At 45.1% G+C, this 72,089-nt stretch overlaps 1 protein-coding gene across 1 annotated transcript; it reads left to right on the top strand.

The window, feature by feature from the left end:
* The first annotated feature begins 14,881 nt into the window (after nt 1-14,881).
* LEMD1 (LEM domain containing 1) lies at nt 14,882-45,704 on the top strand. Its single transcript, XM_043924120.1, has 6 exons — nt 14,882-14,896; nt 16,249-16,368; nt 16,935-17,057; nt 19,874-19,944; nt 44,078-44,154; nt 45,078-45,704. The coding sequence occupies exons 2-6, from the start codon at nt 16,287-16,289 to the stop codon at nt 45,262-45,264; spliced, it is 540 nt and encodes a 179-aa protein (XP_043780055.1). The 5' UTR covers nt 14,882-14,896; nt 16,249-16,286; the 3' UTR covers nt 45,265-45,704.
* Nucleotides 45,705-72,089: the final 26,385 nt, after the last annotated feature.

Raw genomic sequence — 72,089 nt, 5'->3', positions numbered from 1 at the left:
CTTTTGCAGACAGACACTTGGTTCACAGCCATGAAGATGGGCTTTCACCAGAGAAGGAAATCTCGGGCTGCTGGGTATGGTGAACTCCTTGGCATGCTGGTCCAGAAAGCGTGGTGTTCACTGTGAAGGTGGCCGCTGTATCCAGCAGGTGATGAAGCTGACACCACCACAAGAACCAAGAACCAGAATCTGTTCACAAAGAGCCAACGCTGCACCCATCAGACACAGAAGCAAGAGCAAGAGAGAGTGGTCCTGCCCTCACCCTGGTCCCGACACACAGCTCCCTAAGGCCAGGGCACTGCTCAGCGGAGGGACAGGGGAGTTAACCCTCCACCCCCAGGTCAGTGCTGGCTGGCTGCTGTGGCCAGTCCTGCCTGGGATCAGAACCACAGACCAGGAGGACCAAAGAGTAACCTCGGTTCTTCACAGGGGAGCCCAGAGGGTCAGGACCGTCCACCAGGAGGGTGGAGTGTGGGGGCTACCCTGGACTTGTTACACTGAGGAAGAAATTTAAAAATCCAAGAGCCCCCAAGCTGGGCAGTCCAGGCTCTGGCAGAAAGCTCAGGCTCTGGAGCTCAGGGGTTTCCTAGCGTGTGACTCTCCTGTCTCCCTCCCCTTGGGCAGCCTTCCCTTCTCCCTCTGCCCATCCCTGAGTTCCATGCGAGAGGTGGGAGGCAGGCTGGAGGGGGAGATGGCAGGACCCAGAGATCCTCAGGACTCTCCCAGCCTTCGTTGCCATGACAACGCTGCTATTTTTATCCCATTGTTCATGATGCTCAAAGCTCTGACTTTCTCTGTTCCAGAGAGAGGCCAGGCTGTCTTCTGCCCTCATCCTTCACTGCAGCACCTTCTCCCAGAGGCCTGGCAGGGGAAAGCGGAATGGAGGAAGCAAAAACCCGCTGGGCCACCCCTCAACCAGGGGACTGTCTGACAGCAGTTTGCCCCTGCACTTTCGAGCCTTTGGTTTTCTAGCTGGCTTAGGCACTCAGTTTTATGTTTTCAGTGAGATCAAAACTCCCCATGGTCTCCCTGAGAGGCTGCTCCAGAGAAAAAAGGAAGAGCTGCTGCTTGCAATGAGTTTTTCCCACAAAGCTATGACACTGGGGTTGCTGCCCTTCTTGGGAAAACCAGAGCTGGTTCTGAAGAATGTCCGGTTGGTACAAGCCAACCCCTGGCCCCTTGAAAGGGACTGGAGAGCTAAGTTTGGTTAATTAGCAATCAGCTATACTGGACATCACTAGGGAACCTAACGGTTCCTCCTGTTCCTCTGCCCCTCCACCAAAGAACTGGGCCAACTGGGCGTCATACCTTTGTCCAGTTTTTATGCCCAAAGCCTGTTAGCACATATTCTCTAGCCTGGGTTTGTCGCCTTCCCTCCCCCTAATCCCTCAACAGCTGTCTCTCTCCTCTGGCTTGAAGTCTTAAACTTTGATGATGCTCTTGAAGGCTGGGTTTAATGAAAAGCTTTTTTAGCCTCTCTTCCCTGGCCCGGCTTCTGGTCCTCACCCTACGCCCCACCTACTCCAGTGGCAAGGTACCCCTGAAAGTCAATGGTGCTAACCTTCCCCACTGATACGCTTTGAAGGCCAGTGAGATTTGAGCCCTTCAGCTGGGGTAGTTGGGTTCAGAGGGAGCATTTCATGTATGTACTTAAGATCATGATCCTGGAGACAGGTCCAGGTCTTAACCCAGTAAAGTACAATCATATTGTGTCAGACTCCTGCACTGAGGTGATCTGACTCCTAGATGGCTAATTTTTCTAGGGTGGCTGAGACCCATTCACCTAGCCTCTAATGGGTTTCATTTTGGCTCAAGATGCATGGTTTCCACAATCTATGCACCTGGAGTAAGCACTTTTCTGGTTGCCTCTGAGAAAGCATGCCGGCAAATGCTGCTCTGTTAACTGCTGTAATAAACAGACTTTTATTATATCCCTTTGCAGTAAATGAATTATGTTGTCAGGGTAGGTGGGGCATCCGTGTTTATTTCGCACTGTAACACACTGCAGCAGCAAAAGTAAGCATTTATTTCCACCAGCTCTGTTGGGGAGAAGGGAGACTGGGAAAAAGAGGAGCATAAACGTAAAGTGAAGTGATGGTTCCAGGAGGAGGTTTTGGGAGATGCACAGAGCCCTGGGGCCGTGGACCTCACTTGTGCGATCTAGAAATTAGAGGAAGGCAGGCCTTCTCCCTCCGAGCATCTCAGAGAAATAGTGGGATAAAGCTGGCTGGAGGAGACGAAGTGGGGAATAGGAAGAATCTTTTGGGACTACAGTATGATCACACAGGTATGAAGGTGCTTTTATTTTTTACAAGAGAAATAAAGACCTTTAGGTGTACTATTGAAGGGACAAATGGGAATTTTCAGACTTACAAGGACAGAAAGATGCCATATTAGGAACAAGAATGATTATATCATACGGTATGTGAATTATGTATCAATAAAACTGTCTTTTAAAAGGATTATTATATCATAACTCCACTTTGATTAGGCCAGCGATTTCAAATCATCAGTGAAGCAAGAGGCTCTGAGGGGGCCAGAGAGCTAGAGCCATCAGGTCTCACACACAGCCAGCCTTCTGTGAGGCCCAGGGTGGCTGGGGCAAGGTGGAGCTGAAGTGTCTCGGGCTGCTGCCGCTTGGAGAGAGGACTGAATGCCCTGGAGCGGCCCGCCCCTTCTCCTGGCGCAGCCACTGCAGAGCTAGTAACAGGCACGCAACAGTGGTTGCTGACCGTCTGGGATTAATAAATGCCCCACGCCTCTAAGCCTTCAGGAGTCAGCTGGAGTGTCAGCTTCTGCTGTCAGAATCCCAGTCCTCACCCCTCATGTGGGGAAACGTGTGCAACGCACTGCTGTCTATTAATCTGTCCCATCAGACGAGTCCTGACTGTGCGAGGCCCTCGGGGAAGAGCCGTAGGAGAAACACGGGGAAATCACACACTGTCCGGGCCCTTGAGGAACTCACAATTTAGTAAAACGGAAAGACCTGAAGGATGCAAGATGCAGGGTACAAGGAAAGTGCTTTGAGGCTTCAGGGGCCTGAGAGGGGCCTCCAGACACTCTCAACTGTTCAGAGAGTGGGGAGGGATCAGGCAAGGCTTCACAGTGGAGGTGGACTCCTAGCTGAGATTTGAAGGATGGAGAGGAAGTTATGCTCAAAGCACAGATCCCAGGACCCCTCTCTCTTTGCCAGCATCTAGGACATTTGCCCATGGTTGTATACACATGCAGTGACCTTGCAAACAAGTGCCGTACAGAGCCTCTCCTGTCGCAGGTGGGCCCTGTTGCTCCCAAATTCCTTTCCTTTCCAGGAGTCTGACATTTCTTCCTCTTCAAGCTTTGACTCCCTGGGCCTTGTCCTCCAAGAGGAAGGGGAACCCTGGGCAGTCATCAGGCGTTTGCCCCACAGCATCAGAGGATACATCAGGCTCTCTCCCGGAGCAGGTTGCACTCGGACGAGAGAGAAGCTTGAGAGCGTCAGTCCACATCTGGGCCCAGGGTGGCATGGCTTGGTGGTCGTGCGGGCACCTGGCGGGGAAGAGGGATGAAGCAAAGGGTGGCTGGGAGCTCTGACAGTGAGCTTCCCCCGGCACCAAACTGTGCAGTCCATGCACACTTAAGCTCCTTCATGCTCTAGACCTCCTCCCTCCTTTCCCCTCCCTCTTGTGTTCTCTCTCCAAGTTCTTTCCCCCCAGCTTCCTTCCAAAGGATGTCTCATCATGTCCCAGCACACTGCCAGGGTCCAGGAGATTGGGGAGAGAGCCGGGGGTTGCCTGTCCTAAAGCTGCTGTGTTTTTGTCCCGCCCTGCCCCAGCTAAGGTGCTTGTTGGTGGCCAGGAAGATGTATGACTTCATCTGTCTGAATTCCAGTTTCCCCCTTTATGGAACAGGTGGATCTCTGCCTCCACTTCCCCTCCTCTCAGCTGGCTATGGGGGCAAGAACGTAAGTCTTGGGTTCTGATCTCAGTTCTCTTCACTAGCTGTGGCAGTCCAGAGAACTCAGTCACCCCACCCTCTGTTTTCCGTATGTAAAATGCAGATAATAATGCCCACCGCATGTTTTTTCAGGATCAAACAAAAGATAGCATGTGCTAAAATGCTTACTTAGCTCAGTGCCTGGCATAAAGCATGAGTCCAATGAGTTAAGTGAGAGGGTTAGCTAAGAATGGCAGGAGATTTTGCCCTTATCTCACACATGTACCTTTAGCACTGTGGGGTGGTGTGCTGAAAAGTCAGCCGGGGTTCCTGTAACTTCTTACTCTCCCCTCCCCCTCCCCCTCTCCCTCCCCCTTCCTCTCCCCTCCCCCTCCCCTCCCCCAGGCTGGAGGCCGTGGACCGGCGTTCCCCCCGCCGCACTTCGGGGAGCGTCCTGCAGGCGGCGCTCTCCGGTCGCCGGCGCGCCGGTGGAGTTGGGGCTGGGGTAGGGAGCGAGGGGTGAGGGGGAGTGCGCAGGGAAAACAGCCCCACGCGCAGCTCACATATTTACATCCGAACTGTCAAAATAGTTATTTTTAAGTCGAGCTCCGTCTGCTGCGGTTTAAAATCGAGCAGGGCGGGGGCGGGGCGCCCTGCAGGGGAGCGCGGGCGGCGGGCGCGGCGGGGCTGGCGCGCGGAGCGGCTCCGGCGCGGGGGCTCCGGGGGGCTGTGTGTGCCTGAGCCCGGCGCGGGTGGCCGCAGCCTCATCCTCCAGCCACCTTGCCCCGAGCTTCGGGACGCGCGGACACCCAAACCGGCCACGCCTGCCTTCTCAGAGCGGACAGGGGAGACCGCGCATCGCCCCCCCACCCCACCCCCCCAGCCAGGATGGAGGTCTGTCCTGTGCGCACCGTCCCCTGGGAAGGAGAGTCCCCCTGCCCCAGCCCCTGATAACCTCAGCCCCCAGCTCAACAACCATCATCCCTCCTAGCTGCATCTTGGACCCATCCGAGCTCTAAAGCAAGACCTCTGGGGCTCCAGATCCAGGTGTCATTTTGAGGACCACCCCCCCTACCCACTCGGGCGTCCACAGTACAGCCACTCCAGGGAAGGAAGGTGCCTTCCAACGTTTGGACGGGCCTGAAGCTAAGGCCCCTTGGATCTGCAAGCAGTGGAGAGAGTGACTTCGCCTTAAATGTCAGCCATGGCAAGAATGAATCTTTTCTCGGTAAAGTGAGGAGCCTGCGGGTTTGACGCTTGTGACGCTTTTTTTCTGGCTCGCTCTCTCAGGGGCAGTGGGATTTGAGACAGACGCTGGCTGGCTCTGCTGCCATCAATATGTGTCCCAGACCCGTCCAACGTCTGCTCTGTAATGAGTGCTGTTTGGGAATGTCACCTCTGCTGATGGGAAGGCGGCCCTGCGCACAGCCGGAGCCGCCTCTCCGTCTTCATTAGGCAGCCCGCAGCCTGGCTGCCCGCCGCCCTCGCTGGGTGACGGATGAGGGCGACGAGGAGTCAGGGCAGCAGCCTCCTGCTGTCCAGGATTCATTCCCAGACGATGACCCCACCGCCGTCCCTGCCGACCCCCCTCCCCGGATAGACAGCTGGAAAGCAAGGCCCTTCTAGGACAAGGCGCTGCAAGGACAGAGAATAGCCAGAAATCCGCACCGGAGAGTGGGGTCATTGCCGAGAACAGACACATGCCTTAACCACTGTGGTCTCCTGTCTGGATTGCTTTTTCGGGTCTTCTCCTGCCCTGCCCAGCTGTCTTCAGAGGCCACCTTTTCTGTCCTTTCTAATAAATCTGTTCATCATGCACAAGTCACCAGATAAGGGTATAACTGTGTTCTAATTCCAGACTTCCCTCTAGCCAGGCGTGTATATTGCCTCCCAGCAAAATCCTGCTCCTTTTAAATCTCAGCCCTCATATCTGCCTGAGACAAGGGACTCTGAGATGAGTGAAGCCTCAACGTGGCATGAGACAATGACATGGCTTCAGAGGACCCCTGCTATTGCGATAAAAACATCTCCACGGATACCGGATACCACAGGTGTCTGGGTGGTCTCAGAGCTCCCCTCCCCTCAGGCTGTGTTACATCACTGTGGCATCTCCTTAGTTTTCTCTACGGGCCAGGCAAGTTAAGCTGGACTCAGAAGTGTCCTTCTGTACTTGTCAGTGGTTGGGGGTGAAGGCGGGTTGGTGCTACTTTGGAGGGTATGATCACTCAGAATTGCCTGAGGAACTGTCTCATCCAAAAGCTACATGGATAGTTGATTTCTTGACTGGGTCTAGTGGTGGAAGGGGCTTCACTTTACCAGACCCTCATTTTGAAAGGCTGTGACGGGGCCACCCGGACTTTTTCCATCACTCCTCCATGACCCCGTAATGGGCACCCTTGTCCACCCAGGTGTTCGAGCCAGAACTCTTCTTTCAACTCAAACCAGAGTGTCATCTTGACGTTCCCCCACTCTCCACCTCACCCCCACATTCGATCCATCACCATGCCTGTGGGCTCTTCCTAAATCTCCATCGAAACTGCCTATTTCCATCTCTACGGCCAGCAACTTAGCCCAAGCCGACATCTCTTCTCACCTTAACCTCTGATCTTGTCTCTACCACCCTTTCACTCACACTTCTCCAGCCACCCTGACTTTCTTGATGTCCCAGGTGCACATGGGCATCCCTGGCCACCCATTCTAGAAATTAGGCCCTTCCCTCCCAAGTCCTTCTCTGTCACATGTCAGTCTCATTATCACACTCTTAAATCCTCTCCTTCAGTCCATTTGCTTGTTTGTCTGCTTTCTCCTCCAGGGGCACAAGCTCTAGCAGGACAGGAACCCCATCTGCTTTATTTACCCTTAAATCCACAGCACCAAGAACAGTGCCAGGCATGTGGTGGAACTCAGGAAATGTTAGTTGAAGGAATGAATGAATCAGTGAGTGACTAGTTTGCCACCACCTCATGGTAGCGCAGCCCTGCCCCGCTCTTCTCTTTCCGTCACATTTAGAGGCGTCCTCTTCCAACACCGGGGTCACCATGTCCTTCCTCTGCTCAGAGCCCTTTGGTGACAGGCAAAATGTTGGCAACCGTTGAAGCAGCGTGAAGGGTATGTGTGGCTTTTATCATACTTCCACTTTACTTGCTTGTAACTTACTACTGTTTGAGACTGTTTAAAGTAAATTGAATTTGAAAACTGTGGAAGCAAAAAAAAAAATGATCAAACCTTCAGTGGCTCCCACTGTCCTCAGGGCAAAGCCTTGGTGCTCCTCCTCACGCCCTTCAGTCTCCAGCCCCTGCCAGGCCTCCAGCCTCACCCTCAGCGGTCACCTGGTTGCTTTGCACATTGAGAGGATCCCCGTGGAACAGCCACACTTGTTAGCATCAGGAAGACGCAGAGTTCACTGGAACAGTTTTCTGTTTTCATTTTTGAGTATAGAATTGTAGATCTGTGTGTGGGGGTGGGGGGTGGGCTGCTGGAAAGTAGGGTCAGCTTGGAGCGTCTCCTGCAAAGACTGTAAAAGTATATGTAGGCCATTAGCATTTCCATCTCTCTTGGCCTTGTTCTTGGTTCCATTTTATGCTCCTGCTTGTTCTTTTTTTCCTTTGCTTCTACCTTGATTATCTTTCTATGCCTGTCTTCAAACCCTCGCTGATACAGAGTCTCCCTTAAGCTGTGGGAATTCACCTCTCCTTGGTTTTAGGGGCAGGAATGGATGTCCCACCATGCCCTCTTCATCTTGGTTTGTCTCATCTTTTATTAAATTTGGTCTCCGTTTGGCAAGTTGTTCCTTCTGCTGAACAACACTCTCTCCCTGTGATGTGAGCCCATTCCCTCCAGCGCATTCTCTCTCTCTCAAATGTCCCTTAGAGTAAAAGCAGATCCCTGACTGGCCTTTTTATTTAACTTCATTATCATCCATAGGCATACAAATCCCCTCCTTGAACCTCCCTCCCACCTCCCGCCTCATCCCACTCCTAAGTTGTCGCAGAGCACCCTACACCATAGAGCAGATTCTCACTGTCTGTTTTACACACAGTGATGCATGTGTTTCTGTGCTACTCTCAATTCATCCCATCCTCCCCTTCCCCCACTGTGTCCACAAGTCTGCTCTCTATGTTGACTTTTCCATTGCTGCCCTGCAAATACATACATCAGTACCATCTTTCTAGATCCCATATACATATTTTTTCTCTTTCTGACTTACTTCGCACTATATAATAGGCTCTAGGTTCATCAACCTCATTAGAACTGACTCAAATGTGTCCTGTTTATGACTAATATTCTGTAGTACATATGTACCACAGCTGCTTTATCCAGTCATCTGTCGATGGACATCTAGGTGCTTCCATGTCCTGGCTGTTGCAAATAGTGCTGCGATGAACACTGGGGTACATGTGTCTTTTTCAGTTGTGATTTTCTCAGGGTATAGGCCCATTGGTGGGATTGTTGGGTCATATAGTAGTTTTACTTCTTATTTCTTTAGGAATCTCCATATTGTTCTCCACAGTGGCTGTATCAATTCACACCCCCCACCAACGGTGCAAGAGGGTAAAGGCTACACTACAGAGCTACAGTCATCAAGACGACATGATACTGGCACAAAAACAGAAATATAGACCGACGGAATAAGACAGAAAGCCCAGAGATAAACCCATGCACTCATGGGCACCTTGTCTTTGACAAAGGAGGCAAGAATATATAATGCAGAAAAGATAGTCTCTTCAATAATGGTGCCGGGAAAACTGGACAGCTATGTGTAAAAGAATGAAATTAGAACATTTCCTAACACCATACACACAGATAAACTCAAAATACATTAGAGACATAAATGTAAGACCAGAAAATATAAAACCTTTAGAGGAAAACATAGGCAGAATACTCGATGACATAAATCACAGCAAGATCCTCTATGACCCACCCTCTAGAGGAGTGGAAACTAAAATAAAAATAAACAAGTGGGACCTAATCAAAAGCTTTTGCACAGCAAAGGAAACTGGAAACATGAAAAGACAACCCTCAGAATGGGAGAAGATAAGAAGTGAAACAACAGATAAAGGATTAATCTCCAAAATACACAAGCAGCCTGATGGGCCATTATAGGAGGACAGGCTCCCTTCAGTCTCCCCTGATTCGCAGGGAGAGGTGGGCTGTGACAGTGAGGTCGGCAGGCGCCTATCACACCGTGTCCCCGCCCCACCAAGAGCCCTGGCCCGCAGAGTAAGGGGGCTTCGCTCACAGCCCACACTTCTGAGTCCTTACTGTGGACACCACTGAAAACAGTGCGTTAAGCGCTTGAAGTGCATTGCCTCGGTCCTGGGGCATTCTGTGGAGAAGGTAACTTTATTGTGTTTCCATTTCACAGATGTGAAAGCCAGGGCCCAGGATCCCAGAGCTTAGAGTAGGAGGCGGGTCCAGGATAGAAGCAGAGGCAGCCTGGCCCCTGAGTCTGCTCCTGATCGCTCTGCGTCTGCCTCCAAGTTCCTCCGGAGGGTCCCGAGCTCCCGGCTGAGACTGGCAGTCTGCAGCCTCCCTCCATTGCCTTTGCTACTGTTTATTATCAGTTCACTGGGAGACTGGGGTGAAGGACCCCCACGCCTCCCTCCCCACGGCCGCTCTCCCCACGGCCGCTCTCCCCCTGCGCTGCATCTTGTCCCACACTGTCAGATTAGCCTTTCTGACAGTCAGGGACCTCCAGGGACAACCCACCATTGTCATCAGAGAGCCCCAGAACGGGAGGATCCTGGAGGCAGAAGCGACCTGGGGCGCTACACCTTTGTAGGAAATCCTAGGGCTCTCTTGTCCAACCGTGTCCATCCCTATGTAAAGCAAACCTTTGCTGAAGCTGGTCTGCTCTAATCCCCATTCCTACTCTAAGTCTTTGTTCCGAATGTGTCTGTCCTTGCCTGGAATGCCCAACCTTTTGCTTACCCGCTCTAGTATTCTTGCCTGGAGAATCTCTTGGACAGAGGAGCCTGGTGGGCTGCAGTCCATGGGGTTGCAGAGTTGGACACGACTGAGCGACTCACACACTCACACACACACACACACTCTCTCTCACACTCTCACACACATACACACTCACACACACACACACTCACACCCACCCATCCACACACTCACATACACACCCACACCCACACACTCACTCACACACACACACACACTCACACGTACACAGTCACTCACACTCACACACACTCTCACACACACACTCACACATACACACTCACACACACACACTCACATACACACGCACACACAAAGTTGGAGTTTCACCTTCTCCAGGAAGCTCTCCCTGAACACCTCCCACCCCTAACCAGGGGTGATTCTTTCTCCTCTGCTTCTGAACTTCTGCAACATTTTTGGGTGTTATGTTGGTATCCAATTATGAACTTTGACTTCTTACTTTTTATCTTATGTGTTTGGAGTTTGTTTCTTCATGGAGACATAATCTCTTTGAAGACAAAAATCACATTTTAGATCTCTTTCTATTGTCCACAGATTATCCAAAATCTTTTGCACATGAGTTATGCACAATAAATCCCGTATACAAGACCTACAGGATACCAGAAAGAGAGTGCTTAAGATAATAACTTGTCAGCATCTAAGGGCTGGTTTGCCTTCATAAGAGAACTAGAGGATAGATTCACTTTGGTTTTAAGAAGCAGTACAGAGAACAGGGTAGATGGGCAGCTTCCTAACTTTGCATAGCAGTGAAATTCTGCCTTTAAAAGCAATCTTCATAGGCGCCCAACATGCGAAGCTGGCAGAGGCAGACTAGTTCTGACTGCCCTGGAGTGTGGCCACTCTCTGTTCACCACCCCCCTCCATGGCAGCTTGGAGGAAATCTTGGGGATGGAGTATTGTATCTTGAAAACCACAGGGAATGATCCATCTTGTCTTACTTCACATAAGCAGCATTTACTAACTTGGGTGGTGAAAGAAGAGACTGTATGCACTCAATCTTATTGAAAACATATTTGCTTTGTGTTTATAAAATGGCAATTAAGCAACTTTCTTCTCTTTGTTTCACACAAATTTGGTTTTGTTTTTTTCCGTTAGCCTTGTTCATGCCTTATTCTCCTGAGAAGATGCTTCTGCCAGAGCCCTCACTGCGTTTGGTTAAACAATTGTCCATTCCTCTGTTGTCCCCATTAAAGAGGCAGCTCCTTGAAAGGAGACACTGCCTTATCCATCTTCTCATCTTCAGTCTTAACAGGGTATCTGGTGTGCAGTAGGTGTTCAGTAACTGATCTCCCAAGGGACCGGAGTCTCTAGCTACTCAGCCCTCTCTCAGTGAGCCAGGCCCAGCTTGTGGCCTCTGTGGCTGATCCACGTGGACTCTGGGTGTGGCCTGTCTTTCTCCTGCTTCCAGCCTAAGGCTGAGCACCTACCCTGCCCTCCCCTCCCCTGCGCCCCTCTTCCCCTGCCTGACTGTCACGGGCTCCAGGAATATTAGTTAATTTTAATATTAGCCTAAGAAAGATTAATTAGGAAGGCAAATTTGCTCTTAAAAGTGTAATTAATTCCAAAGCCAAATAGAGGAGAGTTATGGATTATCTGCTTTGCTGCTGCCTTCAAGCAGTGTGGAGAATCAAGAGTTGACTAGATGAGCAAAGAATAATCATTTAAGTGTCAGTGCTATGTAGACCAAACTCCAGATGGCTCCTTGTGAAGTAGGCTCATGGCTGAGACAAAAGATTTAGGCTGAAGTAACTCTCTCATACACTTGCAAATCACATGTCTTTCTCTCTAGTCCTCCCGCAAACTGGCCTGGTCCAGACTGAATCAACTCTTTTCTGGACTATTGTAATAACTTCCCCAAGAGGCCTCCAGACTCTGCCCTACCAACTCATTCTCTACTCAGATTCAAACTGAAATTGTATCAAATGCATAAATGCATTGTCCTCAACCCAGTGTCAAACATAGTCATGCCATGCGCTGCTTGAGAACTTCCAAATGTGCGTAGAGGTGAAGGGTTAACTCCTTGGCATGGGCCACAGAAATCTTCACAAATTGGCCCAACCTCTCCACCAGGCTCATTTCCTTCCTGCTCACCGCATCCCAGAATGATGGTCCCCAGCTCTCTTTTTATAGGGCAAATTATGGCTTATTCTCTGGTGGCTCAGAGACGGTGAAGTGTCTGTCTACAATGCGGGAGAGCTGGGTTCCATCCCTGGGTCGGGAAGATTCCCTGGAGAAGGAAATGGCAACCCACTCCAGTACTCTTGCCTAGAAAATCCCATGGACGGAGGAGCCTGCTGCAGGCTACTGTCCATGGGATCACAGAGAGTCGGACACGACTGAGCGACTTCACTTTCACTATGGCTTCTTCTAGAAGCCTCAGCCCAGATGAAACTTTCAGCCCTTAGAAACTTCCAATTCTGGGCTCCTGGAGCACTCTGTTAACAGTTTATCTTATTTTCTTGCAATTATTTGCTTTCTTTTCTCTTTAAGGGAATGAGCTCCTTAAAAGAAGGACTGTGGGTTTTGCATCTTTGTATTTTCTCTTCTCCGTCTCCGTAATTTAGGCCAAACATAAAGTTTATCCCATAGATGACCAATAAATATTTGTTGAAAGAAATTGGTCAGTTCATAATTTCAATAGAGATGCCAACCGGATTAGCTCACTGAAGCAAACTTCCTCCTTTGTCCCTGAGTCAATAGTAAGTGCAGCTTGAAATATCTGAGAAAATGCCTCAGTTCTCCACTTCCTTGTACCTGCCTAGCTGAGGCTCAGAGGCAGGTGGCTTTGGGAGGAAAGTTGGGTGAGAATGGCAAGTGATGCAGACTTCAGCCTGACAGCTGCTGATCCTCGCTTTAGTTGATTTCCCCCTTTGCAAATGGTTATTGGCAATTGAAACTGCATATCTACTCTCTGCTCCCCTATGTAAATTGCATTTACATTTAAATTGTGCATTCTTCCAAAGCATGGGGTTAGTAAATAACATCAGATTAAGCTTGAGGAGAGGAAATTGTGCCCCATGTCAAACCTGAGACTGAAGTGACATCTGGCTTTTACTATTTCCGTTATTTCAGTTTAGTAACAGCATGTGGCATTAAGGGAAAAGAAATTGGATCTACATTTTAATGAAAGGAGGAAGCTCTCAGGGTTTAGATACCTTATCATGTTGAATACCTAGTCGATTGGCAATTAAAACTTGTTTCCCTGGAGAAATGGAATAAAACATCTTTGCAGCCATGGAGAGAATAAAACAAAAAACAAGCTAATGACCAGGACTTCACAGATAAAACCAAGGGAAATGGGTGATGTAAACATCAAAATCAAATATTTCAGGATGTCGCAGAATACAGGGTTTTTTAAACAGAATAACACTGAGAATAGAATCATGCATATGCTTCAGACAGAATGGTTTGTGAATAATAGGGGTATTAACCCAATCATATCATCTGATTAAATTCTTTGTCAACCTAACTTGTTTTAGGTTCCAGAGGTCTGACCAAGAAAATATTTTAGAAATGCTAGTTTCATCCCAAGAGTCTAACTGTTTAAATGGAAGCAGTTCCACCTGCTGGCTGCTTTCTTTGTTTAAAGCAATTCTGGGAAATGTAAATAAAATGATTGTGCATCCTAATAACCCAAGCCTATCATTTATTTGCTTTGATTTGAAACAAATGTGTCAATTTTCAAAGTCTTTGTTTGGTAAACCCAGTGTTCAGATGTTGGCAAATGTTTGCACTGCATGTTTGTTTGGAAACTGATGCTTTATTCACAGACTCGGAAGCCAGAGCCCTTGGAACCGCAGTCTGGGACGCCTCAGTGAGACTCCCTGACCGTGCACACAGAGATGTTCAGTCCTTTCCCAGAATCTGCAGTGTTGAATGACAGAATCCCATGGGCAAGTGTAAGTGGGATGGAGACTTCTAAGAAAGACACTGGTTGTAGAAACTTTCTGAGCATACGGTTCATGAAAAATCAAAACAACAGAAAACATTTATATACTACTTACTATGTGCCAAACACTTCATATGCCAAGCACTCAGTGAATCCACGTAACAGCCCTGTGAGGTAGGTACCACTGTCATCCGCATTACAGATGAAGGAATGGAGGCACAGTGAGGTTAGTAACTTACCCCACCCAGGGTCACTCAGCTGGTGAGATGCAGAACTGGAATTTTACTCTGGCCAGGCTGGCTCCACTCTTCTCTTAAGCTCTCCCAGTGATTTCCTCCTACCCCTGGTATTTAATGAAGGCATTGTGTTTTCACGAAGTTATGTTTTGTCTTGCATAATTGTTCTTAAAATCTCAGCAGTATTTTTTGAAATACCCGAGCTAATAGTCTGAGGGTTCTTTCTTAAACAAAATTAAGCAACAACAACAAAAACTAGCTGCTGCAATATGGATAATAAATAATATCTGTGCCAGAGGTCTTTCAGGAGTGTGCAGAGGATGAAATGAGATGATATGAGAGTGCTTTGAAAGGCCAAAACCATCAAAGTTCTGAAACATTGTTTATCAAAACACTGACTCTTTTTCCTATATGAGCAGTTCCTTAACAAGTTAATATGAGTTCCTTCTACCTTCCTATTTTCCCTAGAGTATATAGCCAAATTACCTATCCACTACTGTGAGTCTTTTGATGATGGCCTGGACACTTGAGTCTGTTTGATTTCTCCTTTATCTTCCCAATTTCTTAGCACCATTTGGTTTGGTAACAGATCCTTCTCACTTTCTATGTGTGATAGTCTCCCTGCATCCCTTGACATTCTACCATGGCAGTTAGCCTGTGAAGTTGACCAGTGCCTCCTTCTGCTTGAACTCAGGTTAAATTCATCATCTGACTTTCACATCAGTCTGTTGCCAGGGGGATTTCTGATGTCACATGTCAGTTTTATGATTACCATAATACTTAACAGGCAAAAAGTGATTGGTTGCTAGTGGAAATCCTTGGGTGAAACTCACCCAGCTTTAGTAACCATCCCAACTGCATAGACTTTAGACAACCATGTAAACAGGTAAGTGAATTAATCATTCAACTGGATTCTATTTGAATTTTTCTTCCATATGTGTGTTCCCTTTAAGCAATTGTCTACTGTCACTTGAAATTGATGAGGGCTTTTTTGGAGGTTATTTTTGGGAAGGTGGTGAAACGACAGACAGCTGTTCTTGGGAACAAGTGTCATAGGATCTGCCCAAGCTAGCTTCCAGTTTAAAAAATATCTGAGGTGCATCGTTCTTTTCCTTCATAACATTAGGTCATTTACTAGTGGCCTTAAAAGTGTCAATTCAGCTTTCCAAACACACAGGAAAGAAGGAAACTTACATTTACCAAGTACCTACTATGTGCCAGAATGTGACTCTGGCCAAAGTATAGCTTTAAGGTGGAGAACTGGTAAATGAGGCGTTCTTGAACAATCCTGTTATACTTGACAATTCACAGCTTTTTCTAGCTTATATACAATGTTCTTCCTAATTGGACATTGATTGATCACCAATAAAGTTAAAAGTCATTACTTAAAATTGGTCCAGATCCTGATATGCTGAGTAATTGTCTTGAAGTTGTTTTTACTGCAATATTAAGAAGAACATGATAGAAATGAGGTATAATAAATAAAGATTTGACAAATGCATCTGTCTTTTCAGAGTTTTATTAAGTAGGTGGAAGGTCAGTTTTAGGGGATACAGGGATCAACGAAATAAAACTGATTGAACCTGAGGTTGTGCAGATTTGGAAAGCCGTATCAAGACTTGCCTAAATCTATATAAATCAATTTGTGTGCCAGAGAATGAATAGCTGACTTTTTTTCAAATGCCAATTCAGCAATTACAAAGTCTGCTGGCGGTTAATTAAAAACTACTGTCTCATTATGTTCAGAGTTAAATTACAAGTGTGAAAAGAGGACTGTCTGCAATAACTGAATGCTCTGTACTCTCTACGCTCTCGTCAGAAGGAGGGCAGGGATAAATAACTTTTATTTAACGCACTAAAAAAATCTCTCTCAGCTCTTTCATATTTAATTAACTTGTCTTCTCAGAGCTTGTGTCTTACTCAGAGCTCCTAAGCAGTGATCGAAATATTTGTTCATTTTGTGTAGAAGATTTTTCTTACATTAGTTGAGTAGAAAAGTTAGAAATAATCGAACCCCGAAGACTGGGGAAAGTGACACCCTACCAAAGCTTTGCATTGAGGCCACTAAACCCAGAAGAGATTGGTGACAGAAAAACAGCAGAAAATGGTGGGTTTTGCTTTACTGACTATGCATCTCCACAACTGGGGAGCTGGGGCTGTAAACACTTTTGTGGACTGGTAAAGTTTTAGTTCTCATTTATAGGTCTCATTTATAACTTAATGTTTTGCTATCTCAAGGATTCAACTGTCAGAAAAAAAACCAAACTTTTGTCACCATGGTGGAGGTGAAGTGTCTGAGTGATGACGAATTGCAGAATGAACTCTACAAACTCGGATTTTCACCTGGCCCAATACTACGTACGTATGTGGCAATTATTAGAGACCACTCAGTGATTACTTGTGCGCTAACTCCAAAGGCTGAAAATTATTTGTAGTGGAAGGGACATATGCAATAAAAAACATTAAAATAGAAATAGGAAAAAATTTTAAAACCCAGAAAACCATATAGAAGGAAGAGCCCAGTTCTTATTCACAGATTAGTGAAGGGAAAGTGTTGGTATTTTACAATCATGAGAAGCTAGTTACTCTTGATTATATCACCCTGGGCTCTTTTTACATTTCTAGTGCGTGCACCGTGTTAACTGTTTGTGTACTTGTCCATATTTCCCAAAATAGGATGTACGACTTTGTCAGTCTTGTTCTCCAATGTCCACAATACCTAACTCTGTGGCCAGTCCACAGAAGCCCCACCTTAAGTGCTGGTGGAAGGAAAGGAGTGAGTTCAGTAGGTATGGGGTCCACCTTATTGTAAAAGCCACAATTTCCCAATAATGAAAGAATAAAAATCTAAGTTGTGTAATATTTTGAATCCAGTGAGATCACATATACAGAGTGACTAAACTGCTCTCCACATTCTTTCTCAGCTTCCACCAGAAAAGTATATGAAAAGAAGCTAGCGCAATTGTTGGTCTCAACTTCCTGTGCACCACCCAAGAAGAATGGACCCAGAGAACTGGACAGAGCTCAGGACAATGATGACAGTGAAGGTACCATCAGAAGCTGAGCTGTAGATAACAGCTATGCACTTATTCACACCTTGTACGGTACGATTTATGCAGCCTTAAATGATATGCCAGGTGACCTGTGAAATATCCCTGTGGCCTGTTTGCACACAGAGCCAAAAAATAGGCCCCTGGGCTGCAAAAGGAATCTATTAACTCCATATCTACATTCATGCCAGTGACTCAGTGGGTGGACTGTTGGAGAAAGGACTGGTCAATTTGCACATTCTGTTACTAATCAGAGCCAACTCTGTATTTGATTTTTAAAACCAGAAGTTCCGACAGGTAATTTCCTAGTCTCCTTTGAGGTCTCAACCTCTGCTTTGCCTCAAGCAATAAATTTGACGATTATTTTCTTCAGACTAAATGATGACACGCCCATTCAGACGTAGGAACCAGATTTACCTCCCCAGAGTCCTCCTGTGCCTACTGCTTTCCTGACTCCACGCAGGTTGACCACAGCTGGTCTCTTCCAGGCCCCAGGGCGGGCAGGGAGTGGTGAACTCTGGGATCCGTGGTTTTCCTTTTCAGGGCCCCGCCCCTGTGTACAGTTCCCCTAAGGGAGTGTCCAGTTCAGGCTGAGGGGGTGGGCTTTAAGATTCCCACAGCATTCAGAGGCTTTTTTTGTTCAATAAACATTTATTAGGAGTCCTATGTGAGCCACAGTAAAATGACAGGAATTATCATTTATTGAAGGCCATCAATGCATTTCTGGCCTAATATACATTATCTCATTTATCCTTCACAATACTTAGGTGAAGTTCAGAGAGGCCAAGTAACTGGCTTAACATATAGCTCGGAAGTGGCCCCAGAAAACCAGCTCCCAATAGAATGTGCCATGAAGAGCAAGGCCCATCTGTCTTCATTATCACTACGTGTCCAGGTCCTGGAACAATACTGCACACGCAGCAGGAAGTCACTCTACACTTTTCTCACAATTTCCATTATGAGGACGAACATATGACATTTTTGTCCATGTCTGACCTACAAAAAATGGCAACTTCATATAGTTCAGATTAACAACTCGACAAACAACGTAACTACCTGGGGCCCCGAAGAATCCCCTGGGATGCCCAGTGTTGATGGTGGCGCAGACCCTGAGGCTTTCCTGAGCCTGGCATGACCTCATCTGGAAATGGCAGTGGAGTTTGGGGACAGACCTCACTGGCCCCTGAGCAGAGCAGTTAGCATGGGGGTCCCTCAGGACAAATGGCTACTGTGGAGTTTTTCTGGAGCTGGGATGTGTTCAGACTCTTGACCGAGATCTGGGGCTGCCTCTGTTCCCTGCCAGAGACAGGAGCTGAAGGGACCTGACCAGCCCTCTGATAAATGCAGTGGCAGCCTAGAAGATTCCAGAGAGGAAGGCTTGTACGCTCACTGCTCATGACTGCCCAGGACTGCAGGTCAGAGCTACACAACCAAGTTGTTGTGGTCTCAAGCCAAGCCATGCTGGTTCTCAGCAGGCAGATTCTCCCCAGAGGTGCATTTATGCGAGGTCTAGGAGGGAGCTGGACCTTCGGTTTGCAAGCTCTGCTATTGCTTTGCTGTCCACCCAACACTAGCCAACTGCAGGCAATCAGGTCAGAGTAAAAGCTCTGGTTCAGTCCTACACTTGTAATGCAAGAGTCAATGGCCGGTGGGTAGTACAAGTAGAAAACCTGCTTCTCAAGGTCAGGTCTGAATTGGACATTTGAATCTGCCCACTGGAGGAGTTTCATAGACTCTGGTGGTATTAGAATGCAGGAGTTGTCATGGAATTCGTGAGGTCTTGTGGACATTCGGCCTTGGGTGTTTCACAGAAACACGCAGTCCTGGGGTGGGGTTGTAGTGGAGGAGGCAGGGCCGCACCAGACCTGAGGCTGAGCTTTAGGTCGTCCAAACAATGAGTGGATTCGGTTCTTCTCCTTCTCACTCACTGTGCTGGCATTCGGGATCTAACCTCTTCAGGGGCCTCCGTGGTGGCTCAGAGGGTAAAGCATCTGCCTGCAATGCAGGAGACCTGGGTTCCATTCCTGGGTGGGGAGATCCCCTGGAGAAGGAAATGGCAACCCACTCCAGTACTCTTACCTGGAAAACCCCATGGACAGAGAAGTCTGGTGGGCTACAGTCCGTGGAGTCTCAAAGAATGAGATACAACTGAGTGATTTCATTTTCACTTTCACTTTCACTCACTTTCACTTTTCACAACCTCTTCAAACTTCCCAGATATTTTTGACTTGGAGGACTCGTGTAAAATCCTCTGCAAGAAAACTTCTGCTGCATGTCCAACAGCACACAGTTGCTCCAAGTTGATCAAAACAATTCTCTGCCAACTGAAGCCGAGAGTTGATTAACAACCACCTTTTCTGCTCATGGCGGTTCCCCTGATTTTAAAGCCTTTATAGCACAGGTCGGGCCTTCCCTCCCCTGGGTGCTCCTTTGAATATGGGACAAATTCTGCCCTGTCTTGAGGATCAGAGGATGCATGAGGCTTACAGCCACTTTGAAGGGGCAAAGATGAGACCAAAAACACGCCCAGATGAGCAGCCAGCTCCAGCTCTGCAGTGTGTTTTTCTGAGAGGCACACAAAGACGACCGCAGCCTCCCAGGGAGGAGTCCGCACCGTGCTCCCAGGGGAAGGCTGGTATGTTCCACAAAGGCCAATGCAGGATCTGCCCTCAGAAGGTGAAGTGAATTTTCTTCCCCTCACAAGAGTCTTTTGCCCTGTGACTGAGAGGATTCACTCCTGTGATTGGTGTGTACTCCCTTTGCTAGCTTGTATATTCTCATGGCTGATTTTCCTTTTGTTTCCCATGATCCAGAGTTTAATGCCACTATCATTTTGAAACGAAATATCACACCCTCATCAGAAAAAAGCAAGGGACCCAAAAATGTATGTACAATTCTAATGCATAAATACTTTTACACATATGTTAAATATAGGAAAGAGCACTTTCCATGTGTCTTAGGAAAATAGCTAGTCTGCTATACTTGGTTATAATGGTAAAATCCTAGTTTTTTTAAAAGCTCACGTTAATGCAGGTATCTGTTTTGTAACACTGTTTCCACATCCCAGCACGCGACCCAGAGTAACAGTGTCCTCCCGCCCCTCCCTGAGTAGCCACCCTCGCCCCCTCCAGCTGTCGTCCCCTGTCTGTCCTCTCGCCCGTGGTCACACACGTGCCCACAGTGAGTGTGGGCTAAGTGTGAGTTCCCACACCCTTCTCTCTCTCTGTCTCCCGGATGCCGAGGTCTGCCCTCCACCCTCATCACCACTGAGGCAAGCAGCCCGTTGTGTGGGAGTCACAGGCTTGGGGAAGCCCCGCTGGTTTAGCAGCCTTGCCTTTCCACTTGCTGGTTGTGAGACTTTAACACTCCCCGAGTGCAGTTTGGTCGCTGCGCGGGTCACACTGGGCGACTGGGAAGGGAAAGGCTCTTAGCCTTGGACCTGGAGCACCGTTAGCCCACGTAATGAACTCCAGGTCATCAACTCTAGAGACACTTTCTCAGCCTTCTGACCACTGTCCCTCCTTATTTAGAGACATCTGTTTCCTTTAGTTCAGTTCAGTTCAGTCTCTCAGTCATGTCCAACTCTTTGTGACCCCATGAATTCTCCCAGAGTTTACCCAAACTCATGTCCTTTGAGTTTTTCACACCATCCAACCACCTCATCCTCTGTTGTCCCCTTTTCCTGCCCTCAATCTTTCCCAGCATCAGGGTCTTTTCAAATGAGTCAGCTCTTTGCATTAGGTGGCCAAACTATTGGAGTTTCAGTTTCAATATCAGTCCTTCCAATGAACACCCAGGACTGATCTCCTTCAGGATGGACTGGTTGGATCTCCTTGCAGTCCAAGGGACTCTCAAGAGTCTTCTCCAACACCACAGTTCAAAAGCATCAATTCTTCGGCGCTCAGCATTCTTTATAGTCCAGCGCTCATATCCATCCATGACTACTGGAATAAACCATAGCCGTGACTAGACAGACCTTTGTTGACAAAGTGATGTCTCTGCTTTTTAATATGCTGTCTGGGTTGGTCATAACTTTTCTTCCAAGGGCTAAGCATCTTTTAATTTCATGGCTGCAATCACCATCTGCAGTGATTTTGGAGCCCAAAAAAATAAAGTCAGTCACTATTTCCACTGTTTCCCCATCTATTTGCCATGAAGTGATGAGACCAGATGCCATGATCTTAGTTTTCTGAATGTTGAACTTTAAGCAAACTTTTTCACTCTCCTCGTTCACTTTCATCGAGAGGCTGTTTAATTCCTCGCTTTCTGCCATAAGGGTGGTGTCATCTGCATATCTGAGGTTATTGATATTTCTCCCAGCAATCTTGATTCCAGCTTGTGCTTCTTCCAGCCCAGTGTTTCTCATTGATGTACTCTGCATAGAAGTTAAATAAGCAGGGTGACAATATACAGCCTTGATGTACTCCTTTTCCTATTTGGAACCAGTCTGTTGGTCCATGTCCAGTTCTAACTGTTGCTTCCTGACCTGCATACAGATTTCTCAAGAAGCAGGTCAGATGGTCTGGTATTCCTGTCTCTTACAGAATTTTCTACAGTTTATTGTGATCCACACAGTCAAGGCTTTGGCATAGCCAATAAAGCAGAAATAGATGTTTTTCTGGAACTCTCTTGCTTTTTCGATAATCCAGCAGATGTTGGCAATTTAATCTCTGGTTCCTCTGCCTTTTCTAAAACCAGCTTGAACACCTGGGAGTTCACGGTTCATGTATTGCTGAAGCCTGGCTTGGAGAATTTTGAGCATTACTTTACTAGCATGTGAGATGAGTGCAATTGTATGGTAGTGTGAGCATTCTTTGGCATTGCCTTTCTTTGGGATTAGAATGAAAACTGACCTTTTCCAGTCCTGTGACCACTGCTGAGTTTCCCAAATTTGCTGACATATTGAGTGCAGCACTTTCACAGCATCATCTTTCAGGATTTGAAAGAACTCAACTGGAATCCCATCACCTCCACTAGCTTTGTTCGTAGTGATGCTTCCTAAGGCCCACTTGATTTCACATTCCAGGATGTCTGGCTCTAGGTGAGTGATCACATCATTGTGATTATCTGGGTCATGAAGATCTTTTTTGTACAGTTCTTCTGTGTATTCTTGCCACCTCTTCTTAATATCTTCTGCTTCTGTTAGGTCCATACCATTTCTGTCCTTTATTGAGCCCATCTTGCCATGAAATGTTCCCTTGGTATCTCTTATTTTCTTGAAGAGATCTCTAGTCTTTCCCATTCTATTGTTTTCCTCTATTTCTTTGCATTGATCACTGAGGAAGGTTTTCTTATCTCTCCTTGCTATTCTTTGGAACTCTGCATTCAGACGAGTATATCTTTCCTTTTCTCCTTTGCTTTTTCCTTCTCTTCTTTTCACAGCTATTTGTAAGGCCTCCTCAGACAGTCATTTTGCTTTTTTGCATTTCTTTTTCTTGGGGATGGTTTTGCTCCCTGTCTCCTGTACAATGTCACGAACCTCCGTCCATAGTTCTTCAGGCTCTCTGTCTATCAGATCTAGTCCCTTAAATCTTTTCTCACTTCCACTTTATAATCATAAGGGATTTGACTTAGGTCATACCTGAGTGGTCTAGTGGTTTTCCCACTTTCTTCAATTTAAGTATGAATTTGGCAATAAGGAGTTCACGATCTGAGCCACAGTCAGCTCCCTGCCTTGTTTTTGCTGACTGTATAGAGCTTCTCCATCTTTGGCTGCAAAGAATATAATCAGTCTGATTTTGGTGTTGACCATCTGGTGATGTCCACGTGTAGAGTCTTCTCTTGTGTTGTTGGAAGAGGGTGTTTGCTATGACCAGTGCGTTCTCTTGGCAAAACTCTATTAGCCTTTGCCCTGCCTCATTCTGTACTCCAAGGCCAAATTGCCTGCCTGTTTCCTTAGATTTTGGCAGCTCTGTGCTCTCTGGGTTCCTGGTTCTGCCCTCTTCCTGTTCCGAGCTGGGTCTTTGTCTGTTGGCCCCTACAGGCGCTGGTGCCGAGGTCTGTCTTAAGCCGCTTCCCTCTCACTCCGCGTCATAGTATATGTGCTGCTGAAGCGAGCACTCACTCCGTGTCTTTCCCCTTTCCGTCTCTTCCCCTCCCGCCTCTCTCTGGGGTGTCTCTACATGGCCTGTACAGAGAACCCTCTCCTAGGCTTGGGTCTGCATATCCAGCTGCCTCCTGTCCTGGAGAGCTCCTTCCTTCTCCTTCTTCTCCCCTTCCTTCCTTCCCCATTTCTCGCATTCACCCAACAAATATTTGTCATCTTGGACATTTCACAGTTCAGACAGATGTGTTTATACTTCCCCCTTCAGCTCATTCTCACTCACCCCAACCTCCATCTGTGGCCTCTGCTTATTCTGATCGCTTCACTGCCTTCCCACTGTTCACGCTCAAAACCTCTGAGTTACCGTGGGATGTTCACAGTCCTCAGCTTCCTATATAACACATCATCGCCAAGTCCCATGGATTAGAACTATGAGTTTTGTTTTGTTTTTAATTATCCCTCCTTCTCTCTCCACTGCTGCTATGTTGGTTTGCATTCATCTACTTTTTAAAAAATTTTGAACAATTGCAAAATCTTCCTAACTGGCCTCTTCCTCCAACTTTACCCAAGTCAGGTTCAAATCTACCAGTAGAAATTAAATCATACTACTAATTTGCCTGGAGACTTTAGAACAAGATGCAGGCTTACTCTACACTATGAGGAGACACCAGTGTCTCCAGTAACTTAATCTCCCTCATCATCAGACTCAACCATAATTCCTTGTTTCTGCACCTCTCACACTTTCTTTCCACAGGCCTTTGCCTCAACTGTTCTTTTTGCATGAATTCCTTTCATTTTCCCACCTGCTCCCCATTTTTCTTCCTGTTAAAATCCTGTGATGACTTAAGGAACATCTCAAAGGCCAATGCAATGTATCCCTGATGCCTTATGTCCCCTTCAGGGGTTGTCACAGGCTCTTGGAGCACAAACCTCACCTCATCAAATCTACCAAACAGTTCTGTTGACAAATAGGTAAGTTTACCAATGTGATCTAGTATGTAAACTACTTGCTGAGTTTAAATACCAAATGAAAAAGAGCCCCCATGTAAACACTCCTGCAGTACACTATAGCTTTAACTTCCCATTGAAACATAATTCAAATTTGATGAAGGAATTCTGATATCTTACAAATTTTCTAAAAGGATTTTTAAATTCTTCTAAATGGCTCATTAAAGGAATCCTTTCCATTCAGTAAACCTTATTTCCACAGAAAAGCCTTTTGTATAGTTCCTGCAAAGACATTTACAGGAAAAATAGCAGTCTGAGTATTTAAAATGCATCAGGTGGGACCAATGTCCTTCAGGCTTTGCTCTACGGAAACCCAAAATAAAACACATCAATATTTTGAATTAGCAATAGAATTTAATAGAAAGTTTGTGATGGCATAAGATGTTTTGATCTGAAGGATTTATATAATCCATTTCAATTCTCAGAAGTGCCCCAAGACATCTTTTCAACTTTAAGTCTGAAAGTAAATGTAAATAAGCACTTAAATTTCCATGTAAAAGGTGGTAGAAAGTGTGTTTATTGAGACACTTGTCGAACACCATAGACTTTAATTACTTAAAAGCAATGGTCTGTATCTAATATTCCTCTAAGTACCTGCAAGGGTAGTGTTTACATTTCTCTGAAACACCAGTGAACACACATTTCCCTCTTATTTTAGTAGATTTCTAGTGGAATACAAACCACTTTGAGATTTGGATTGTGTCATTTTCTGGATACTTTTTAATACTATATGTGTATGTGTTTTATCAAGTCACATATATGGCCCATTTGATTTGGTAATTAAGACTACCAGCAAAGCCAGGTGAACATTTTTAATTGAGTTTTTTCCGTCAGATAGACTCCAGACACAGTTTATGCTTCCACTGATGGAGGAAGGAGTTAAGCCAATCTGTATAACTCAGGTTCTAAGTCCCCTTCTCCCAAAGAGCGAAAAATAGTGTTTGGGTGGAAGTAGGGCAGCAGATGTTCAAGCTGGTTTTAGAAAAGGCAGAGGAACCAGAGATCAAATTGCCAATATCCGCTGGATCATTGAAAAAGCAAAAGAGTTCCAGAAAAACATATATTTCTGCTTTATTGACTATGCCAAAGCCTTCGACTGTGTGGATCACAATAAACTGTGGAAAATTCTGAAAGAGACAGGAATACCAGACCACCTGACCTGCCTCTTGAGAAACCTGTATGCAGGTTAGGAAGCAACAGTTAGAACTGGACATGGAACAACAGACTGGTTCCAAATAGGAAAAGGAGTACATCAAGGCTGTATATTGTCACCCTGCTTATTTAACTTATATGCAGAGTACATCATGAGAAACGCTGGGCTGGAGGAAGCACAAGCTGGAATCAAGATTGCCGGGAGAAATATCAATAACTGAGATATGCAGATGACATCACCCTTATGGCAGAAAGTGAAGAGGAACTAAAAAGCCTCTTGATGAAAGTGAAAGAGGAGAGTGAAAAAGTTGGCTTAAAACTTAACATTCAGAAAACTAAGATCATGGCATCTGGTCTCATCACTTCATGGCAAATAGACAGGGAAACAGTGGAAACAGTGGCTGACTTTATTTTTTTGGGCTCCAAAATCACTGCGGATGGTGATTGCAGCCATGAAATTAAAAGACGCTTACTGCTTGGAAGGAAAGTTATGACCAACCTAGATAGCGTATTAAAAAGCAGAGACATTACTTTGCCAACAAAGGTCCGTCTGGTCAAGGCTGTGGTTTTTCCAGCGGTCATGTATGGATGTGAGAGTTAGACTGTTAAGAAAGCTGAGCACCAAAGAATTGATGCTTTTGAACTGTGGTGTTGGAGAAGGCCCTTGAGAGTCCCTTGGACTGCAAGGAGATCCAACCAGTCCATCCTGAAGGAGATCAGTCCTGGGTGTTCATTGGAAGGACTGATGCTGAAGCTGAAACTCCAGTACTTTGGCCACCTGATGTGAATGAGTTGACTCATTGGAAAAGACTCTGATGCTGGGAGGGATTGGGGGCTGGAAGAGAAGGGGATGACAGAGAATGAGATGGCTGGATGGCATCACCGACTTGATGGGCATGAGTTTGAGTAAACTCCGGGGGTTGGTGATAGACAGGGAGGCCTGGCGTGCTGCGATTCACGGGGTCGCAAAGAGTAGGACACGACTGAGGGACTGAACTGAACTGAACTGAGGGAGGCAACACAATCTACAGCACTGAGGTTGCATAAAGTGGGGTTTGAGTAGGGTGACTATAAACTTTATTATCCCTAACAGGATGCTTTTGAGAATGAAACCAGAAGGGATGCTGAAATAGCAGGAGTAAAAACAGGGCTGTTCTGGCAAAACAGGGCATATGGTCACCCTTGGGTTTGGGAGTGGTTCCAAAGGGTGACGTGTTTGTGCATGCACGCGTCTGGCGGGTGGGACGGCTGTCGTTTGCAACACCCAGAAGGCAGCTGGCCCTGGAAGGTGTGTGCTCCTGGCCCCATCTGGGTGTCTCCTTATTCTCTCCCAGACAGAGTGTGCTCTTTTCGGCCAGAATCCCTGTTCATTCTGCTCTCCCAGCCTGGAATGCCTTCTTCTCATCTTGCCACCTATCCTATACGACATTCCACCACAAGTTTCTCCTAATGTGTTCTGTGGGTCTGGTTCTAGGAATCTGCCTTTTCAATCAACACCTACTGCCACCCTCTGCCCAGGAGTGTTCCAGGCCGTCAGCTTTTGAGGGTGAAAAACTGTATCTGAGTCCTCTGTTTAATTCAATGCCAGGCATGTGTGGGTTGGGGCAGTTATCAGTCCCTGTGGCTGAACGGAAGGGAAGCTTCGCCCTGCACTAACAACGATAATCTGGCTTTCTGACTTCCTCGTCTGTGCCATCTCCTGGACATACCTTAATGCAGTCTCTTGAGAGACAATGCTTAGGTCAGAGCAAATTAATGACCATCCGGGAAATCGTGACAACAGAGCTCCCACCGGCTCTCAGCGTGTGAGTTAGTGACTATTTATGGTTCTTAACTGTATATAGCGTATATACAGTTATACACCCTATATATAGGGTGTTGTGCTAGACCTTCTTCAGGAAGAAAATAGGTGCAAAAGGAGCCATAGTTTCTGCCTTGCAGAAATTTAAATAGAGCTCCAAAAACAAAGAACATGTATATAAAAATATGGACTCTACCACCCGGGTTCATATCCCAGTTCTGCCACTAACTTGGACAAGACACTTGGCTTTTCTGTGTCTTCACTTTTTCATCCATAAATATGGATGATAATAATCTCAACTTCTTAGAATTTTGTAAGGATTAAGTTGGAGTGGGTAAAATAGAGAAGTGATGGCATATAATGAGTTATATAAGTACAAAGAAATAATATTCTTATCATTGATATTATATAAAAAGCATGATATTTCATTATCTGCGGTACAAAGCAATATACTTAGTGAAAAATAATATAATGGAGATGGAATCTTCAGTATTGAACTCCCAAGTGCCATAGAATGTGATTTACAGTAGCCTACAGGTGGGTGACGCTAGTGGTAAAGAACCTGCCTGCCAACGCAGGAGGCTCAGGAGTCGTGGGTTGGATCCCTGGGTCCACAAGATCCCTTGGAGAAGAACAAGGCAACTCACTCCAGTACTCCTGCCTGGAGAATCCCATGGACAGAGGAGCCTGGCAGACTAGAGTCCATAGCGTCGCAAAGAACAGGCATGACTGAAGTGACTTATCACATCACACACAAATGTATTTATATAGTTAAATATACAGATATAATTAAAGATTGCTCTCTGTGAGTGCTGTGTGTTGAATGAGGCAGATCAAACTTTTTAAAAAAATGTTATATGTGCTCTCTCAGTACATAGGATTCTCAATCTTAGGTTTAAATCTATCCCCTGCTTCTTTAAACATTTTTTGAATAATTTATTTTGAGATAAGTTGAAACTTGGGGAAAGTTGCAAGAATAGTATTGGGTTAGCCAAAAAGTTCATCTGGATTTTTCCATTACGTCTTACAGAAAGACCCAAAATAACTTTCTGACCAACTCAATAGAATTCCCATATCCCAGAAAATCCAAGGATTACCTTTTACCACGTTTAAAAAAATTGAACTAAAAAAAAAAATTAAACTATAGTTGATTTACAATGTTGGTTAGTTTTAGTGATTTAGTTTTTGTATATATATGATATATATGTTCCTTCTCCTTATAGGTTATTACAAAATATTGAGTATAGTTCCCTATGCTATATAGTAGGCCCTTATTTTGTGTGTGTGTGCACATATGTGCATGCGTGTGCATGCGTGTATCCCACCATTATGTCTTTCTGAACCACTAAAAGCAAACAGTAGTCATACAGCCCCTCAGTTCTCCAGCATGTATTCTGCCTACCCCTACGGGATTCTTTCCCACATAACCATTGTGTAACACTCCAAATAAGGAAATGCACATTAATTCAATGCTACCATCCAGTGTTCAGACCCCATTCAGATTTCACCAACTGTTCCCATTATGTCTTCTGGTTTCTGGCCCAAGGCCAATCCAGGAACACGTGTTGCCTGTAGTTGTCAAGTCTTTTCAGCTTCCTTCAGTCTGAAACAACAGTGCCTTGGTCTTTCCCTGTCAAATGTCCCTGACTGTTTTAAGGAGGACAGGCCTTTCATTTTGCAGGGTGATTTTTCTTTTGATTTTCATTCAGGCCGTGTATCCGGGCAGGAATCCCTCAGAAATGGTGTGCTCTTGTCATTCTGTCCCACTGCTGGTAAATGCTAACCTTAATCACCTGGAAAAGTTGGTGTCTGTCAGGTCCCTCCATAAAGCTATCATTTCTCTCTTTGGAATTGAACAAAGTTTTGAGGGAAAATATTCTGAAATGATACCTCATCAAACCCAGTATTCATTAGCCCAGTACTCAGAAATGACTGCCTAATTCAACTTCCATCATCAGGATGGCCCATTGAAAGTTTCTATTTCTATTATTTCTTCCACGTTTAGTAGTTGGTATTTTACTATAAGGAAGACTTTCCCTTCACCCTCATTTGTTTATTTGTTGGTTGGTTTGGCTTCCCTGCTGGCTCAGATGGTAAAGAATCTGCCTGCCATTGCAGGAAACGTGGGTTCGATCCCTGGGTTGGGAAGGTCCCTTGGAGAAGGAAATGTCAACCCACTCCAGTATTCTTGTCTGGGAAATCCCGTGGACAGAGGAGTCCAGTGGGCTACAGGCTATGGAGTTGCAAAGAGTCAGACATGACTTAGTGACTAAATAACAAGAAGTGGTGACTAATATCCCACATGCAGTGCAGTGAAAGCAGTACAAAACAAAAACAGAAAAAGACATGGATACTGTGTCTTTTTGACATGTGCTCATCATTCCTTGAGCATATCCTTAACTTCTGAAACATAACAAGATGTTTCAGACCCATCTTGTGCTTTTCTGCCCCAGGAATGCTGGCTTCTTTTACTGCAGAATGATATTCAGAAACCAAGACCTTCGGTGAGCTCGCTGTTACTGGGGAGTCATTGCTTCTAGGCCCTCTCAGTGGACAGAGTTAGAAAATGTTTGTTTCTATGTACACATAGGCATATGCATCGATCACTATTTTTATATCTCTATATACGTACATTTTTAAAGTATGAGTCCATATTGGCTTTCGATTACAATCCAGCATTGCAGTGTTCTAACCTTTCTTCTTTCTGTGTTTGTAAGTCACTGCTCTGACAGGGAGAAACCTGCCTTCCATTATCCTCAGTGTATTTACCTTTTTGTTCAATTTTCTAATTCTCTCAGCATAAGCAATTTCACAGTCGTAACAGCCAGCTCCTTGTCTGCACAGCCCCCATCACTACTTCCTTGACCCCTGGACATGCCAACACCTCCATGGGGCCCTCCGCTCACGGCCTTTCTGTCCTGGGACAGAGGCACACAGAGCCTCCAAGCTGTTCTCTCCCCGTCGGCTCCTGTCCTCCACCCATCAGGTACCCCCAGAGGGCTGTGTGTGAAGCCCCCTGCTCCATGTCCTCGACCTTCAGGCAGGCTGGCACTCTGAGTCCTTGTCCCCTCTTCTGGTCTTCCAGTGCAGAACACACTGGCAATCCGGGGAAGGAAAAGGAAAGGAGAGAAAGCTTCGTGTCTTTTCCATTTCTGATTCTGAGATCGTTTCAGTGTCTTTGTGCCAGGACTTTCATAGGATTTTTTACTCTCTGTGTCTCAATTGCTATTGTTGCTGATAATATGCCTCGTAGGCCTGTAATTATCACGTACAGAGCCTACCCCAAGCTCTGCAAACAGAAGACCCTGTATACCTAGGGAATATACTACTCTTAAGACTGCCATTAAGTGTGTGGTTTGAGTTGCATGTAAAGATTTTAGGAGACCTGATGTTAAACATCTCTATAGTAGTTTCTTAATTAATTGAGAAACATCCTTATTCCCAATAATGGTCGTATATTCAGTTGAGTCAAAGTGAAGAGTAAATTGCATATTCTATAACTACTTAATAAGCCCTTTGTTCTTACCTATGACATGTGCTAATGGGAGCTAAATGCCATCTTTACAGGGAATGTAATTTAACATTGTTCTGCTAAAAATACTGACCTCCCGGTAGATATGCTTAATAATCAATGTGCCTTTATTGTATTTTTTTTGCCTTTATCTTATTGGTTACATGCTGGTTCTTTCTATGTAGTAAAACTCAGTTTTTGAAATACAAGAGCAGCAGGAAGAGATAGTGAAACCAAACTCTGATTATAGTGATTCTAAGCTGATAATAAAAATAAACATTTATTTTCATAAAACAGAATTATGAGCAGTGGTGATCTTTTTCTGTAGGAAAAATATGTATTTGTTTAGGATGTACATCTTTCCATTCCCTTTCATCTAAGAATATAACCACACTGACTTTAACTAATTTATAATTTGCCTTATGAGTTTAGTTATGTGTATCCATTTGGGGGATAGGAATTCCTCACATGAGGACCCATGAGTTATTTTAATTTCTTGGGACTTGGTAGGGCTTTGTGAGCACCAGGAACTATTCATCACAATTCATGAGTCTAAGCATGATTTACTAGAGATAGCTACTGATTATGGAATTTCCTATCTGAAAGGCTTCTTGGAGGAGGCTATATGGTTCATCTTATAGATGAAGTAACAAGCAGAGAGGAGATATGACTTGCCCAACCCACACAGCGTTAGAAGAAAAGTTGGAATAGAATTCCAGCCTCCCAATTTCCATTCTATTGCCCTTTCCAGTATATCAAGCTTTCAAAGGGGCGGAAAAACAACCAGGCACCTGAGTGGTGAAACAGCTCCCCCCAGTGTCTCTTTTGTTTGTATCGCAGAAGGACTCCATGTTCACCCGTGGAAGCAAAGGCTTTCTTTGTAAAGAGAGGCGCTTGTCATCCATCCTTCCATTCACTCATTAAACCATGCTACAGAAATCAGGAGAGTTGAAATGGGCTGACGTATATGCAGATGGGTACCCAGAACTTTCCCAAATGGACAAAAAAATTCAAACCTGAAAAACTTTTTTTGACATTTTATTATAACGTATCTTATGCATCTAAAAAGGTATAGAGAATCACATGAGTAGTTAGAGTCCCACTCCAGAGATTAAAAAATAATCATTTCCAATTCAGTTGAAGACCCCAGTGTATCCCTCCCTGACTATATTCCCTTCCTACCTTTCCCCAAGGTAGTCACTACCCTGAATTTTCTACCTTTCATTCTTTTCCTTTTCTTTACAGTATCCACAAACTTCAGTTTCTCATAATTTTGGATTTTATTTAGGTTATATCACAATGTAAGTATTCTGTGGTGGTGATTTAGTCCCTGAGTCGTGTGCAACTCTTTGTGACCCCACCGGCTGTAGCCCACTAGGCTTCTGTCCATGAGATCTCCTAGGCAAGAATACTGGAGTGGGTTGCCATTTCCATCTCCAGGGGATCTTCCCAACCCAGGGGTTGAAAGCATGTCTCCTTCATTGCAGGTGGATTCTTTACCACTGAGCCACCTGGGAAGCCCAAGTATTCTTCTGCAACTTTCCTTTATCATTCCGTATTATGCTGTGAGCTTCACTCAATATCTGTTGCTCTAGTTCATTTTTACTGCTATACAGTTATTATGAAAATATATCTATTCATTCTTTATTTGTTGGACTTTTCAGATCATTTCCAAGCTTTTCTAATACAATCAGTGCTGCCACAAACACTGGGGCACATGACCCATTGTGTACATGCACAAGAAATTTTTTCTGATTGAATGAATATACCGAGAAGTGGACCTGCTCCACTAGTAGTGGAATCGAAGGAAATATCTCTCTTCAACTTAAGAGACCATGCTAAGTGGTTCTATAAAATAGCTGCAACATTTTACACTCCTACCAGCAGTATGTTAAGAGCTCCATTCTTCTAAATCTTCTTCAAAGTGTAGTATTGACAAATTTAATTTTTGTCAGTGTAGTGGGTGGAAGATGGTATTTCATTACAACTGTAATTTGTATTTTTCTTATTGCAAGTTGAGCATCTTTACACTTGTGTAGTGGGTCATTTGTGTTTTCTCATCTGTGAGATGCCTGTTCATGTCTCTTGCCCATTTTTTTCTATTAGATTGTTTACCTTTTTCTTGTTGCTTTGTAAGAAATCTTTGTATATTTTAGATGCTAATCCTTTGTCAGTCATTAAGTGTAGAATGTATCTTCTAGTAGTTTGAGATTTTTCTCTCTTTTTTGTGAGACAAGTATGTTTGCAGTAGTTTTAGGTTCACGGCAAAATTGAGAGGAAGATAGAGATTTCCCAAGTAACTCCTGCCCCTTGACATGCATGGCCTCTCCCATTACTAACATTCCCCATCGGTAGGTTTGTCTTCTTACTCTTTTCTTGGCGTCTTTTTAAGAAGTGATTTCAAACTTAACAGAAAGTTTCCAACAAAGAGTTCCTGTCTATTGGAGTTCCAGTTTGATGGTGAGTTCCTTCACCTAGAAATACCAAGTCTCAATGTTTTACCACATTTGTTTTAAAATTTTATCTGTTCAGTTCGGTTCATTTAGTTCAGTTGCTCAGTCTTGTCTGACTCTTTGTGACCCCATGAACTTCAGCATGACAGGCCTCCCTGTCCATTACCAACTCCCGGAGTTCACCCAAACCCATGTCCATCAAGTTGGTGATGCCATCCAGCCATCTCATCCTCTGTTGTTCCCTTCTCCTCCTCAATCTTTCCCAGCATCAGGGTCTTTTCAAATGAGTCAGCTCTTTGCATCAGGTGGCCAAAGTATTGGAGTTTCAGCTTCAGCATCAGTCCTTCCAATGAACACCCAGGACTGATATCCTTCAGGATGGACTGGTTGGATCTCCTTGCAGTCCAAAGGACTCTCAAGAGTCTTCTCCAACACCACAGTTCAAAAGCATCAATTCTTCGGCGCTCAGCTTTCTTTATAGTCCAACTCTCATATCCATACATGACTACTGGAAAAACCATAGCCTTGACTAGATGGTCCTTTGTTGGCAAAGTAATGTCTCTGCTTTTTAATATGATGTCTAGGTTGGTCATAACTTGCCTCCAAGGAGTAAGCGTCTTTTAATTTCATGGCTGCCCAAAAAAATAAAGTCAGTCACTATTTCCACTGTTTCCCCATCTCTTTGCCATGAAGTGATGGGACCAGATGCCATGATCTTAGTTTTCTGAATGTTGAACTTTAAGCAAACTTTTTCACTCTCCTCTTTCACTTTCATCATGAGGCTCTTTAATTCTTCTTCACTTTCTGCCATCAGGGTGGTGTCATCTGCATATCTGAGGTTATTGATATTTCTCCCAGCAATCTCGATTCCAGCTTGTGTTTCCTCCAGCCCAGCATTTCTCATGATGTACTCTGCATATAAGTTAAATAAGCAGGGTGACAATATACAGCCTTGATGTACTCCTTTTCCTATTTGGAACCAGTCTGTTGTTCCATGCCCAGTTCTAACTGTTGCTTCCTGACCTGCATACAGGTTTCTCAAGAGGCAGGTCAGGTGGTCTGATATTCCTGTCTCTTTCAGAATTTTCCACAGTTTATTGTGATCCACACAGTCGAAGGCTTTGGCATAGTCAATAAAGCAGAAATAGATGTTTTTCTGGAACTCTCTTGCTTTTTCGATGATCCAGCAGATATTGGCAATTTGATCTCTGGTTCCTCTGCCTTTTCTAAAACCAGCTTGAACATCTGGAAGTTCACGGTTCACGTATTGCTGAAGCCTGGCTTGGAGACTTTTGAGCATTACTTTACTAGCATGTGAGATGGCTGCAATTGAGCGGTAGTTTGAGCATCCTTTGGGATTGCCTTTCTTTGGGATTGGAATGAAAACTGACCTTTTCCAGTCCTGTGGCCACTGCTGAGTTTTCCACATTTGCTGACATATTGAGTGCAGCACTTTCACAGCATCATCTTTCAGGATTTGTAAAAGCTCAACTGGAATCCCATCACCTCCACTAGCTTTGTTCGTATATTACTGTTTCTCAGACTAAACTGTAGACATTGTGACTTTTTACTCCATCCCCCAAACTTTATTATGTATTTTCTTAGATGAAAGACATAAAGGCAGGAGTCCCCAGCCTCCTGTTAGCAACCAGGCTGTACAGTAGAAGCTGAGTGGTGGGCAGCTGAAGATCTTCATCTGCATTTGCAGCCGCTCCCAATGCTCTCCTGCCACCCCCGGGTGGGGCCGGCTAGCTGCAGGAACACAAGCCCAGGGCTCCTACTGCTCTGCATTATGGTGAGCTGTCTAATTATCCCATTACATATCGCAATGTGATAACAACAGAAATAAAGCACTTCCCTCCCTCCCCAGTCTCCTACAAAAGTGGTCCCTGGTGCCAAAAAGACTGGGGACCACAGCATAGAGACATTCACAGTACAATGACAGGAGTCAGACGTTTTTAAAAACTGAGGTTAAATTCACACAATGCAAAATTTACTCTTTTAAAATGAACAATGGCATTTAGAATGTTCATAATGCTGTGAAACCACTACCTCTATCTAATTTCAAAATATTTTCATCAGCGCAAAATAAAACTCAGTACCCAGTGGCCAGTTATTCCCCACCCTGTTCCCAACAATGATTTATATGCTTTCTGTTTCAATGAATTTACTTCTGGATTTTTCATATGAATGGGGTCACTTAGTATGTGATGTTTTGTGACTGACTTCTTTCACTTAGCATAAGGTTTTCAAGGTTCATCCATGCTGTAGCAGGTATCTGTATCTTTTATGACTGAATACTAGTCCATTGTATGTGAGTGAAGCGAAAGTCATGTCCCACTCTTTGCGACCCCATGGCCTATACAGTCCACGAAATTTTCCAGGCCAGAATACTGGAGTGGGTTGCCTTTCCCTTCTCCAGGGGATCTTCCCAACCCAGAGATCGAACCCAGGTCTCCCGCTTTGCAGGCGGATTCTTTACCAACTGAGCTACCAGGGAAGCTCATTGTGTAGATATACCACAATTTTTTTATTCATTCATTCATTGAAGGACATTTGGATAGTGCTACCTTGAATATTCACATACAAATAGTTGAGGGCCTGTTTTCAGTTCTTTTGGGTACATAACTAGGAGTGAAATTGCTGGGTCGTATGGTAATGGCTGCAGCATTTTCCTACTACCCATGTATGAGAGTTCCTATTTCTCATATCCTTGTCACCTCTCCTTATTCCAATCCAAGTTTTTTAACGGCCATCTGGTGGGTGTAGAATCTCATTGCGGTCTTGATTTGCATTTTTCCTTAATGATTAGTGATGCTAAACCATCTTCTCAAGTGTCTATTTCCCTTTTGTGTATCTTCTTTCGAGAAATGTCTCCTCAAGCGATATTAACCAGATAGTTTGTTGTTTTTTTTTTTTGTTATAAGACTTTATATTCTGAATACTAGACTGTTATCAGATATATGATTTGCCAATATTTTTCCCCATTCTGTAAGGTTGCCTTTTCACTTTCTTTATGATACCCTTCAACATCATGAAAGTTTTCAGAAAGTTGATTATGACATATCTTGGCATGGCTTTCTTTGGGTTTATTCTGTTTGGAATTCATTCAACTTCTTAAATCTATAGATTAGTTGCTATTGTTTTTCAGCCGCTAAGTAGTGTTTCAACTCTTTGCAACCCTATGGACTGCAGCACTGCCAGGCTTCCCTGTCCTTCACCATCTCCCAGAGTTTACTCAAATTCATGTCCGTTGAGTCGGTGATGCTTTCTAACCATCTCTTCCTCTGCCACCCTCTTCTCCTTTTGCCTTCAATCTTTCCCAGCATCAGGATCTTTTTTAATGAGTTGGCTCTTCACATCAGGTGGCCGAAGTATTGGAGCTTCAGCTTCAGCATCAGTCTTTTCAGTGAATATTCAGGGTTGATTTCCTTTAGGATGGACTAGTTTGATTTCCTTACTGTCCAAGAGAGTCTCAAGAGTCTTCTCCAACACCACAGTTCAAAAGCATCAATTCTTTGGCACTCAGCCTTCCTTATGGTCCAACTCTTGCATCCATTCACGACTACTGGAAAAACCACAGCTTTGACTGTACAGACCTTTGTCAGCAAAATGATGTCTTTCCTTCTGAATAAGCTGTCTACGTTTGTCATAGCTTTCCTTCCAAGGAGCAACAGTCTTAATTTCATGGCTACAGTCACTGTCCAAGGTGGTTTTGGAGCTCAAGAATGTAAAATCTGTCACTGTTTCCACTGTTTCCCCTTCTATTTGCCATGAAGTGATGGGACCAGATGGCATGATCTGTTTTTTTGAATGTTGAGTTTTAACCAGCTTTTTCACCTTCTTCTTTCACCCTCATCAAAAGGCTCTTTAGGGATGCATGAGACAAGTGCTCGGGCCTGGTGCACTGGGAAGACCCAGAGGAATCGGGTGGAGAGGGAGGTGGGAGGGGGGATCGGGATTGGGAATACATGTAAATCCATGGCTGATTCAAAAAAAAAAAAAAAGGCTCTTTAGTTCCTCGTCCCTTTCTGCCATTAGAGTGGTATCATCTGTATATCTGAGGTTGTTGATGTTTCTCCCACCAGTCTTGATCCCAGCTTGTGATTCATCCAGTCTGGCATTTAGCATGGTGTACTTTGCATATAAGTTACATAAACAGATTGACAATATACAGCCTTGTCATACTCCTTTCCCAATTTTGAACTAGTCAGTTGTTCCATGTCTGGTTTTAACCATTGCTTCTTGACCCTCACAGAGGTTCCTCAGGAGACAAGAAAGGTCATCTGGTATTCCCATCTCTTTAAGAATTTTCCAGTTGAGATCCACACAGTCAAAGGCTTTTGCTTAGTCAATGAAGCAGAAATAGATGTTTTTCTAGAATTCCCTTGCTTTCTATATGATCCAGTGAATGTTGGCAATTTGATCTCTGGTTCCTTTGTCTTTTCTAAGCCCAGCTTGTACATCTGAAAGTTCTTGGTTCACGTACTGCTAAAGCTTAGCTTGAAAGATTTTGAGCATAACCTTACTAGCATGTGAAATGAATGCAATTGTCCAGTAATTTGAACATTCTTTTGCACTGCCCTTCTTTAAGATTGGAATGAAAACTGACTTTTCTAGTCCTTTTGTCAAATTTGGGACCTTGTCAGTCATTATTTCTCCAAATACCTTTTTTAGCCTGACTTCATCTTCCTCTGCTTTAGGGACTCTGATTACGTACATGTTAGACATTATAATCCATTAAGACTCTGAGACATTTTTTTTTATTCTGTTTTCTCTGTATTGTTTGTTTTGGATGACTTATATACTTCTATCTCCAAGGACATCGACTCTTTCCTCTGTCTTCTTCATTCTGCTGTCAAGCCCATCTAAATAAATTTTGGTTGTTGAATTTTTTCAATTCCAAAATTTACACTAGATTTTCCTGTACCATTTCTGTAGAGAATTAAAATTTTTTCATTTGTTTCAAACATGTCTCATTGTTCCTTGAAGCACTTTGTGAAATTTACTCTAAAATCCTGGTCAGATGATTTTAGTATTTGTGTCAACTTGGAGTTGGCCTGTTAGTTTTTTCTCGCCTGAGTTATGAGGCATATCTTCCCCCACCTTGTTGTTTTTAAATGGTGTCTTTACTTGTCTCTTTGTTCTTCTATATAAATTTTAGAATAAGTTTATCAAATTCCATGAAAAATGTAGACTGGAATTTTGATTGAAATTGTATTGACTTAATAAATTAATTTGGACAGAGCTGGATTTTCACTCTGCTGAGTCTTCCTGTTCGTGTTCTTTACATTTATTGAAATTTTCTTTAATGTCCTTCAGTAAGATTGTATTATTTTCTCAGTGAAGATCAGGCTTATCTTTTGTTAGCTTTATTAGGCGCTGTGGGGTGCTGTGCTTAGTCATTCAGTCGTGTCCGACTTTTTGTGATTACTGTTGGGAATAGTATCTTTTTTAAATTATGTTTTAAATGGTTAGTTGCTCGTAGATAGAAATGCAGTTGACTTTGGTATATTGATTTTCTAACAATGAACTCTTTGCAATCATCATCATTTTTCTGTAAATCTCTTTAGTTCGTTTTGATTACCTTTCATTTCTTTCTGTTTTACGGCGCTGCCTAAGACCTCTTTATTACAATATTAAGTCAGAGGGATAATAGTAAGAATTCTTACTTGGTTCTGATCAAAAGAAAATGTTTATGACATTTTCCTTTTGAGTATGATTTTTGATGTAGGTGTTGGAAGAAATCTTTTAACAAGTTAAGGAAATTCCCATTCTATTCCTGTTTGCTGAGAATTGTTTTAAAAATTGAGAATGCAAATGATCACAAGGTTTTTAACCTTTCTTTTGTTAATGTGATGCAGATTATTAAATTAATTCAAAATCATTACTTAGGTTAAAAGAACACAATGTTTTAGATGAGAGCTTTATTTAATCAAAGTTGAGGTAAAAACAAGAAAGTCTGAGATTATTGTAAAATCTTTTATTAACTTAATCATTTTAGTCAATAAAGGGATTGGGCTAACTCAATTTTAAAGAGTTCTAAATCAAAAGGTTTTTTTCTGCCTTTAAGCAGGGTCGCAAACTGCCAGTTTGCCAAGTCTTTGGTAAAAAGTCTGGTTCTACATATAGGCCTTTTCCAAAAATTGCTTTAGTGAGTTAGCGACTAATTGCATTAGTGATTAGGAGAGAATTTCGTTCCCACCCCCAGGAGCTTCACTGCCTCTAGATTCCCCAGAGTCCAACAGTTTGAAGTCATGGGAGGATTAGAGGAAAAAAGGGTGGGAAACCCAGCGTGCGGCACCGCTTTGATTGCCTATAATTGTGGGTATCAACCTATGACATTTCTGGCTAGATTTGGGTCTACATTGTAAAATACACTTCTTGTGGAAATGCAAACAAACTTGCATTTCTTTATGGGCAAGTATGAATGGCTTTAGTCAAGGTAGATTATTTTTCAAGAGCGAATACATTTTTGGGTGAGTAATGATTTAATGAGGATACAAAATGATTATTGTTCTTTCTGGCTCTAGATAATAGCCCAGTGTTTTATAGTTAGCCATAATAGAGTATGACATAATATCTCATACACAATCCACTTTCACATTCAATATGACACACATATATATGTATACACACACACACACACACACACATATATAAATAGCATCACCGACTCAGTGGGCATGAGTTTGAGTAAATTCTGGGAGTTGGTGATGGACAGGGAAGCCTGACGTCCATGGGGTCGCAGAGAGTCAGACACGACTGAGTGACTGAACTGAACTGATATATAAGTAGGCCAGAATTAGCACAAAATAGTCTACCTGGAAAAAGCTTATAAAAAGACAATTTATCTGAAATATTGAAGAAGAGATCTGATGGTTACAAGTGTTACTTCTTTAGGAAATTAATTGATGATTGGATAATTTATCAACTAACGATATCAGTTTTCAGAAATATGTTTTGGTATATTCGTAATGATGAATTTCCCCAACAGAATGATTCCAAAACTAAAAACCAGAAAGCATAGGCATTGAAGCCAGAATATCTGAATTTAAATTACAGCTATTCCTTTCACTAATTGTGTAATCTGGGGTAAATAATTTAGCCTATAAGTCTCTATGTCTTCACCTATAAAGTGGTGACAATTAGCTCTTAGAGTTGTTAGAAAGATTAAACGAACTGAGGCACGTTCTATGCCCAAGATATTAAACATTTGGGCACGGTATTTCTAATTCCCTTCCAGTGAAGAGCACCATCATTACGCAGTACAGCCTGCTGTGAGGAGGAGGGACTCCGAGGCTGCAGCGCCTGGGTTGGCCGCTGGCTCCACCATCTCGCCAGCTGCATGACCATGGGCACACTCCTTAAACCAGCCATACTTCAGTTTTCTCATCTGCAAAATGGGCATTATAAATGCATCTTCCTCGTAGGGTGGTAGGATTAAATGAGTTTATTTCTGTAAAATGCTTAGAACAGGGACTGGCACACCGGAAATGCTATGTAAGCATTAGCTGGTGTTGTAGTGAGACACTCATGGTTTATTGTACTGGTATATCTCAGAACTACTACATGTACATCTACAGTTGATCGATAATATGTGGATGAGTGTATTTTTCTGATTTCAGTGCTAGGGGTGTACTGAAGGGGGTGGAGCAGCAGAGGAGGTTACGCATTTCCTCAGTATCAGCTGCAAATGCTCTGCAAAAGCAGCTGCCTTTGCAGAATTTAGCTCCAGGCATAGGGAGAAAGGAGCAGAGATATTCCATTTCCCCATGGGTACCATTTACCCTCACTAAGCCATGGCTTTAATGAGCACCAATATTTTTTAGTTCCCTTGTAAATGGTGTTTACAGTGAAAATCGTATTACAGCAACATTAAAGAATTGTTCAAAGATAAAAAATAAATCAACTACAAACATGCAAAAACTGATTTAATTCTTTCAGTTTCCCTCCGGTTTTTGTTTATGTGCACATGCAGTATGTGTTTACACAGCTGTCGTCAATGTGCACATAGCATTTTGTACTTTACTGTGTTTAACATTAGCTGATAACTCTTTCCCTGTTATATAGTCTTTATTATTGTTATTGATGGCTGCAGAGTCATGTTGACAAGCATAATTACTCTTTTTTTGAAAATCAAAACATTCACCTTTTACATACTGTAGGAGAACTCTAGGAATACAAGTAAGGGCAATAAATTATAGAAGAAAAGGAAATCAAAGACCTACACCTCCTATGACAGGAGGAAAGATAGGAGGGGAGTATGTGATTGCCTAAGAACTGTGAAATCCTATAATTTGATTTTGCAGCAGATTTCTACCCCAATGCTTTACTTAACATATCTATTTTTAAATGTAAGAGGATTAAAAAGAAACTGCATTTGATGGGTACACAGAGGTTCATTATACTATTGTCTACTTTTGTATATGTTTGAAACTTCTGTAATTAAAAAAGGTTTAAAGAAAAGAATATGCTTATAAAAGATGTTTCCAACCCCCTTGGAAATAGTTTGAGTGTCTCTTGGTGAGCACACCCCCGCAGCCCACACATGTGGGAGTTTTCAAAGTCCTTCTACCTCCAGAGCCTTGCTTTCTTCCTCCAGGAAACTGATGCAGTGCAGGTGTGGTGGTGTCCTCGCTGAGAACAGTGCTCCCTCAGACGTGGTGCTCTTGTGCCAGGCACAGCTCCCACCGTCTGCAGAGACCCTGCAGTTGGTAAACCACTGCTGAGACCATCTTGTTTAAGAAGGTGGGGTAGTGGGTAGGGGGGAGTGGTGGAGGCCACAACTGACTCACCCCTGGTGGTCTCTGCCGGAGTGGGTGACCCGCAGTAGATGGTCACGGAGCAGGCCAGGCCCTTCCCACCCCACGCTGGGCTGAGACCATCACACCTGCTGGCCCAGCACCCTCTGAAGGTGGGTGTCCAGACTCACTAAGTTGTGTGTTCTCTTGGGGTGTCCTAACGAAGCACTTGCTAAGACCAGGGCTGTCCTTCCTCCTGCAAATTCTGTGGCTCACACGAGTGCCCAGCGGCCTCCCTCTCCTGCCCCACCCTCCATCACCCCCGCGTCAGTCTATCTCAGTCCTGCTGTCAGAACTCCTCCTCTGGTCTTTCCTTCCGGATCTTGTTCTGTTTGTTCTGTGAATGTGCGGGTCAGTCCTCTCCTGAAAGGCAAGTCCCATCTTGCTCCTGACGCCTGACTCCCTCACTCTCAGCCAACAGCCTCCTGAGGACTCTGGAGGCGTGGCAGCTGTCAGAGGCTCCTGTTGTGTTCAGGGGTGCTGGGCCCCTGGGAGGGGGACAAATATCTACCCCCAGTGGTAGATAATATGGCTTGATTAAAGAGAAATAGAAAATCAAGGCATCCTGCCATACACTTTAAATCTATACAGCAACGTATGTCAATTATTTCAATAAAACTGGGCGGGGGGAGTGGAGAGAAATAGAAGACAGCTCTGTGAGATCCAACAGATGGTCTGATTAGGGAGAAGGAAGTCAGTGCAGAATACACACAAACTCCCCATGCTCAGTGATCAGCTGTTTAGGACAAGGATAGTGTGGTGGTCCCTGTGAAAATCCTCACTGCCAGCATGGGGACTGGTACTCAGCAGCACAGTACAAATGTTTATTGAACAAATAAACAAAACTTCAGGTCAACAAAGTCAGGTATAGAATATGTATATGAGGGTCAAAGAAATATAGACCAGATGAGTGATCTGAGTGGATAAGAGCAGTGAAGAAGACTTCTCGTAGGAGGGAAATTATTTTTTTAGAAGCTGGAAGGTAGAGAGGAGTCTGGTGTAGAGTTCCATTGATAATACTGAGTGACCTTAGACAACTTATGAACCTTTCTGTGCCTCAAACATACACTCTCTAACATGGAGCCATGAGTGTCTACCAGATGAGGGCAGGGTGGTCGAGGAGGCTCAGTGCATTCATGGGAAATGGGACCTAGAACTTGGTAAATGGCAGTCAGCGACACCATCTGACACCACATCTTCACCTTCCTAGGGGTCACCCCCTGGACACTGCAGACATTTGAGGATGATGAGGCCTGAATCTTAACTATAAATGGACAGTCAAGGGGAACCAGACATATGAAGAGAAACAACAACATGAGATTAATAACAGTTATCATTATCGCAATCATTATGACTAATGTTTATTGAATGCTTACCATGTGCCAGATGTTTTCATCACTTCATACAGTTTAAATCATTTAATCTTTACAACTCTATTTCACAGAGAGGGAACAAAGGCCTAAAGAGCTTTACCTTTTGACTTAACTGAAGAATATACCAGTATGAAAGAAATTTGGGGGAAAAGGAAAAAACAGAAACGCCATGATTATCTCTCCTTCTACTCCTCTTACAGAACATTTTCATTTTCCTAAATTACTTTCTAATCCATGTTCATTGCCAACTTGTCTTTTAAAATAATTTTATTCTTTATACGAAAATGATGTGGGATCATTATGAAAAGTTTCAAGCAATAAAGAAGTACAAATAAGAGAGAAAAGAAAGAGCTGATATTTAAGAACAAAACGCTGCTGGCATCACGTGACCCTCTTCACCGGCGTGTCTGCTGTTCGTGTTGAGTCACTGAAGTAAAATATTACTCTACAGAACTTGGATGTTTTTACTAATTATTGAATAAAGGAAGGCTAACTTAAAGTTTGTGTTATGAGGTACTAAACTACCCAATGGGCTTCCCAGGCGGCACAGGGGTAAAGAATCCACCTGCCAATGCAGGAGATGCAAGAAGCGTGGATTCAATCCTTGGGTCAGGAAGATCCCCTGGGGTAGGAAATGGCAACCTGCTCCAGTATTCTTGCCTGGAAAATTTCATGTACAGAGGAGCCTGGCGGGCTAAAGTCCATGGTGTCGCAGAATCAGACATGACTGAGCACACACACACACACAGACTACCTGATACACCAAAACTTATCAGTTCTCAGATTATATGACTTTTCCTAGAAAAAAAATAAGATTCTTTGTATAAAATATTGGAAACTATAAATTCTTGATATTTTTTTCTGTTCGTTAGAGATGCAAGACTTCCACCAATAAATCAAAAGCTGTAGAAATCTTCTGCTCGGATTCTAAGCGTACTGAGGGAAGAAGGTAATGCTTTTCTTAACATATGAGAAGATATGTATGTGCATAAGATATGAGTCTTATGCAACTCCTGGAAAAAAAAAAACTCATTATTCAGATTTCTGTGAGGGGTTTGAGTCTGAAAACAATGTGTTGCAAAAGGAGAAAGATTGGTGATCTCTCAGAATTTCAAAGTCTAAGGGGCCTTACAGACTCTGTACTTCGCTACTCATATTTAGAGATAAGGAAATGGGCCAGAGAAGCTGAGGAGGATAGAATAAATCACAGTAAGCTAAGATCAGAACCCAAGTCATTTAGAAACATTAGTAGTCATTTAGAAACCTTTATTCCTATTGGTGGGAAAGGAAAAAGAAAAGGAAAAAAAAAAAAAGAGCAAGGAGTTGAAATAAAAACTCAAAACAGATGTTTTATGGGTCAAAACAGTAAAGCCTTCTGGTATACTTCCTAACTTCTGAATTAATTTTGGCCGATTGCCAGGATTTGACTAGCAGATCAGAAATTCCCCTCTTTCCTTTGGCAATGTAAAATAAGCAGATTTCAAAAGTAGTTCCCATCTCCTCCCTGAAAAATCAGTGCTTATACCTGTGGAGAAAAGGGAGAGGGCCAATGTACAGATGCCCCCATCAGCGAGTACCCATCCCCAACGGGCATCAGGGGACCGTAAGGCCCTGAGCCTGGCCTTGCACCACCATCGGAAGATATCACACACACAGTGATAAATACATATTCTGTGGGATTTTAGAGATCTCACATCTTGGTGATATCCTGTTAATATTACTCTTTGAAATTAGCTTAGGTTTTAAATGAGCAGAGGGTTGCTTCCGGAAGTCCCACCATGGTTGCTCCCTTGAGACCGAAGCCCCACGCATTTTAAGAGGTCCTCAAGTAGCAGTTGGACACAACCCTAAAGGCCACTACTGTTTTCACAGATGTGCTACAAGGGCACCAAACATCAGATACAAAGCACTGAGGAACCTCAAAGAGAAAGCCTGCTGCAGAGTGAACAGGAGAGCTGGAAACGGGAACCTGGAAGTGTTTCCAATGGGCTTGACACTTGCTGTGTTCGGCATCTTCGTTATTGTGATATTTGTCTACATAACCATGGAAAGCAAGTAACTCTTTGGTTAAGTGCTTTGGAAGCAGAGTGAGGAACACGTGCCTGAGTATTGCTCCGAGCCCTCCTGCTTCAGGAGGGAACAGAGGCTACTCTCAAGGTGGAGACCCAGCCCCATAGCCGGGCAGTCTTCCCTTGCCCTGTGCTGAGCTGAAGGGTCTGTGACCAGGCTCCAGACAGGTGGAAGGGATGAGGGAGCGAGCCAGGCATTTGTGTCAAAGAGCTGGATAGTAGGAGTCAGGTTAGCCATCATTAAAAGTACTTTCACGTTCGTGCAGCCCTCTAAGAAGGAAACTGTGCCTGGAGTTGTTCTTTTTCACTGCGGTGATAAGCTGTGGATCACATTTTATTCACTCTTCAAATTGGGTAGTCAACTATGGGCAAGGCCAAAACAAGCGATGAACAAAAAAGGGAGCGTATCTGCTTTGGCAAACACAAAGAACTAGCCAACATCACCAGTAATGAAAAGAAAATCACTCAGAACAAGATTATATTTTCACCATTGAACTTAGAAAGGTCTGAAAAGATTAAGACCTGGTAAGGAGTGCAGTGATCACGGCCCTGGGGGTGGGCAGGGCTGGGCAAGCACCTGAGCTCCTCTGCTTCTTGGCTTTGTGAGCTTGGGGGAGGTAGCTGTCTTCTCTGAGCTTCAGTTCAACTTCTGAAAACAGGGATAAAATAGACGCTTAGGGTGACAGAGGATGAGATGGTTGGATGGCATCACCGACTCAGTGGACATGAGTTTGAGCAAGTTCCAGGAGTTGGTGATGGACAGGGAAGCCTGGCATGCTGCAGTCCATGGGGGTCACAAAGAGTCGAACTCAACTAGCGACTGAACTGAACTGAACTGAACTGAAATTCTTAGGGGGGGTGAAGAATTTGAAGAAATTGCACATATGAAGTAATGATATAATACTTGGTGTTATCCACAGCTAACTGGTAGAAGCCCTCACTAAATGTTCAATAAATGCTTAAGCCGTGTTACACTTTGGCATAATATTTCAGCTTCTGGGAAGAGCTACTTCTAGACAGAGAGAAGTCTTAAGTACCAAGAAGTTAGCTGCAGTGATTTTCATGGCAGTCAAAAGGTAGAGCCAACTCAAATATCCAACAATAGGGGAAAGGCTTAATAAGTTGAGGTCTAGCCTCTTGACAGATGACTGTATAAGAATTTAAAACATTAAAAAGTTTATCATAACAGAAAATGCTTATTTAAAAAATTTTAAGCAGCTTTATTGAAATATAATTTACATGCCATACAGTTCACCTAATGTGTAAAAGTCAATGATTTTTAGAGTATGTGTAGTTGAACAACCGTCACCTATTTATATTTTAGAATATGTACAGGTATACAACCATTACCACAAGCAATTTTAGAATGTTTTCATCACCCCTAAAATGCTTTTTTAAAAATAGTAAACAAAAATGATGCAGATTCGTTACTATTGTATTATCACAACTAAACAAACAACACTGGAAGAAATATGTAAAAATGTTAATAGTACTTCAAAAATGGGACTCTGATTGTCTTTATTTCTACTTTTCCATGTTTTTAAAGATTTCTATAAGCAGAGTGTGTTGATTTGTGTTAATTCAGGAAAAGTGTTAATTCAGGAAAGTTTTATTTTAAAAAATGTATACTGTATTACAGTTTGGCTGTAAGGAACATAAAACTCAGTAAAGCTGGCTTAAACAAACAAGGACTTATTTTTATCTCTTAAAAAGAAATTTGGAGCTTAAAGCATATAATTCTATTAAAAATAACCAAATGTAATATGCTCCTGCTCAAATAAACCAACTGTAGAAAAAATTATGGTCATGAAAATTTGAAACTGACTAGATATTTGATGATATTTAGAGATTCTTGATCTTATTGAGCTTCAGCAGCTATTCTGTGACTACAAGTTAAAAAGCATAAGAGGAAAAAAAAAGCATAAGAGGAAAGCTAAGATAATTGCAAAGATATTGGCCTGCTGTCTTTAAACTCCTGAAATTAGTTCTGAAACTCAATCCAGTGCATTAGTATTTTAAGGCAGAACTTAGGAACTCACCACCTCCTATCCCCAGCTCGTGTTATGAATTTCATTCAGAACAGTAAGGCTTCCCAGGTGGCTCAGTGGTAAAGAATCCACCTGCCAATACAGGAGACCCAGAAGACAGAGGTTCGATCTCTGGGTCAGGAAGATCCCCTGGAGGAGGGCCACCCACTCCAGTATTCCTGCCTGGAGAATCCAATGGGCAGAGGAGCCTGGCCAGCTATGGTCCATAAGGTCTCAAAGAGTCAGACATGACTGAACTGACTTAGCGTGCAGAACAGTAAGGGAGGCTAGGAGGGTGGGCATTTGAAATTTAGCAGCCTCTGTTAGACAGGGGATAGAGGATTGAGCATAAGAAGAGGAGACAGCAACCTATAGTGGTGGCCACATGTTCGGTTGTCAATAAGATAAAGCATAAAAAATAAATAAATCTCTCCTAGAAAGCCTTCGTCAGTCCTTGAATCTTTGCCGATTACTTCTTGTAAATTAGAATCCTGGAATCAGTCTCAGGAGACTGAACAAGACCTCCAATTAGCGCCTCAGCCCTCAAGGTGCGGTCTCCAAGCAGCAGCCTTAGCAGCTCAGGCCCTACCCCAACCTACTAAGCTGGAATTTGCATTTTAACAGGATCCCAGGATTCCCGTACACATTAAAGTTTGAGAAGCACTGCTGTGCTTCATGCCCATCAGATGCTTGTGTAGGAGGAATCCTAGCTCAAGCCTAAGCCAGGCTGACCTTAAGCGTCAGGCCAGAAGACCAGCAGGCTGGGTCCATCAGGGGTCTGTGCACTGATTACCTCTTTGAGAAAAATGTGTCTTAAAGGAAGAGACTCAGGGGTATGAGTTTGATCTCAGGAAATGTTCCACTATTCATCCATCCGATAATTTATCATCTCCTGCATCCTCTCAATAGAAAGGCAAATAAAATCAGTGTAAGATACAGTCCCTACTCTTAAGGGACTGGTAGGGGAGAAGGAGATGCCAACAGACATTGCAATGTTAAGTGACCTCCTTTTGATGGTAGGGCAGGGAGTATAGAAGAGGGCGACTTTCTCCAGGGTTGGGAGTAGACACGGGTAGCTTCCTGGAGCAAGTGGTATCATAGTTGAACCCAGCAGGAGGAGTGGGATTCGATCAACAGAAGTGGGAGGAAAGTGGGTGAGGCTAAAGGTGAAAGGACCGTCTCCAGGCCGAGGGCACAGTGTTTCTAGAGATGGGTAGGGGAGAAGCACTATGAAACTGAACGGGGTGGTGAGGAATGGGGCTGGCAAGGAGGGCAGAGTTTGGATCACGGCGAGTCTCGGGGACCATATCAAGGTCTTTAATCCCAGGGCCAATGCAGAAGAGGACCTCTTCTAAGAACGAACCATCCCTGCCTCCCTGACTGTCTTCCTTGACAGTTTCCATAGCTTCCATGCCTTCCCCTGAAAACCTTCTAAAGGTAGAGAAAGCCTTCTAAAGAGGCATCAGACTGAAGGAGCCTTTTGCCCAGGCCCCTGAAAGACTCCGGGCACACAGGGCAGTTATCAGGGTGCTGGGCCTGGCAGCAACAGGAGCAGGAAGCTCTGCATCAGTGGGAGAGGGGGGTGCACTCTGACACACACTTCCCCTGCCATCCTCGGCGAGGGCACTGCGTCCCACAAGGCCGCAGGAGCAGGGGCAGGAGTGGGAGGTCAGGGGGTGCTCCCTGGTGCGGGTGGGCAGACACGAGGCACCTTCATGGAACTCCCTGGAGGCAAGGAAGGAGCTGCTGCAACTGACCCAGCAAAAAGGGTAGGTGTGACAGGGGGCCACTGAAACCCCTCTGCGTAGAGAACTCAAACCACTGCCATGGTCTGTGAATCTTCATCCTGTGACCCAGCTGTTTCACCGTCGTCTCTGTAAGGCTCCCCTTGCCCTGGCGATCCGGGGAGAGTTTGTATACGGAGGGGAGCTGTGTCCTCCCAGGACCGCCGTCCTCAGTCTCCAGGAAACTGTTGCCACCAAACTAACCTCACGGAGCTGGTACAGGGAAGGCTGTGTGCGTAGCAGGCTTTTCTGAAACTGGAGACGTGATGAGGAAACTGAAATGTGGAGAGGAAAGAACAGAGCCTACTTTGGTGCCTCTCCCAGCTCCGAGTCATCTACCCGCCCCACTCCACCCTCAGCTATACACCCCCGCGGCAGAAGCCGGAACACTGAGACTGTCTTGACTTTGGGCCAAATTGAATTCCCAGGCAGGACTCCCTCCCCCCACTAGTCTCACTGATAGGGAAGGAATTGGTGTAGAGATTTATTCTCTCATCAAGGGCAAACTCCAAGACATCAGGGTGTTTTATTTTTCCAGTTCCAACTACTTGTCTGCCTCTCCTACAAGTCTTGTAGCTCTATGGGTTGGGGACTGTATCTTAACTGTCTCTGGATCTCTTCTTAAAAGTCCTGACTCATCCAGAACAAGCCCACTTCCTTTTCAAGCCATTTCCAACCCAAACAGACATTTGAAACGACAAAACCAATACCCTAGATTTCACCTCCTACTTATCCCTGTGAGAAGTTCCTAAAATGAGCAAACTGCAGCTGAAAGGCATCATTATGTGTGTTTATTCCTCAACAGTCTGTCCTTCCTGGGCATGGGTAATGCTCATGGGTAGTGACATGGATCAAATGTCACTTACCTCTGGGTAAGCGTTCTTACCTCTGATCGCCAAGCAGTTAAGGGGGGCACTGGCTGGCGACAGGATTCAGCTAATTTCATGTCCCAAGGGGCGCTGGATTTCGTGGGCCTGTGTTCTGCATGTGGGGCAACAGGTTCTATTCTATCACGTGTGCTGTTGAAATCTCTATGCAGCCAACGTTCAGGCTGGCAGATGGAAGAAATTCTTAAAGGTTCTATTTCTGGCTTTCAACATGCAAAGAAATACTGTGCTCCCACTTCTTAAAAATAATTGGTTAAGCACCAAGTTATATTCATTGCCACAGTCATAAATAAAAAAGTGCTAGACCACATTATTCACATCTAGGGTATTGATAATAATTCTTATGTGCAAGGAAAAGGATTACTGATGTTTGGGAGGTCTTCCTTCTTGCTCCCCTGCCCCCACTTTCCTTCTGTCCTCAAACCCCACCACTACCCCCCAACCAAGAAAAGTCTTGCTGATTAGAGTAGCATGAAGAGGCTGATCTCTAAAGTAAAATTAAATGTTACTCTTTTCCAAATCAAGAAATAATCTCAAGGCTAAAATAAGAAAGTGCCAAACCAATTTAGCATTTGATTCTGAGGAAGATTTCCCCTAGAATCTTGGATGGCAGAACATGAAAGGGAAGCCAATTAGCTTGTGTGAAGCCACACTAACTTTGAGCAAGCTTGCTCCAGAAGAAATGCACCCAGTAAGAAGGTACGTGGAAGCCAGAGCGACTGCCATCAAGGCTTCTTCCCGTTGGTGCACACAGACAGCTTCCTGCCCGTTTCCTGCTGGCAAAGCAGGTGAGTGCAGAGCAGCAGGAAATATGCCGAGGTGTTGCAGACACACACCACCCAGCACTGGTTCACGTTCACTGAAAAACGATGGCTCATGTGTGGGTGTAAACTGAACACAACCCTACCTAATGAATCACTCCCTGGAGAGCCAGAAGGGGCTATTCTAGGTACGCTGCAGGCTTGGACGAGGGTGCCTCGCTGTTTCCTGACAACGGGAGAACGCTGTGACAACTCCAGTTCCTAGAGAGCCATTGTTAAATTCTCTTCGGAGCTGAGGGATTAGCTAAGAGTATGCTGAGGGGACAGGATGAATTTGCTTTGTTGTGGTTGCAACTAGGGTTCGTTGGCCTCTCGGGGAATATGGGTCACTGACGTCTACTACTCTTCCGATCAGAGCTCAGCTCTTCTGCTTTCCCCAAGACTGGCGTGGGACAAGCAAGAAGGGCGCGTCCACAGCCAGCCTGAGTCAGGGGGACTCTGCTGCCAGGGGAGCACGTCTTTCTTCCTGATGCTGCTGGAGCGTTGAAACTGGCCCAAGGGGGATGACAAGGGGGATGCTGCTGAGATGGAACTCAGGGGATCCAGGTTCCAATCTCACCTCTGCCCCCACTACATGTGGGCATGGAAGGCTTATCTGGAGCCTCAGTTGCCTCCTCTGTAAAATGAGCAATAGATTTCTGAGTTGGAAACTACATTGACGAACCTTAAAGACAGTGTGCTAAGTAACATAATCCAACCACAAAAGGGCCAGTGCTGTATGATTCCACTTTTATGGTTACCTAGAATAGTCAGACTCATAGAGACTGAATGCAGAATGGTGGTTGCCAGTTTCTGAGGGGTGGGGGAGTGAAGAGCTGTTGGTTGGTAGGTTCCAAGTTTCAGTTTGGGAGGATGAAGTTTCAGAAATGGATGGTAGGGATGGTCACACAACAGTATTTAGGATCACTGAACTGCATAGCTAAAAATGGTTAAAGTGGTACATTTTGTGTTGTGTATGAAAGTGTTAATCACTCAGTCATGTCTGCAGTCCCACAGACTGCAGCCTGCCAAGCTCCTCTGTCCATGGGATTCTCCAGGCTAGAGTACTGGAGTGGGTTGCCATTCACTTCTCCAGGGAATCATCTCAACCCACGGATCGAACCTGGGTCTCCTGCATTGCTGACAGATTCTTTACTGTCTGAGCAACCTGGGAAACTATGTGTTATATATACTTGCCACAGTATTAAAAAATAAAAAAGAAATGAAGCAATTACTCACAGCATTTGCTCACAACATCAGGGGTCTCAAACTCAAACATCCACAGAAAGAAAGAAAGAAAGAAAGTGAAGTTGCTCAGTCGTGTCCTACTCTGTGACCCCATGGACTGTAGCCCAACAGGGTCCTCTGTCCATGGGGTTTTCCAGGCAAGAATACTGCAGTGGGTTGCCATTTCCTTCTCCAGGGGATCTTCCCAACCCAGGGATCAAACCCAGGTCTCCCACACTGCAGGCAGACGCTTTACCATCTGAGCCACCAGGGAAGCCCAAACATCTGTGGGTCCAGGCAAATTGTGTAAGTGAATGAGTGAGTCCTGTGACTTGCTGGAGGCACATCGCCCTGGAGCAGGCAACAGCTCCCCAGCCCAGCCAGGACCCACCATGCAGGAAGGTGGGGCGGTTTGTCAAGAAGAGTGAAAATTCTGGATATTTTGGTGAAGTCTCTGAACTAAATTGGCAACTAAACTAACTAAAATTGAACTAAAATTGGCAACTAATCTAAGAAATTTTTTAAACCCTCAAAGCTGTGAGCCAAAAAAAATACATCTACAGGTCCTATTCCGCTTGCAGACTCTCTCTCCCCCTGTGTAGATGACCCCTATGTATCATCTAGATTCCTTTCTCCTGTGCACCCCAGCCCCACTACCCCCTCAATAACACACTGTGGCCACGACAAGCTGTCTCGGGGTAAGTCTCCTGACTTTCCACACCGTGTGCCCGTGGAAACCCAACCAGAATATGCCAGAACAGGCAGGATATACTTCACCGACAACAAGCAGGTAGGCTTGGGTCGACACTGCGATGGTCCTAACAGAGTCCATCAGAGATGTGGGGGTGCTTATATGCATTTTCTAGCCCCAAACCCCACTAACTCTTATGATTTTTTTTTTAACTTTCCTTAGTGGAAGCCTACTTTTTCACTCTCCTCTTTCACTCTCATCAAGAAGCTTTTTAGTTCCTCTTCACTTTCTGCCATAAGGGTGGGGTCATCTGCATATCTGAGGTCATTGATATTTCTCCCGGCAATCTTGATTCCAGCTTGTGCTTCTTCCAGCCCAGCGGTTCTCATGATGTACTCTGCATATAAGTTAAATAAGCAGGGTGACAATATACAGCCTTGACATACTCCTTTTCCTACTTGGAACCAGTCTGTTGTTCCATGTCCAGTTCTAACTGTTGCTTCCTGACCCACATACAGGTTTCTCAAGAGGCAGGTCAGGTGGTCTGGTATTCCCATCTCTTTCAGAATTTTCCACAGTTTATTGTGATCCACACAGTCAAAGGCTTTGGCATAAAGCTCAACATTCAGAAAACTAAGATCACGGCATCTGGTCCCATGACTTCATGGGAAATAGATGGGGAAACAGTGGAAACAGTGTCAGACTTTATTTTTGGGGGCTCCAAAATCACTGCAGATGGTGACTGGAGCCATGAAATTAAAAGACGCTTACTCCTTGGAAGGAAAGTTATGACCAACCTAGATAGCATATTAAAAAGCAGAGACATTACTTTGCCAACAAAGGTCCACCTGGTCAAGGCTATGGTTTTTCCAGTGGTCATGTATGGATGTGAGAGTTGGACTGTGAAGAAAGCTGAGCGCCAAAAAATTGATGCTTTTGAACTCTGGTGTTGGAGAAGACTCTTGAGAGTCCCTTGGACTGCAAGGAGATCCAACCAGTCCATCCTAAAAGAGATCAGTCCTGGGTGTTCATTGGAAGGACTGATGCTGATGCTGAAACTCCAATACTTTGGCCACCTCATGCGAAGAGTTGACTCATTGGAAAAGACCCTGATGCTGGGAGGGATTGGGGGCAGGAGGAGAAGGGAATGACAGAGGATGAGATGGCTGGATGGCATCACCGACTCGATGGGCATGAGTTTGAGTAAACTCCGGGAGTTGGTGACAGACAGGGAGGCCTTGCATGCTGTGATTCATGGGGTCGCAAAGAGTCGGACACGACTGAGCGATTGAACTGAACTGAATGGAGGCCTAGTGAAATAGACCCTGACTCTCCCATCACACTTGATGCCTTCCATCTCTTGATTTCTGCTTTGAAACTAATCAACTCCCTTGCTATATCTGGTGTCCATTCTCATTACCATATTTAGAAGTCAGATGATACCATGTATCTTTGTTAATTTTTGACGAGTGTGGAAAATACATCCCAGTATATGAGACCCCAGGGTAAAGGGATTTTATGTTATCAGAATAGTAACAGCTATGTAGATGCTGGAGGCTGCCTTACTATATTTCACTTATAAGCCCAATACTGCAACTTGGCAAAGAACACAGGCAGTTTTCTGCATTTGCTAGCAGCTTTATTTAAAGGTGGGATATTGCTTGCAAAAGTAGGCCATTTGGAGACGTGCAAGGAATACACCACTGATCACCCGCCAGTATCTGTCTTGCTTATACCAAATCTGGTAGCAGAAAGGAAAAATTGGGGCATTTCCTTAGGCCAGGCTTTCTACAATTAATTCTCAGTGACAGCACATACTTCCACTTGTGAGAAACCATCAAAAGGTTCTTTCTGAGGTGATATGCTCTCCCAAAAGTGGGGAGGCAGAAGTATTGCTTAGATGAACAGATCTGCATTCTCGGCAAATCCTGCTGGTGATGGGAAGGTCGTAGCTCTGTATTCAATGAGTCTTTCTGCCTGCCTGCTCCTGTGAGCCAGTGTGACCTTACACTCAGTGATTCTTCATGCAGCTGGAAACTTTTCTCAGATAACTTTAGTTTGCCTCTTTGAGAGGTAGCAACTTCCTTCCTAACAGTGTGCCATTTAGTTGGCATTTATAAAGGGCTTACTGGGTGCCAGGCCCTGCACTGGGAACTGAACTACAAGGATGCTCTCGCAGGGAAAGCAGAGGACTTGCCCAGAGTCTGTGTGAACGAACGCTCCCTGGTGCTCTGCCCAGATCCCCTTCCCTGCTGCATGGGTTCCTGTCAAAGACTCACGGGTACCACTCTTTTCCTGAGAGCGGCCTTCGGTTGATAGGGCTGCTTCTCCTGATCAGTGAGACCCACCTGGGTAGCCCAGAGCCAAAGACTGATCTGGAAAAACAAAAGGCCAGTCCCTTGGCATCAAGGAGGGGAAGGGACACCTCTGTGGTACTGATTGTGTTCCAGAGGTCTCCACGTCCCACCCATCCACCCGGAATCAGGCCAAGGCTTAGCTTTAGCTGGGACCACAGTTTTGTGTGGCTGTTTCCCCTTTATCCTGCTTCAGACCCATACAGGTTTTCTGAAGAGCACTTCTACAATAAGCCACAGGCCTCAGACTCTGATTCTAGGGATCCCAACATGTGACAGGGTTATGAAGATGGTATTTAATTGGAATTGTCATGAAATGTTATACCTTTCTTTTGCCTTTTTAAGCAAAGAATCTGAGTATATAATTTTTCAAGAGAAAATATTTGCAAATCACATATCTGATAAGAGCTTAATATCCAAAATATATAAAGAACTCACAGAACTCAGTAGCAAAAAAACAAAACCAACATGCCTAAAAAATGGGCAGAGGGTCTGAATAGACATTTTTCTAAAGAAGACATACAGATGGCCAACAAACACATAAAAAGATCTCAGCATCACTGATCATCAGCAAAATACAAACCAGTGAAATATACATCACACCTGTTAAAGTGGTTATAAAAAACACAAGCAATAACAAGATTTGGTGAGGAGATGGAGAAAAGGGAATCCTTGTGCCCTATTGGTAGGAATGTAAATAAGTGCAGCCACTCTGGAAAACGATGTGGAGATTCTTAAAAAAATTACTGATAAAATAGAACTACCATATGATCCAGCAATCTACCTCTAGGTATTTATCTGAAGGAAACAAAAACATAAATTTGGAATTATACATGAAACCACCATGTTCACTGAAGCATATTTTTACAATAACCAAGATATGGATATAACCTATGTGTCCACTGGTGGATGACTGGATAAAGAAAGAAAAAAATGTGTATACACAACACAGCAGAGTACTATTTGACCATAAGAAACAATGGATCTTAGCATTTGCAACAACGTGGATGGTGCTAGAAAGCTTATGTTAAGTGAAATGTCAGACAGGGAAAGAGAGATACAGTATTATGTCACTTATATGTAGAATTTTGAAAACAAAAAACCCGCCCAAGTTCATAGATATGTTAAATTATATCTCAATAAATATATAGAAATAAAACATATAGAAATATAATTTTCATATTTTTGAATGACTTCCTCTTTTGCTTCCTCCTCAATGAAATAAGGACATTGAATGAGACATTTTCCCTGCCAAATATTATGTCTTTGACTTTGTAACCATGAGCATCACTTTGGGGATGGAATGGAAACAGACAGACCTGGGTTCAAATTCTGACTCCACATCTATCAGCTGAGGGTCCTTGCAAGCTGTTTGGTCTTGCTAAGCTGCAGTTCCTTTGTCTGCTGGTTGGGAAGTGGTGTCTAGCTCAGCAATGTAGTGAGGACTAACAAAATAATCTATACTGAAGCACATAGTGCAGTACCTAGCAATAAATCATAGTTATTAATACTAATATCTTACTTATTAAAATAGGGACACCTCTACAGGCTTATAAGACAGCTTGCCCTGTCCTACATGGTCCCAGACCACTGTGCTCTTTGAGTCGCTGAGTTTTTCCTCTGCTTCAGGTTCTCAACTATCTGGAACAATTCTTTCCCGCACTTGAATTTTCTGACTCGTCTGCTACAGATTGTAGAAACCCTGTAATCAGACTTATTCGCTCTGACTGGGTTTATTACTAATGATACTGATTATTATGAAATTATTATGAAATCTAATTATTATTAGATTTCTTGGCCTGTCTGAGTTGTCTTGTGGCAAGTTGTAGCTGGGCAGCTTTCAGCTAGACCATGGCCTCATAGAGCTTGTAGATGATGTGACCATCAGTCAGTCGCTGACAGCTAGTCGAGGGCCAGCAGCTAGTAGGGATCCAATAAATGCTAGTTAAAATATGCTCTTAAGGATTGAAGATAAAATGTAACTAAAGAGGCTCAAAATGGGGGCCTAAACCTCTGCTACAAAATCAAGTCCACATTTTGTTGTTGTTCTGGATGGTTGAGGCTTCTGGTTAAAAGATTTTGTGATCAAAAAAGGTTTTATTACAGAAGTAGACACTGAAAGGGGAGAGGAGAAAGTGAATTTCATCTCCCAATTAATGTTAATACAAGGACTAAGATTCTGAATGCTAAAATTCTGCTTTTCTTTTCCACAGTCCCCACGATGGGCAGAGTGTCTTAACATTACAGGCTTTGCAAACAATAGAGAAACCCAAGGGGACAGCCACATGGTGTTTGCTCCCTGTGGCTCCTAATCACCCTCCTGCCATTCTCCTTTGATGTCTTCCTTGTCTGTTTCCCTAAATGACACAGATCCTCCTGGCCTGCTCTTGGGCAGAGTTGTCCCTTGCATTTGGAGAGTCAGACAAGAGCCAGATGAGAGAAAGCAAGGATGCTTAATCAGCTGTCTTTACTGCTCAGGCCACCAGGCAGGGATGGGAGGGGAAATGGCCCCTCTGAGATCAAACTCTACAAAGTGCTGCCGTGGTACATTTTGCTCACACAACAATTAAACTGGTTAAACACTGCCTGACCCTAGGATTGCTGGCTGGGAGCCCGGGTTTGGTCTTCTTATCTCTCTAACAGGAGCCTACAGTGCAAGAGTCCTTCTGGGCTGCCTTTAGGCCTAGTAGGGAAATATATTTCTTCCTTATCTTAAAGGCCCAGCAACTTCTATACACAACTCGTCTGGTCAAAGCTCAGTGGAAATGGAGGCATCTCCTTTCAGAATCATTACCACACAGGTTCCCCAAATTCGGTGGCCCTCAGCCTGGTAGCCCATCAGAATAATCCTGGGTCTGGTGCCCAGGTTGTCCCCCAGACCAGTTAGCTCAGCATCTCGGGGAGGGACACAAGCGGCCAATGTTGGAAATGAATCGCCTTGGATGAAGGTCCCCGCAGAGAAGATGAAAAGATTTCCAAAGACTGAGCTCAGAGAGGAGCAGAGAGTGTGACCTTAAGATTTCTGCAGGACTTCCCTGGTGGTCCAGTGGTTAAAGATCTGCCTGCCAACGCAGGAGACATGGGTTTGATCCCTGGTCAAGGAAGATTCCACATGCCTCAGGGCAGCAAAGCCCCCGCGCCACAACTCCTGACCCCACATGGCAACTCCTGAAGCCCATGCACCTTAGAGCCGAGCTCCGCAACAGGAGAAGCACCGCAAAGAAACCCGCGCACTGCGGCCAGAGTGGCTGCCGCTCCGCAACTAGACAGCCCGCGCGCAGCAACGGAGATCCAGAGTACCAAAAATAAAAATAAACAAGCAGAAAGATTTCTGGAGGCCCCAGTGATGGAGAAGAAGAGACAGTAGTAGTTATTAGACTCACAGACTTAGAAAACAAACTTATGGTTACCAAAGAGGAAAGGTGTGGGAGGGGAGAGAGAAATTAGGAGTTTGGGATTAACATACACACGCTACTGTATATAAAGTAGATATCAACAAGGACCGATTGTGTAACACATGGAACTGTACTCAATATTCTGTGATAACCTGTATCGGGAAAGAATCTGAAAAAAAAGGATATTACATATGTATAACGGAATCACATTGCTATACACCTAAAACTAACACAATATTGTAAATCAACACTATTCCAATATAAAATAAAAATTGAATTAAATAAAAAGAGGGTTAATAAGAGGCTATATATATGTGTATACTTATATGTAGTACTTTTAACACAGGAAATGCTTCCTTAGCCAGATTGAGATCTTTCTTTTTTTTTTTTTAAACAGGAAGCTAATACCAATTTCATTTAAAATAACTCACACAGGAAAAAAAATCAATAAAACAAAATTCCATCAAAAGGAGAATGAACTGGCGGGCCACTGGCCACGTCCCTCTGGGAATGGCCGGCGAGCGTGGCGCACCCTAACGCCCATGGGAACGGGGTCCGGGGCTGAAAGTTCTTCCTCCTGAGACACGAGGTGCTGCTGGGGAAAGGCGGCCGCCCCCTTGCAGGTCAGGCACCTCACGTTCATGGGGAACCTGGTGTTGAACCGTTCACAGGTGACCCGCTTCTGGGTTGAGGTTTGGAGCTCCCTTGCTGCGATCTATTGAAAGTTTGTAAGGAAGTAATAAAGATATGATAAATATCTTTTAAACAATATATAGAAGGGAAATAAATACAAAAAAGACCCAAAAAATAGAATTTAAAAAATAAAAATAAAAAGGAGAGTAAACAATTCAATTTTGATTCCACACAATGGAATGCCACAAATAAAGATTAAACTACTTCCCTGGTGTAGTTCCCTGGAAAGGTTACCCACTCCAGCATTCTGGCCTGGAGAATTCCATGGACTGTATAGCCATGGAGTCGCAGAGAGTCAGACACAACTGAACAACTTTCACATGGAGTTCTCAAGGCAAGAATACTGAAGTGGTTTGCCATTCCCTTCTCCAGTGGATCATGTTTTGTCAATCGGAAAGGAAATCAGTCCTGAAGGACTGATGCTGAAGCTGAAACTCCAATCCTTTGGCCACCTAATGGGAAGAACTGACCCACTGGAAAAGACCCTGATGCTGGGAAAGATTGAAGGCAGGAGGAGAAGGGGATGACAGAGGATGAGATAGTTGGATGGCATCACCGACTCGATTGATGTGAGTTTGACCAAGCTCTGGAAGTTGGTGATGGACAGGGAAACCTGGCATGCTGCAGTCCATGGGGTCACAAAGAGTCAGACACGACTGAGTGACTGAACTGAACCCATAAAGTGGGGAGGTTACAGACTAAGAGAATCATGAGAGGAATATACATAATGCTTGAAGAGACCCCTTTTCCTTGTCTTTTCTACACTCTCAAGCCTTTCTCCATTTATATTGGGAAGGAGGATTAGGAAAAATTGAAACTGTTAAAGCTGATACCCTAGATACTCTAGACTTCCTTTTTTGCTATATATTTTTTTACATTATTTTCCAGTCGAACTAGTTAACAGTCTTTTCATATGTTCATAGGCAGTTATGCTTTCATGGCATGATAGGTAATTACTTTTCACAGTTCATTTAAGTGACAAAAAAATAAAACTGTGTGGAGGCTACAGAAATTGTGGTAGAACTTTTCCTTACTGTTCTAGTCCTAGTTATACCCTCTCTTAGTCAATCATATACCCATCAAAATTACCTTCATAGAGTTCCACTCAAAGGATATGAAGTTAGTATAAATACTCCCTGCTAAGTTTGCTGTGAAATCTTTAACCAAAATTAGTTTAACTCATTGTCTTCTGGGTTTATTAATTGTGAAGATTGTGTTTCAACAACTGAGAGAAATATTTCCTAATTTTGTCATGCTATCTGGAATTGCACAGTTGTAACTTCCTCAGATGTATAAACAGTCCCATGAAACTTTCAGAGAACACTTAATATGCTAGAATTAAGGATGGTCTGTGGTCACCCACAAAAGCTGGTACTCATCTAAACTTGGTTGCATAAGTAACATTAATTAAAAGCTTATTATATGCTTGGAACTGTGCTAGGTATTTTACATGCATTATTTCATTTAACTCTCTCAGCAACCGTGACATAATACTATTATAATATTATTGTAAAGTAACTATATTCCAATAAAAACTGATTAAAAATAATATAATATTATAACAATTCTGATTTGACAGCTGAAGACATTGAGACCCAGAAGGTTGATTTATTCAAGATTAAGTGGAGAACTGGGATACAAACCCATACCCATCTGATGCTAAAGTCTGATTTCAAAACTTCACTCTTAAAAAAAAAAGGCTTTATTGAGATATGATTAACATACCATATAATTCGACCACATAAAGCATGCAATTCAATGACTTTTACCAGAGTTGCATAGTCCTCACTACAATCAATTTTATAACATTCTTGAAAGTGAAAAGTGAAAGTGTTAGTCGCTCAGTTGTGTCCAACTCTTTGTGACCCCATGGACTGTAGCCCACCAGGCTCCTCTGTCCATGAGATTCTCCAGGCAAGAATACTGGAGTGGGTAGCCATTCCCTTTCTCCAGGGGATCTTCCCAACCCAGGGATCGAACCCAGGTCTCCTACACTGTAGGTGGATTCTTTAATGTCTGAGCCATCAGGAAAGTCCAAAAAGAAACTCTGTCTATCAATTAATGAATGGATAAAAAAATGTCATTCATACAATAGAAGGTTATGAGGGAAAAAAGAAACAAAGCTCTGAGGTAAAAGATGTGTTTCTTTTTAATGCTCCCACTTTTGATATCATATCTAAGAGTTAACGATACTGTTGTGTATATTAATCACTTGTGTATTATGCATTTGACAGTTGATAGAAGAGTATATTTTAAATGCTATTGCCACACATGCTCACAAAAAGAAAGGAAATTAGTGTGAGGTGATAGAGTCTTGATTAACCTTATTGTGCTCATCATTTTGCAATTTATACGTGTATCAGCTCCCCTGTACACCTTAAACTTGCATAGGTTATGTATCAATTATATCTCAACATCTTCCCTTCACCTGAATTTTCAGTACTCCAAGGCATTATCGGTGTTAGTCAGACCTAGGGTGAATCCTGACATTGTCGTGGGTTAACCGCTCGACTAGAGCCACAAGTTGTTTAAACTCTAGAAGGCTTAGTTTTCTCACCCGTGAAATGGGCATACTGCTACTCCCTTTACAGAGGTAGTTGCAGTGGGTTACAAATAACACTTCTAAGCGCCTGGAATATTGCAGGGACTTGATGGATGAGACTAGACATTGGCTCCTGCCATAAGGTTACCAGATTTCATAAATAAAAACACAGGATACCCACCTAAATCAGAATTTCAGATAAATGACCAAATTTTCTAGTTTACCTAAATATTCTAATTTAGCTGAGTCTTCTGTATCTTACCTGTCAAACCCCGATGGTGGTTTTTTCAACCACACCCGAGTCTGCACAAACCTGGATCTATTCCTTTGTCTCTGCTTGAATGTCTTCCACTCTGCTTTGCTGAAATCTGCCACCTGTTTGAAGGACTGGCTCTCTCTGGAGGTCTTCTCTGGCACCCTCAGAACGTTGCTTTCTTCTTCCTCTCCACTCTCAAAATACAGAGCAGACTGACCCTGTGTCACTTACCTGCTTCTACTCTGGACATGTATACCCTGTGCCTTATCTCCCCTGGAGCTAGAAGCTTCCTGAACCCACAAACCAGACCCGAAATGCCACCTCGTGCTTTGCATTCAAGAGGTGCCCCATAGCTATTTGTTAAATGAAAAAATGAGGCTCAATGGTCCTAAATCAGAGTTGCTTTCTGTTTTCATTTTCAGAGTAGATTTCCCCCTTTAAGTCCAGAATCTGGGCACCTCTGCCATATGGGGCTTTTAAGAGACTTAACTGAAATCTTCCAATTTAGGATAAAGGGAAGAAACATTAATCTTTTTCTTCTCTGGACAAGGAAATGAGAGTTTGGCCAGTGGGGGCGGGGGGTGGGGGTGGGGGTAGGGGGTGGGGAAGACTCTGGACAAGGAAGCGAGAGTTTTGGGGGGAAAAGACTGAGCATCGGCAAACCACTGGTTACAAAATGAAATAAATACAGCATTAAATGAAAATGTCTCTGTGTGAACAGAGTTCTCTTTTCTTGCGTGCACAGGCAGACTGATGTATTCCAGCATCTGTCTGAGTAGGTTTGTACTGAAAAGCAGAAAAATGAAATCTCCAGGGCGCTATTTGCCGAGGGATTTGCTCCCCTTCTTTGTCTGTTCTGACTAATCCCAGAGTGGCTGAGAGCTGCCTATTTTGTTTCTGGGTTCAAGCAGAAGGGAGAAATATTTTCCAAAATCGCCCATGAGATGGCTGGGTTCCCTGAGACAGGATTTGAGGAAGGACAAAGGCATCGTGTGGGCATTTTGTGAAGGGTGTCTGGACGGGGGCTGCCGTTGATAGGCGTCTGCGCCTGCCATTTGCACATCTTACAGTAATCCTCCATTGACCGCCGCCTGCGCTCCTTCCTGCCCACTTAGACTGTCCCTCCCTGCCGGGCCTTGATGTCAGGCCCCTATTTTACTGCTCTAATTCAATGGCTGCTAATTGGATGCTCTGCCAGCCTAATGGCTTCTTCCCAACTGCAGAGCTGACATTTACTCACCTGATTTCCACCCCTCCCTGCTCTCTGGCCTCCTTTATGAGCAGAGCTTAAATTAGGCAGGATTTCAGATCCAGCACCTTTTTATATTCCAGCTTGGGCCTCTTTTTCAGGAGGAGGGGATGGCTAAGCTGAGAAGAACCCTGGAAATAGACCCTAGGCTGGTCAACCCTGACACCTGCAGATAAACCCAGCTTTGTGACTTATCTGTATCCCAGAACCCCAGCTGACTCTGGGCCACCTTCCTTTGTTTGCTCTTTAACCTGGACCCAGCCTGCTAATTTCAACTGGAACTTTCTTTATTTCATCACCTAACATCAGACCACTGCCAAAAGACCCAGTGCTCATTTTCATCATTGGGAAGGTTTGGGGTTGAACATTAGACCCTCTCATTGCTAGGGTTTCACATTCAGAACTGCAGTTTAGGGCTATGATCTTAATGGCTATCTTGGTTGTCATGATCCCAACTTGTTCCCTTCTCTTCCCTGTCCCTAGACATAAGCATCTTTGGAGAGATGAAGGAAGTAGTCCTGAAAGGATTTCACGTTTGAAACATCTTCAGCATTTGTCTTTTACTCAGTCTTGTATTCCCAAACAGTACAGAGAAGCAAGAATGGATTTGCTTAGAATGGATAGTCACAGACTGAGTTTAAAATTATTCTCAGATTATGGATTAGTGATATGTTTATTTATAGGCACCAATCCATAGGACAAACAAGCAAGGGAGATTCTGGGGCCATTTGGCAGCACGGAGTCTGTCTTCAGCGTCACCCAAGCAGCTATCCTTCAGGCAAGCTGTTTGCTTGTGGCCTATAATCTGTCTCCAGGGATCAGTTTTATTTGATTCTTAATTGTATGCTATTTTCACCACCTCTGGTCCCTTTACACATGTGCTCATGCATACACACACACACACACACACACACAATTCCTCTTTAACTGGGCTGTAGCAACCTCTCTCAGGCATTTCTAATGTGGCACAGTTTCTCCCTGGGCTGCTCTGATGGACAGCTGTCTCCCCAGGCTGATGCTTCATTAGGTGTGACAGCGGGCAGCCACCCTGCTCAGGGGCCAAAGTGCAGCTCCGGGGAGTCTGGGCGACAAAGGGCAGACGCAGTGGTGGGGGTGGTCCCTGGAGCAAAGGGTGACGCAAGCTGGGGTGCAGCTCACTGTCTTGTACCAGATTATGACATTAGGAGCTGGGTTAATAAAGGAAACTCAGTTACCCAGGTGTTGCCTCTGTAACCGAGAGACTGACGTTCAAGCCTCAGGAAATATCCAGAATAACTGAGTCTCCACAGGTGGTCCATTACCTCCAAAATCAATGTGGCTGGTGTATGAACGCCCCCTCCCTACGCAACCCTCCTCTCCCAGTATTCGCTGTCTGTCCTCCTCTGTCTTCACGGAGAGAGATCGGGGAATGAGAATATTTCCTATGTTCTAGACACTCGTGACTAATGCACTTGTTTATATAAATTCATATAAAAATCAAAGTGTCGTTTACACACAATAAAATCCACAGTTTGATGGATTTTGACAAACGTATACCCTGTGATAATCACCATGCCATCGAGTACAATCTCGTAATCCTCCCATTTAACCCCCATGAGAGATATTGGTGTTACTGGCTCACTTTTATAGCTGTGGAAACAGAAGACTAGAAAAATCACTAACAGCAACAATAAACACTGCAGGCCAGGCACTGTTCTAAGTACTTTACTCACATATTACCTCACTTAATCCTCCCCACAACCCCATTAGTCCCATTTTACAGATGGATAAATTTGTCTATTAGGGCTTCCCTAATAGCTCAGTTGGTAAAGAATCTGCTTGCAGTGCAGGAGACCCCAGTTCAATTCCTGGGTTGGGAAGAACCGCTGGAGAAGGGGGAGCCTGCCCACTCCGATATTCTTGGGCTTCCCTTATGGCTCAGCTGGTAAAGAATCCACCTGCAATGCAGGAGACCTGGGTTCGATCCCTTGGTTGGAAAGATCCCTTGGAGAAGAGAAAGGCTACCCACTCTGGTATTCTGGCCTGGAGAATTCCATGGACTGCAAAGTCATGGGGTCACAAAGAGTAGGACATGACTGAGCGACTTTCACTTTCACACTTGTCTGAAGTTCCACAGCTGAATAACTGGAGTGGGATCTCTGGTGCTCAGTTGATGGTCTTACCCCAGTAGTACCTTCTCCTCAGACAATTAAAAAAAATGCTACCCTAGTTAGATTTTCTTTTGCCCAGAGAGACAATCTTCCCAAAATAGAAGAGCCATAGAATGGAGAAGCCACGTGTACCACATTTCTGCAATTGCCCCCGCTGTCTGTCTTCAAGCTCTGGACAGTCTACTGTACCCGCATAGACAGGAGATGGGGCTTAAAATGCAGCCTTATCTGGCTACCCCTTGGGACACTGCACTTTTCATCATTTCTGTGAGCCATCTCCTCAAGCAAAGTGATCCAAACTGCCCTGAAAGGTCGGCAGCCTGTGTCTAACGTTCCCAACTGTGCTGGGTGTTTTGAGGGATCTGCTCTCCCTCTCTGAACGCTGATGCCCACTCTGTGTGCAGAAGGACAAAGGTGTAGGGTGGCCTTGGGGCTCTGAAACCAAAAGGTCAATTCACGCCTCTGCCTTTTACCCACAGCCTGGAACAGGGAACCTGGCCGTCACTGGATCAGGGCTGAAGTGGACATGTCATTTTTGCATAAAGGTCCTGCCACAGAGGGCGGCCACTTTCTCTCTTCCCTCCTCCCCCATCTGGCAGAGGAGCCCGGGTCCCTCAACCCTCTTGCTGGTTAGTTTCCATGGCAGTCATTGTCTGTGTGTGCGAGCGTGTCCGCCCCCACCCTCTCTCCTCAGAGGTCAGGCCCTGGCAGCTGAGGCTCACAGAGGGAGAGGCAGGCAAAGCTGCCGGCTCCACCGGCGGCCGAGGCTCTCACGGTAGGGGGATCACGTCTCCTGAGTGGAGGACCCCATCCCAAGCCCTGGAGGCAGCCCTCTGCATAGGACCCGATCCTAGTTCATCATGCAGAGGCGGCAGCAGGGGACCCGAGTCCTGGAGGAAGCCCTGGGATCCTGGGGCCCCTGCCGTCCCTACCCTCAGCCTGCTCCTCAGAGGCGCTCCGGGCCGACGCCCACCCAGGCCTCTCCAGCCCGTCCCCCACTTTGTGTTTGGCAGATGATCACTGATATCCCTTTCCCGGGCCAGGCGAGATCTGTTTTAGTCCGTCTCTGCACTGTCAGCATGACACTCCCAGAGCCTCTGCCGGGTAGGCAGGCTGGCGGGAGACTGGCAAGGGTGAGCGTCTCTAAGTGCCTTTCTTCCTCAGCTGGGCCATTCTAGCTTCGCAGTTAAAGCTTTCTCCCCAGATTGGACAACACACACCCAATATCCAGAACTTCTAGCTTCTGCTCTGAATGCAGCTCAACTTACTGAACATCAGCTATGTACAAGTGGCCATGCTCGGTTTTGAAGGGATGGCAAGAATGATGCACGACGCTGGCTCCCACCTTCAAACTGCTGACCGTCTGGGAAGTCAGATAGAACCTCTACCCAAATGGTATGTGGACTCTGAGGTCAACCAGTCTGGATTTCACTCCCTATTCTGGCTCTCTGACCTTTAGCAGGTCACTTAACCTAAATCTCAGTTTCCTCATCTGCAAAGTGGGGATAATACTGACTACCTTATAGGCTAAATTATACACATGCATATATATAGAACTATAGTCACTATAATAGTAACTATCTTACAGGCTAAATTTTACACACACACATATATATAAAACTGTTCACAGCACTAATAATCACCATATACTTGTTAACTATTATTAAGTTCATATGAAATTTGAATGATATGAAATATGTAAAGAGTTTGGAATAGCATTCTGAATATCAGTGGTGGTTATTATCATGCAAGGCAATTGTTGTAAGTCACAGGTAAAATTCTACAGAAACATGGGAAGATTGCTCTTGCCTGCCAGGATCATGAGTGGCTCCTGGAAGATGTGACATTGAGCTTGAGCACTGGAGAAGGAACAGGACTTCAACAAGCAAGAATGCATAAACACAGCAGCAGAGAGAGGCAAGCCACGAGGCGGCACTGAGAAGTGAGAGGCCTACTGGGCGACAGTTCCAGGGCAGTCTGGCTGGACACCAGGCCCTGAGCCTGGCCGACAGGCTGAGCTGGACTTTGGGCCCCAGCATCCTGAGGACAAGGGCCAAGTTTGAGGTGTGACACTGTGAATTCTGGAGTGACCAGCCCAGCCCGGAGAGGAGAGGAGTGTGACACTTGAAGGAGATCCAGGCTGAGAGCCCCGAGACTAAGGTTCAGGTTCTGACTGAGCTTCCAGTTGAACTGGATGCTCTGAGGCTCACGTCTTCACCTCCCCTGGGTTTATTTTCTCACCTGTGAAATGGGAATAATAAAACTTGGTGCACCTCTCAGCTTTGCTATAAACATTAACCGTGGCATAGAAATGTGAATTGATAAATCAACATGTAAAACACAAAGTACAATTCTTCAAGACAAAGAAGAATTAGTGTATCATCTGTAGGGCTCTGGGGGCAATGCAGAGGAATAAACTATTTAACAAGGGACTTATAAAAATCATCTAGTACAGCACCTGAGTCATAACAGTAGTTGAATGAATGATCTCTCTCATAACTGACTGGCTAACTTATTTACTCATTAAATCAGTAAAGCATTCCTGGAGTCTCCACTGCATACCAGGCATTAGGCTTGGTGATGGGAGAGAGTGATGAATAAGCAACTCAGGGAACTGACAACCTGAAGACATCCCTCTGCCCGATGCTAGCAGCTTCATCCTGCTGGCCCTCTTCTCCTTCCTTTCAAGAATGATTGCTGCTGGTCGTTTATTTTTGGGTGATTTTAAGTTCCCAAGACACACATCCTTCCATGGGTCCTGAGAACGCCTCCTCTCTGCCCTCTGCTGGTGGGGAGTTGTAAGGGCTTTGCAGTAAATAGCAATAAACACCATGCAATCCTGCTGCCTTCCATCACCCCAGAGAGGTACTAAATGCTTTAATATTTAAAGAGGAATGAATTTGTAATTAACACCTTAACTGTTATATCAGAGCCATTCTGGAGGTTTCTATTTAAATGCAAATTGAGCCTTCCCGAAGGAAGCCTAATAAGTGATGAAAGTAGATGGCAAGAGGTGAGGAAACAAGAGGAGGGAGGCGCTGACTGCAGCTGTCCGGGGTGCTGCTGACCTGCTGCCTGCATCCACACTCCCCTCACCCAAAGACCAGGCTCTGATGCTGAGGGAGCCTGAGGGGGGTCTGGGTCCCTCAATCCAGGGTCTCAGTCCCCAGATGCATGGGGAGGCCCAAGACAGCAGCTATGTGGGTGGGTCCTCACTGGGCCATTGGAGTCATCTTAGCATCACTGGCCTGGGGAAGATCCCGGCTTTGGAAGAAAGTATTCTCAGACAGAATTGGGTTTGAATCTAGAATCCTCTTCTGATCAGCCATAAGAGCTTGGGTGGACTTCTGAAGCCCTCTGAGCCTCCAGGCCTTTGTAATGTAAGCAGCTGTTGGTGCTTGCCCCTCTCAAGACTGCTGTAAAGAGGATGTCATAAACAGAGGAAATGTGCCTGCTAGATGGTAGGTGCCCAGCAAAAGCGAGTTTCCTTCCACTGTCACGAGATATTCTGTGTCAGCTAAACATGTCACGGTAAGCGAGAAGCAGGTTGTCAAGAAAAAGGTGGTATCCCTCAGTTTCCCTTTAAAGGGGCCTAAATGGGGGGCAGTGCACAGACGCTTCCTGTAAGGGACCAGACAGTAAATATTTCACACTTTGCGGGCCACGTGCTCCCTGTTGCAACTATTCCACTCCCCATTGTAGTGGGAAAGCAGCCACTGACAACACATAAACGAGTGAGTGATAAGCATGGCTGTATTCCAGTCTAACCTTATTTATAGACGATGAAATGTGAATTTCACATAATTTTCATGTATCACAAAACATTTTCCTTTGGATTTTTTTCCCCAACCATGTAAAAATGTAAAAACTGTTCTTAGATCACACGCCATACAAGAACAGGTGGAGCGCTGGGCGTGGCCCAGGAGTCAAGTTTGCTCAACGCCCCCCACACACAACCCCGGAGCGTCACGAGAGACCTTCACCTGTGATTTGGGGGAGTCTGCACTGAGAAACCCCTCCGAACATAACTCCCACGGCTGGGACACAGGAGAGCGGTGTCACCCAAGGGAGAAAACAGCCCTTTGGGCCAGGACCGCCAAACACAAAAGGACACACAGGACCTGCTGATGGTCTCTGCTGGGGTGTCCACCCTGGTCAGGGAGCGAGTAGGGGTGGCACTCTACTTCCCTGGTGGTGTCCAGGGAGGTCTGAGGACTCGTGGGAGCTGAGCAGGCGGCCATCCTCGGCGAGAGGCTAGGGATGGGTGCTCAAGTGTGTTCTCGCCTCAACTGGGCCAGCGGTGCAAGCTCCCCTGGCTCCTCAACCCTCCCAGGAGCACACCTAATGAGGACAGGCAGACGGTCTGATTCAGCCGGACTCGGCCTGCGTCCCCCTCGGCTGGGCGTTCATCTCTGTTCCTAAGCATGCACACGCACAAGGCCCACTTGCAGCCAGCCTGTCACGCTCCCCCTTCTCTCTGATCCAGCACAGAGAACACAGGTCACCACGCCAGATGGCAACCTCGCTTCTGCAGCAGATTGCCGGTCTCCCGTGGGAGGGAGGGTTAAAGCAGGGTGGTGGGTGATGCCAGCTCTGCCATGCCCACCCCGCCCCCAACGTGCCTCCGCCTGGTCCCTTCTCCAGAATCTCTGGGGAGGAGGGCATGTGCATGTGCATGTGTGTGTGCGCGCGCTCGTGTGACGTGGAGCACAGAGGACAAGGGGAGGAGGTGAGGACAGACAGTGCCGGGGGAAGCCACCCTCTTCCTCCATAAAGGTCCCAGTGAGGGTGGACAGACACTCTTTCCAGCTGGAGGATGAGCCCGTGGGAGATGGTGGGCTCCTGGAGGTGGAGGTAAGAGCCACAGGCTGGAGAATGAGGCTGCTCTGCTAATAATAGGAGCTGCCCGAGGCCTGGCAAAAAGGGAGAGGCAAAAAGGGCCAGGACCTCTGACGGTAGCTACTCCCAGCTCCCAGCCCTCTAGAGGCCCTGGACTGTCTCCTGCCAGTCCAACTTGTAGGTCCCTGGCCTCATCCTCCCAGCTCCAAAAACAGCCCCAGAGCCTTGGACACTTTGTACATCAGATTCAGACAAAATCTGGGGCTCCTAGGGAGCCAGGGAAGGACAGTCAGGCCATGGGAAGCCCTCCTCCTAATGTAAGCAGCGATGATCAACAGAAAAGCAGTAAGTGTGATTTGCTGGGTGAGCCATACTCACCTCTGGGCAGGGGGCCTGGCCGAAGACAAGACAACAGCCTTGCAGCCTGAGCATTTGTCCTCTCCGTGAGACAGTTTCGCTGGGAAGTGGGGGCCCCTGCAGGAGGTGAGCAGGCAAGCCTTTTGTTTGAGGAAGGCCTTATTCCTGGGACCCGACTGCATGTCCACTGCCCTGCTCACTGAGAACCTGCCAGCCGGAGAGCCAGCATCCCCCCACCGGGGCCCCAGCACACACACACACACACACACACACACACACACACACGTGCACGCAGGCGCCCGCCCTGACAGGCAGGCTGGCCCATCTGCCAATCAATCTTCCTCGCCCATCTCCCAGCTGGAGCAGCGGGACTGGTGTGTAAATCATTCAGAGCCCTCTCTCAGCTCTGCCAGGACATGGAGCTCTTTTTAATTAAGAAGAATGGAGGACGCGGCTGGCTCTGGAAATGGCGATATTAACTTACTAATGGGCATTTAAAGAGCTGTGTTTGAGTGCTCCGCGGCTGCCTCCCCCAGCCGGCAGCCCCCAGCTGGCAGCCCCCAGCTCCTCTGCAGAGCCGCCCGGACCCCTGTGAAGGCCTAGCTATCCTCCATGTCAGCAAGGGTGTAGGATATGGCCCGCCCCAGCCCACCCTCAAAGCCCATCCAGGCCCCTGCCTGGTGACCTGGGATAAACGGGCCCATTTTTTTACTTTTAGAGGAGGTGCCAGAATCGGTGTGTCTTGAGCCCTGAGTCCTCTGCCTCCTGTTCCTGCAGCCTGTGGAAAGGCAAGAGGCACCTCAGAAATGTCAGGGTCCAAGAGGACAGGCTTCTGGGTGGGTGCCCAAATCTACCAGGAGTCAGCCCCTTAGCAGCAGCGGCAGCTCGCCCAGGTGCCCAGGTCCCTGGGTCCCTGGCTGAGCTGGGGAAACGAGGCTGGTGGCCACAACAGCACCAGGGGGAGGTCCCTAATACAGTCCCTTCTGGTGACAGAACCGTGGGCGGTGGGGAGCGCCTACGAGAGCCAGAGAGGCCAGACCTCTGTACGGTTGCCCCACCCGTCCGTCTGGAACCTCCTGCTTTGTCGCCACGGTTAAACCATTATTTCTCTAGGACTTCCCACCCTGTGTGCCCACTGAGGAAGGACGCTCCAGCCAGGAGAGACCTCAGGCCACTGTCTTCTCCCTTCCTCTCTCACTTTACAGACACCGGAATGGACATCCTTGGCCCAGAGGTGCACAGCCCGGTTATGACAGATGTGAGCGGGAACAGAGATCTCTTGACGTTCAGCCCTGTGTCTTTCCTATTTCCAGTGCCTCCCAGGGGAGGTGACACCACCGGCTCTCACCTCACCTCATGCTGGCATTTTAATTTTCTGATGCTCCCGGGGCAGGAAATTCTTCCTTTTTATAACCCAGATCCTCAGGCTTTATTACAAGCCCCATTTCCTCTCACAATTTCCTCAGTAAACACAGGGAAGTCGCCAAGGTCTTTCAGAGAAGGCTCCTCTTCCTGCTGTCCTTATCATCTGATGCCTTAAGGAGCAGAGGAGTTTGTGCTCCCC

The sequence above is a fragment of the Cervus elaphus genome, chromosome 14 (genome assembly GCF_910594005.1).
Source record: "Cervus elaphus chromosome 14, mCerEla1.1, whole genome shotgun sequence".
Classification (NCBI taxonomy): Eukaryota; Metazoa; Chordata; class Mammalia; order Artiodactyla; family Cervidae; genus Cervus; species Cervus elaphus.
The sequence above is the reverse complement of the archived record's forward strand: the minus strand, read 5'-3'. Positions and strand labels throughout refer to the sequence as shown.

Coding starts and splice junctions, on each gene's coding strand:
- LEMD1 (XM_043924120.1), top strand. CDS start 16,287: ATGGTGGAGGTGAAGTGTCTGAGTGATGACGAATTGCAGAATGAACTC. Junction 16,369..16,934: donor TTCACCTGGCCCAATACTAC/GTACGTATGTGG, acceptor ATTCTTTCTCAG/CTTCCACCAGAAAAGTATAT. Junction 44,155..45,077: donor AAGCGTACTGAGGGAAGAAG/GTAATGCTTTTC, acceptor CTGTTTTCACAG/ATGTGCTACAAGGGCACCAA.